Below are 70,459 nucleotides of genomic sequence, written 5' to 3' on the forward strand. Positions count from 1 at the left end.
TGCTTCGCAGACTGCAAACTACCCTCTCCATTTGAAGAGAACACGCACGGATTGGGAAGTCTCTGTTCTCTGGGAGATGTGTGTGGTGCTACTGCCCCGGTGTATGGCGTGGCTCACTGGCAACTAGCAATGTTTCTGCTCGCCACTGTGGGGCAAACTCTATTCAGCAAAGCTCACTTGGGAAGTACAAGTGCCAGAGTTCCTTTCTGGGGCACCATCAAGAGATCACATTTGTAGCATGCGGGGACTGCTTTCCTCCTAAGCTGTGCATTCGCAGCCAGCTTCAAGGTGTTCCTTTTGTGTATAGACTTTGGTGGAGATGCCGCTGGAAAAGGTCTCTGCTTCTATGCCCTTTGAGAAGGCTGCTTTGAGGAACCTCTTACCCTAGCCTCTGCCAAGTACAGACTTCTGCCTCTCTCCAATACTGACTTACGTCTGACAGCTTGTCTTTCCGTTTGAGAAACCAAGAGCCCTTTTCCTGCAGGGAAAATTGATCGTTTTCTGTTCTTCTTTTGCATACGGTGACGTGCCTTCAGGGCTGGTGTTAGGCTTTTACCCACTCGAGGGAGGGCAGCTTCCCATTCACTTTGGAGATGGCACTCCTGCAGCACTGTGGGCCATGACTGTGCTTCGCAGACTGCAAACTACCCTCTCGATTCGAAGAGAACACGCACGGATTGAGAAGTCTGTGTTCTCTGGGAGATGTGTGTGGTGCTACTGCCCCGGTGTATGGGGTGGCTCACTGGCCACTAGCAATGTTTCTGCTCGCCACTGTGTGTCAAACTTTGTGCAGCTAAGCTCACTTGGGAAGTACAAGTGCCAGAGTTCCTTTCTAAGCACCATCAAGAGATCACATTCGTAGCATGCGGGTACTGCTTTCCTCCTAAGCTGTGCATTCGCAGCCAGCTTCAACGTGTTCCTTTTGTGGATAGACTGTGGTGGCGAGGTCGCTTGAGAAGGCCTCGGCTTCTAAGCCCGTTGAGAAGGCTGCTTTGAGGAACCTCTTACCCCAGCCTCTGCCAAGTACAGCCTTCTGCCTCTCTCCAATACTGACTTACTTACGACAGCTTGTCTTTCCGTTTGAGAAACCGAGAGCCCTTTTCCTGCAGGGAAAAATGTCCGTTTTCTGTTCTTCTTTTGCACACGGTGACGTGCCATCAGGGCTGGTGTTAGGCCTTTACCCACTCGAGGGAGGGCAGCTTCCCATTCACTTTGGAGATGGCACTCCTGCAGCGCTGTGGGTCATGACTGTGCCTCGCAGACTGCAAACTACCCTCTCCATTAGAAGAGAACACGCACGGATGGGGAAGTCTCTTCTCTGGGAGATGTGTGTGGTGCTACTGCCCCGGTGTATGGCGTGGCTCACTGACCAGAAGCAATGTTTCTGCTCGCCACTGTGGGGCAAACTGTGGGCAGCTAAGCTCACTTGGGAAGTACAAGTGCCAGAGTTCCTTTCTGGGGCACCATCAAGAGATCACATTCGTAGCATGCGGGTACTGCTCTCCTCTTAACCTGTGCATTCGCAGCCAGCTTCAAGGTGTTCCTTTTGTGGATAGACTCTGGTGGAGAGGCCGCTGGAAAAGGCCTCTGCTTCTATGATCTTTGAGAAGGCTGCTTTGAGGAACCTCTTACCCCAGCCTGTGCCAAGTACAGCCTTCTGCCTCTCTCCAATACTGACTTACTTCTGACAGCTTGTCTTTCCGTTTGAGAAACCAAGAGACCTTTTCCTGCAGGGAAAAATGTTCGTTTTCTGTTCTTCTTTTGCACACGGTGACGTGCCATCAGGGCTGGTGTTAGGCCTTTACCCACTCGAGGGAGGGCAGCTTCCCATTCACTTTGGAGATGGCACTCCTGCAGCGCTGTGGGCCATGACTGTGCTTCGTAGAATGCAAACTACCCTCTCCATTTGAAGAGAACACGCACGGATTGGGAAGTCTCTGTTCTCTGGGAGATGTGTGTGGTGCTCCTGCCCCCGTGTATGGAGTGGCTCACTGACCACTAGCATGTTTCTGCTCGCCACTGTGGGGCAAACTGTGTGCAGCTAAGCTCACTTGGGAAGTACAAGTGCCAGCGTTCCTTTCTGGAGCACCATAAAGAGATCACATTCGTAGCATGCGGGTACTGCTCTCCTCTTAACCTGTGCATTCGCAGCCAGCTTCAAGGTGTTCCTTTTGTGGATAGACTCTCGTGGAGAGGACGCTGGAAAAGGCCTCTGCTTCTATGCCCTTTGAGAAGGCTGCTTTGAGGAACCTCTTACCCTAGCCTCTGCCAAGTACAGCCTTCTGCCTCTCTCCTATACTGACTTACTTCTGACAGCTTGTCTTTCCGTTTGAGAACCCGAGAGCCCTTTTCCTGCAGGGAAAAATGTTCGTTTTCTGTTCTTCTTTTGCACACGGTGACGTGCCATCAGAGCTGCTGTTAGGCTTTTACCCACTCGAGGGAGGGCAGTTTCCCATTCACTTTGGAGATGGCACTCCTGCAGCGCTGTGGGCCATGACTGTGCTTCGCAGACTGCAAACTACCCTCTCCATTCGAAGAGAACACGCACGGATTGGGAAGTCTCTGTTCTCTGGGAGATGTGTGTGGTGCTACTGCCCCGGTGTATGGGGTGTCTCACTGGCCACTAGAAATGTTTCTGCTCGCCACTGTGGGGCAAACGTTGTGCAGCTAAGCTGACTTGGGAAGTACAAGTGCCAGAGTTCCTTTCTGGGGCACCATCAAGAGATCATATTCGTAGCATGCGGGTACTGCTCTCCTCCTAAGCTGTGCATTCGCAGCCAGCTTCAAGGTGTTCCTTTTGTGTATAGACCCTGGTGGAGAGGCCGCTGGAGAAGGCCTCTGCTTCTATGCCCCTTGAGAAGGCTGCTTTGAGGAACCTCTTACCCTAGCCTCTGCCAAGTACAGCCTTCTGCCTCTCTCCAATACTGACTTACTTCTGACAGCTTGTCTTTCCGTTTGAGAACCCGAGAGCCCTTTTCCTGCAGGGAAAAATGTTCGTTTTCTGTTCTTCTTTTGCACACGGTGACGTGCCATCAGGGCTGCTGTTAGGCTTTTACCCACTCGAGGGAGGGCAGCTTCCCATTCACTTTGGAGATGGCACTCCTGCAGCGCTGTGGGCCATGACTGTGCATCGCAGACTGCAAACTACCCTCTCCATTCGAAGAGAACACGCACGGATTGGGAAGTCTCTGTTCTCTGGGAGATGTGTGTGGTGCTACTGCCCCGGTGTATGGGGTGTCTCACTGGCCACTAGCAATGTTTCTGCTCGCCACTGTGGGGCAAACGTTGTGCAGCTAAGCTCACTTGGGAAGTACAAGTGCCAGAGTTCTTTTCTGGGGCACCATCAAGAGATCACATTCGTAGCATGCGGGTACTGCTCTCCTCCTAAGCTGTGCATTCGCAGCCAGTTTCAAGGTGTTGCTTTTGTGTATAGACTCTGGTGGAGAGGCCGCTGGAGAAGGCCTCTGCTTCTATGCCCTTTGAGAAGGCTGTTTTGAGGAACCTCTTACCCTAGCCTCTGCCAAGAACAGCCTTCTGCCTCTCTCCAATACTGACTTATTTCTGACAGCTTGTCTTTCCGTATGAGAAACCGAGAGCCCTTTTCCTGCAGGGAAAAATGTTCGTTTTCTGTTCTTCTTTTGCACACGGTGACGTGCCATCAGGGCTGGTGTTAGGCCTTTACCCACTCGAGGGAGGGCAGCTTCCCATTCACTTTGGAGATGGCACTCCTGCAGCGCTGTGGGCCATGACTGTGCTTCGCAGACTGCAAACTACCCTCTCCTTTTGAAGAGAACACGCAAGGATTGGGAAGTCTCTCTTCTCTGGGAGATGTGTGTGGTGCTACTGCCCCGGTGTATGGGGTGGCTCACTGGCCACTGGCAATGTTTCTGCTCGCCACTGTGTGTCAAACTTTGTGCAGCTAAGCTCACTTGGGAAATACAAGTGGCAGAGTTCCTTATTGGGGCACCATCAAGAGATCACATTCGTAGCATGCGGGTACTTCTTTCCTCCTAAGCTGTGCATTCGCAGCCAGCTTCAAGGTGTTCCTTTTGTGGATAGACTCTGGTGGAGAAGCCGCTGGAGGAGGCCTCTGCTACTATTCCCTTTGAGAAGGCTGCTTTGAGGAACCTCTTACCATAGCCTCTGCCAAGTACAGGCTTCTGCCTCTCTCCAATACTGACTTACTTCTGACATCTTGTCTTTCCGTTTGAGAAACAAAGAGCCCTTTTCTTGCATTGAAAATTGTCCGTTTTCTGTTCTTCTTTTGCACACGGTAAAGTGCCTTCACGGCTGGTGTTAGGCCTTTACCCACTCTAGGGAGGGCAGCTTCCCATTCACTTTGGAGATGGCACTCCTGCAGCGCTGTGGGCCATGACTGTGCTTCACAGACTGCAAACTACCCTCTCCATTCGAAGAGAACCCGCACGGATTGGGAAGTCTCTGTTCTCTGGGAGATGTGTGTGGTTCTACTGCCCCGGTGTATGGCGTGGTTCACTGGCCACTAGGAATGATTGTGTTCGCCACTGTGTGGCAAACGTTGTGCAGCTAAGCTCACTTGGGAAGTACAAGTGCCAGAGTTCCTTTCTGGGGCACCATCAAGAGATCACATTCGTAGCATGCGGGTACTGCTTTCCTCCTACGCTGTGCATTCGCAGCCAGATTCAAGGTGTTCCTTTCGTGGATAGACTCTGGTGGAGAGGCCGCTGGAGAAGGCCTCTGCTTCTATGCCCTTTGAGAAGGCTGCTTTGAGGAACCTCTTACCCTAGCCTCTGCCAAGTACATCCTTCTTCCTCTCTCCAATACTGACTTACTTCTGACAGCTTGTCTTTCCGTTTGAGAAACAAGAGCCCTTTTCCTGCAGGGAAAAATGTCCGTTTTCTGTTCTTCTCTTGCACACGGTGACGTGCCATCAGGGCTGGTGTTAGGCCTTTACCCACTCGAAGGAGGGCAGCTTCCCATTCACTTTGGAGATGGCACTCCTGCAGCGCTGTGGGTCATGACTGTGCCTCGCAGACTGCAAACTACCCTCTCCATTCGAAGAGAACACGCACGGATGGGGAAGTCTCTGTTCTCTGGGAGATGTGTGTGGTGCTACTGCCCCGGTGTATGGCGTGGCTCACTGACCACTAGCAATGTGTCTGCTCGCCACTGTGGGGCAAACTGTGGGCAGCTAAGCTCACTTGGGAATTACAAGTGCCAGAGTTCCTTTCTGGGGCACCATCAAGAGATCACATTCGTAGCATGCGGGTACTGCTCTCCTCTTAACCTGTGCATTCGCAGCCAGCTTCAAGGTGTGCCTTTTGTGGATAGACTCTGGTGGAGAGGCCGCTGGAAAAGGCCTCTGCTTCTATGCTCTTTGAGAAGGCTGCTTTGAGGAACCTCTTACCCCAGCCTCTGCCATGTACAGCCTTCTGCCTCTCTCCAATACTGACTTACTTCTGACAGCTTGTCTTTCCGTTTGAGAAACCAAGAGACCTTTTCCTGCAGGGAAAAATGTTCGTTTTCTGTTCTTTTTTTGCACACGGTGACGTGCCATCAGGGCTGGTGTTAGGCCTTTACCCACTCGAGGGAGGGCAGCTTCCCATTCACTTTGGAGATGGCACTCCTGCAGCGCTGTGGGCCGTGACTGTGCTTCGCAGAATGCAAACTACCCTCTCCATTTGAAGAGAACACGCACGGATTGGGAAGTCTCTGTTCTCTGGGAGATGTGTGTGGTGCTACTGCCCCGGTGTATGGGGTGGTTCACTGGCCACTAGCAATGATTCTGCTCGCCACTGTGGGGCAAACGTTGTGCAGCTAAGCTCACTTGGGAAGTACAAGTGCCAGAGTTCCTTTCTGGGGCACCATCAAGAGATCACATTCGTAGCATTCGGGTACTGCTTTCCTCCTAAGCTGTGCATTCGCAGCCAGCTTCAAGGTGTTCCTTTTGTGGATAGACTCTGGTGGAGAGGCCGCTGGAGATGGCCTCTGCTTGTATGCCCTTTGAGAAGGCTGCTTTGAGGAACCTCTTATCCAAGCCTCTGCCAAGTACAGCCTTCTGCCTCTCTCCAATACTGACATACTTCTGACATCTTGTCTTTCCGTTTGAGAAACAAAGAGCCCTTTTCTTGCAGGGAAAATGGTCCGTTTTCTGTTCTTCTTTTGCACACGGTAAAGTGCCTTCAGGGCTGGTGTTAGGCTTTTACCCACTCGAGGGAGGGCAGCTTCCCATTCACTTTGGAGATGGCACTCCTGCAGCACTGTGGGCCATGAATGTGCTTCGCAGACTGCAAACTACCCTCTCCATTCGAATAGAACACGCACGGATTGGGAAGTCTGTGTTCTCTGGGAGATGTGTGTGGTTCTACTGCCCCGGTGTATGGGGTGGCTCACTGGCCACTAGCAATGTTTCTGCTCGCCACTGTGGGGCAAACGTTGTGCAGCTAAGCTCACTTGGGAAGTACAAGTGCCAGAGTTCCTTTCTGGGGCACCATCAAGAGATAAAATTCGTAGCATGCGGGTACTGCTCTCCTCCTAAGCTGTGCATTCGCAGCCAGCTTGAGGTGTTCCTTTTGTGTATAGACTCTGGTGGAGAGGCCGCTGGAGAAGGCCTCTGCTTCTATGCCCTTTGAGAAGGCTGCTTTGAGGAACCTCTTACCCTAGCCTCTGCCAAGTACAGCCTTCTGCCTCTCTCCAATACTTACTTACTTCTGACAGCTTTTCTTTCCATTTGAGAAACCATGAGCCCTTTTCCTGCAGGGAAAAATGTCCGTTTTCTGTTCTTCTTTTGCACACGGTGACGTGCCTTCACGGCTGGTGTTAGGCCTTTACCCACTCGAGGGAGGGCAGCTTCCCATTCACTTTGGAGATGGCACTCTTGCAGCGCTGTGGGCCATGACTGTGCTTCGCAGACTGCAAACTACCATCTCCATTCGAAGAGAACACGCACGGATTGGGAAGTCTCTGTTCTCTGGGAGATGTGTGTGGTGCTACTGCCCCGGTGTATAGGGTGGCTCACTGGCCACTAGCAATGTTTCTGTTCGCCACTGTGCGGCAAACGTCGGACAGCTAAGCTCACTTGGGAAGTACAAGTGCCAGAGTTCCTTTCTGGGGCACCATCAAGAGATCACATTCGTAGCATGCGGGTACTGCTCTCCTCCTAAGCTGTGCATTCGCAGCCAGCTTCAAGGTGTTCCTTTGGTGGATAGACTCTTGTGGAGAGGCCGCTGGAGAAGGCCTCTGCTTCTATGCCCTTTGAGAAGGCTGCTTTGAGGAACCTCTTACCCTAGCCTCTGCCAAGTACAGCCTTCTTCCTCTCTCCAATACTGACTTACTTCTGACAGCTTGTCTTTCCGTTTGAGAAACCGAGAGCCCTTTTCCTGCAGGGAAAAATGTTCGTTTACTGTTCTTCTTTGGCCCACGGTGACGTGCCATCATGGCTGGTGTTAGCCCTTTACCCACTCGAGGGAGGGCAGCTTCCCATTCACTTTGGAGATGGCACTCCTGCAGCGCTGTGGGCCATGACTGTGCTTCGCAGACTGCAAACTACCCTCTCCATTCGAAGAGAACACGCACGGATTGGGAAGTCTCTGTTCTCTGGGAGATGTGTGTGGTGCTACTGCCCCGGTGTATGGGGTGTCTCACTGGCCACTAGCAATGTTTCTGCTCGCCACTGTGGGGCAAACGTTGTGCAGCTAAGCTCACTTGGGAAGTACAAGTGCCAGAGTTCCTTTCTGGGGCACCATCGAGAGATCACATTCGTAGCATGCGGGTACTGCTTTCCTACTAAGCTGTGCATTCGCAACCAGCTTCAAGGTGTTCCTTTTGTGGATAGACTCTGGTGGTGAGGCCATTGGAGAAGGCCTCTGCTTCTATGCCCTTTGAGAAGGCTGCTTTGAGGAACCTCTTACCCTAGCCTCTGCCAAGTACATCCTTCTGCCTCTCTCCAATACTGACTTACTTCTGACAGCTTGTCTTTCCGTTTGAGAAAACAAGAGCCCTTTTCCTGCAGGGAAAAATGTCCGTTTTCTGTTCCTCTTTTGCACACGGTGACGTGCCATCAGGGCTAGTGTTAGGCCTTTACCCACTCGAGGGAGGGCAGCTTCCCATTCACTTTGGAGATGGCACTCCTGCAGCGCTGTGGGCCATGACTGTGCTTCGCAGACTGCAAACTACCCTCTCCATTCGAAGAGAACACGCACGGATTGGGAAGTCTCTGTTCTCTGGGAGATGTGTCTGGTGCTACTGCCCCGGTGTATGGGGTGGCTCACTGGCCACTAGCAATGTTTCTGCTCGCCACTGTGGGGCAAACGTTGTTCAGCTAAGCTCACTTGGGAAGTACAAGTGCCAGAGTTCCTTTCTGGGGCACCATCAAGAGATCACATTCGTAGCATGCGGGTACTGCTTTCCTCCTAAGCTGTGCATTCGCAGCCGGCTTCAAGGTGTTGCTTTTGTGTATAGACTCTGGTGGAGAGGCCGCTGGAGAAGGCCTCTGCTTCTATGCCCTTTGAGAAGGCTGCTTTGAGGAACCTCTTACCCTAGCCTCTGCCAAGTACAGCCTTCTGCCTCTCTCCAATACTGACTTACTTCTGACAGCTTGTCTTTCCGTTTGAGAAACCGAGAGCCCTTTTCCTGCAGGGAAAAATGTTCGTTTTCTGTTCTTCTTTTGCACACGGTGACGTGCCATCAGGGCTGGTGTTAGGCTTTTACCCACTCGAGGGAGGGCAGCTTCCCATTCACTTTGGAGATGGCACTCCTGCAGCGCTGTGGGCCATGACTGTGCTTCGCAGACTGCAAACTACCCTCTCCATTTGAAGAGAACACGCACGGATTGGGAAGTCTCTGTTCTCTGGGAGATGTGTGTGGTGCTACTGCCCCGGTGTATGGGGTGGCTCACTGGCCACTAGCAATGTTTCTGCTCGCAACTGTGGGGCAAACTCTGTTTAGCTAAGCTCACTTGGGAAGTACAAGTGCCAGAGTTCCTTTCTGGGGCACCATCAAGAGATCACATTCGTAGCATGCGGGTACTGCTCTCCTCCTAAGCTGTGCATTCGCAGCCAGCTTCAAGGTGTTCCTTTGGTGGATAGACTCTTGTGGAGAGGCCGCTGGAGAAGGCCTCTGCTTCTATGCCCTTTGAGAAGGCTGCTTTGAGGAACCTCTTACCCTAGCCTCTGCCAAGTACAGCCTTCTGCCTCTCTCCAATACTGACTTACTTCTGACAGCTTGTCTTTCCGTTTGAGAAACCGAGAGCCCTTTTCCTGCAGGGAAAAATGTTCGTTTACTGTTCTTCTTTGGCCCACGGTGACGTGCCATCATGGCTGGTGTTAGCCCTTTACCCACTCGAGGGAGGGCAGCTTCCCATTCACTTTGGAGATGGCACTCCTGCAGCGCTGTGGGCCATGACTGTGCTTCGCAGACTGCAAACTACCCTCTCCATTCGAAGAGAACACGCACGGATTGGGAAGTCTCTGTTCTCTGGGAGATGTGTGTGGTGCTACTGCCCCGGTGTATGGGGTGTCTCACTGGCCACTAGCAATGTTTCTGCTCGCCACTGTGGGGCAAACGTTGTGCAGCTAAGCTCACTTGGGAAGTACAAGTGCCAGAGTTCCTTTCTGGGGCACCATCGAGAGATCACATTCGTAGCATGCGGGTACTGCTTTCCTACTAAGCTGTGCATTCGCAACCAGCTTCAAGGTGTTCCTTTTGTGGATAGACTCTGGTGGTGAGGCCATTGGAGAAGGCCTCTGCTTCTATGCCCTTTGAGAAGGCTGCTTTGAGGAACCTCTTACCCTAGCCTCTGCCAAGTACAGCCTTCTGCCTCTCTCCAATACTGACTTACTTCTGACAGCTTGTCTTTCCGTTTGAGAAAACAAGAGCCCTTTTCCTGCAGGGAAAAATGTCCGTTTTCTGTTCCTCTTTTGCACACGGTGACGTGCCATCAGGGCTAGTGTTAGGCCTTTACCCACTCGAGGGAGGGCAGCTTCCCATTCACTTTGGAGATGGCACTCCTGCAGCGCTGTGGGCCATGACTGTGCTTCGCAGACTGCAAACTACCCTCTCCATTCGAAGAGAACACGCACGGATTGGGAAGTCTCTGTTCTCTGGGAGATGTGTCTGGTGCTACTGCCCCGGTGTATGGGGTGGCTCACTGGCCACTAGCAATGTTTCTGCTCGCCACTGTGGGGCAAACGTTGTTCAGCTAAGCTCACTTGGGAAGTACAAGTGCCAGAGTTCCTTTCTGGGGCACCATCAAGAGATCACATTCGTAGCATGCGGGTACTGCTTTCCTCCTAAGCTGTGCATTCGCAGCCGGCTTCAAGGTGTTGCTTTTGTGTATAGACTCTGGTGGAGAGGCCGCTGGAGAAGGCCTCTGCTTCTATGCCCTTTGAGAAGGCTGCTTTGAGGAACCTCTTACCCTAGCCTCTGCCAAGTACAGCCTTCTGCCTCTCTCCAATACTGACTTACTTCTGACAGCTTGTCTTTCCGTTTGAGAAACCGAGAGCCCTTTTCCTGCAGGGAAAAATGTTCGTTTTCTGTTCTTCTTTTGCACACGGTGACGTGCCATCAGGGCTGGTGTTAGGCTTTTACCCACTCGAGGGAGGGCAGCTTCCCATTCACTTTGGAGATGGCACTCCTGCAGCGCTGTGGGCCATGACTGTGCTTCGCAGACTGCAAACTACCCTCTCCATTCGAAGAGAACACGCACGGATTGGGAAGTCTCTGTTCTCTGGGAGATGTGTGTGGTGCTACTGCCCCGGTGTATGGGGTGTCTCACTGGCCACTAGCAATGTTTCTGCTCGCCACTGTGGGGCAAACGTTGTGCAGCTAAGCTCACTTGGGAAGTACAAGTGCCAGAGTTCCTTTCTGGGGCACCATCGAGAGATCACATTCGTAGCATGCGGGTACTGCTTTCCTACTAAGCTGTGCATTCGCAACCAGCTTCAAGGTGTTCCTTTTGTGGATAGACTCTGGTGGTGAGGCCATTGGAGAAGGCCTCTGCTTCTATGCCCTTTGAGAAGGCTGCTTTGAGGAACCTCTTACCCTAGCCTCTGCCAAGTACAGCCTTCTGCCTCTCTCCAATACTGACTTACTTCTGACAGCTTGTCTTTCCGTTTGAGAAAACAAGAGCCCTTTTCCTGCAGGGAAAAATGTCCGTTTTCTGTTCCTCTTTTGCACACGGTGACGTGCCATCAGGGCTAGTGTTAGGCCTTTACCCACTCGAGGGAGGGCAGCTTCCCATTCACTTTGGAGATGGCACTCCTGCAGCGCTGTGGGCCATGACTGTGCTTCGCAGACTGCAAACTACCCTCTCCATTCGAAGAGAACACGCACGGATTGGGAAGTCTCTGTTCTCTGGGAGATGTGTCTGGTGCTACTGCCCCGGTGTATGGGGTGGCTCACTGGCCACTAGCAATGTTTCTGCTCGCCACTGTGGGGCAAACGTTGTTCAGCTAAGCTCACTTGGGAAGTACAAGTGCCAGAGTTCCTTTCTGGGGCACCATCAAGAGATCACATTCGTAGCATGCGGGTACTGCTTTCCTCCTAAGCTGTGCATTCGCAGCCGGCTTCAAGGTGTTGCTTTTGTGTATAGACTCTGGTGGAGAGGCCGCTGGAGAAGGCCTCTGCTTCTATGCCCTTTGAGAAGGCTGCTTTGAGGAACCTCTTACCCTAGCCTCTGCCAAGTACAGCCTTCTGCCTCTCTCCAATACTGACTTACTTCTGACAGCTTGTCTTTCCGTTTGAGAAACCGAGAGCCCTTTTCCTGCAGGGAAAAATGTTCGTTTTCTGTTCTTCTTTTGCACACGGTGACGTGCCATCAGGGCTGGTGTTAGGCTTTTACCCACTCGAGGGAGGGCAGCTTCCCATTCACTTTGGAGATGGCACTCCTGCAGCGCTGTGGGCCATGACTGTGCTTCGCAGACTGCAAACTACCCTCTCCATTTGAAGAGAACACGCACGGATTGGGAAGTCTCTGTTCTCTGGGAGATGTGTGTGGTGCTACTGCCCCGGTGTATGGGGTGGCTCACTGGCCACTAGCAATGTTTCTGCTCGCAACTGTGGGGCAAACTCTGTTTAGCTAAGCTCACTTGGGAAGTACAAGTGCCAGAGTTCCTTTCTGGGGCACCATCAAGAGATCACATTCGTAGCATGCGGGTACTGCTCTCCTCCTAAGCTGTGCATTCGCAGCCAGCTTCAAGGTGTTCCTTTGGTGGATAGACTCTTGTGGAGAGGCCGCTGGAGAAGGCCTCTGCTTCTATGCCCTTTGAGAAGGCTGCTTTGAGGAACCTCTTACCCTAGCCTCTGCCAAGTACAGCCTTCTGCCTCTCTCCAATACTGACTTACTTCTGACAGCTTGTCTTTCCGTTTGAGAAACCGAGAGCCCTTTTCCTGCAGGGAAAAATGTTCGTTTACTGTTCTTCTTTGGCCCACGGTGACGTGCCATCATGGCTGGTGTTAGCCCTTTACCCACTCGAGGGAGGGCAGCTTCCCATTCACTTTGGAGATGGCACTCCTGCAGCGCTGTGGGCCATGACTGTGCTTCGCAGACTGCAAACTACCCTCTCCATTCGAAGAGAACACGCACGGATTGGGAAGTCTCTGTTCTCTGGGAGATGTGTGTGGTGCTACTGCCCCGGTGTATGGGGTGTCTCACTGGCCACTAGCAATGTTTCTGCTCGCCACTGTGGGGCAAACGTTGTGCAGCTAAGCTCACTTGGGAAGTACAAGTGCCAGAGTTCCTTTCTGGGGCACCATCGAGAGATCACATTCGTAGCATGCGGGTACTGCTTTCCTACTAAGCTGTGCATTCGCAACCAGCTTCAAGGTGTTCCTTTTGTGGATAGACTCTGGTGGTGAGGCCATTGGAGAAGGCCTCTGCTTCTATGCCCTTTGAGAAGGCTGCTTTGAGGAACCTCTTACCCTAGCCTCTGCCAAGTACATCCTTCTGCCTCTCTCCAATACTGACTTACTTCTGACAGCTTGTCTTTCCGTTTGAGAAAACAAGAGCCCTTTTCCTGCAGGGAAAAATGTCCGTTTTCTGTTCCTCTTTTGCACACGGTGACGTGCCATCAGGGCTAGTGTTAGGCCTTTACCCACTCGAGGGAGGGCAGCTTCCCATTCACTTTGGAGATGGCACTCCTGCAGCGCTGTGGGCCATGACTGTGCTTCGCAGACTGCAAACTACCCTCTCCATTCGAAGAGAACACGCACGGATTGGGAAGTCTCTGTTCTCTGGGAGATGTGTCTGGTGCTACTGCCCCGGTGTATGGGGTGGCTCACTGGCCACTAGCAATGTTTCTGCTCGCCACTGTGGGGCAAACGTTGTTCAGCTAAGCTCACTTGGGAAGTACAAGTGCCAGAGTTCCTTTCTGGGGCACCATCAAGAGATCACATTCGTAGCATGCGGGTACTGCTTTCCTCCTAAGCTGTGCATTCGCAGCCGGCTTCAAGGTGTTGCTTTTGTGTATAGACTCTGGTGGAGAGGCCGCTGGAGAAGGCCTCTGCTTCTATGCCCTTTGAGAAGGCTGCTTTGAGGAACCTCTTACCCTAGCCTCTGCCAAGTACAGCCTTCTGCCTCTCTCCAATACTGACTTACTTCTGACAGCTTGTCTTTCCGTTTGAGAAACCGAGAGCCCTTTTCCTGCAGGGAAAAATGTTCGTTTTCTGTTCTTCTTTTGCACACGGTGACGTGCCATCAGGGCTGGTGTTAGGCTTTTACCCACTCGAGGGAGGGCAGCTTCCCATTCACTTTGGAGATGGCACTCCTGCAGCGCTGTGGGCCATGACTGTGCTTCGCAGACTGCAAACTACCCTCTCCATTTGAAGAGAACACGCACGGATTGGGAAGTCTCTGTTCTCTGGGAGATGTGTGTGGTGCTACTGCCCTGGTGTATGGGGTGGCTCACTGGCCACTAGCAATGTTTCTGCTCGCAACTGTGGGGCAAACTCTGTTTAGCTAAGCTCACTTGGGAAGTACAAGTGCCAGAGTTCCTTTCTGGGGCACCATCAAGAGATCACATTCGTAGCATGCGGGTACTGCTCTCCTCCTAAGCTGTGCATTCGCAGCCAGCTTCAAGGTGTTCCTTTGGTGGATAGACTCTTGTGGAGAGGCCGCTGGAGAAGGCCTCTGCTTCTATGCCCTTTGAGAAGGCTGCTTTGAGGAACCTCTTACCCTAGCCTCTGCCAAGTACAGCCTTCTGCCTCTCTCCAATACTGACTTACTTCTGACAGCTTGTCTTTCCGTTTGAGAAACCGAGAGCCCTTTTCCTGCAGGGAAAAATGTTCGTTTACTGTTCTTCTTTGGCCCACGGTGACGTGCCATCATGGCTGGTGTTAGCCCTTTACCCACTCGAGGGAGGGCAGCTTCCCATTCACTTTGGAGATGGCACTCCTGCAGCGCTGTGGGCCATGACTGTGCTTCGCAGACTGCAAACTACCCTCTCCATTCGAAGAGAACACGCACGGATTGGGAAGTCTCTGTTCTCTGGGAGATGTGTGTGGTGCTACTGCCCCGGTGTATGGGGTGTCTCACTGGCCACTAGCAATGTTTCTGCTCGCCACTGTGGGGCAAACGTTGTGCAGCTAAGCTGACTTGGGAAGTACAAGTGCCAGAGTTCCTTTCTGGGGCACCATCGAGAGATCACATTCGTAGCATGCGGGTACTGCTTTCCTACTAAGCTGTGCATTCGCAACCAGCTTGAAGGTGTTCCTTTTGTGGATAGACTCTGGTGGTGAGGCCATTGGAGAAGGCCTCTGCTTCTATGCCCTTTGAGAAGGCTGCTTTGAGGAACCTCTTACCCTAGCCTCTGCCAAGTACATCCTTCTGCCTCTCTCCAATACTGACTTACTTCTGACAGCTTGTCTTTCCGTTTGAGAAAACAAGAGCCCTTTTCCTGCAGGGAAAAATGTCCGTTTTCTGTTCCTCTTTTGCACACGGTGACGTGCCATCAGGGCTAGTGTTAGGCCTTTACCCACTCGAGGGAGGGCAGCTTCCCATTCACTTTGGAGATGGCACTCCTGCAGCTCTGTGGGCCATGACTGTGCTTCACGGACTGCAAACTACCCTCTCCATTCGAAGAGAACACGCACGGATTGGGAAGTCTCTGTTCTCTGGGAGATGTGTGCGGTGCTACTGCCCCGGTGTATGGGGTGGCTCACTGGCCACTAGCAATGTTTCTGTTCGCCACTGTGCGGCAAACGTCGGGCAGCTAAGCTCACTTGGGAAGTACAAGTGCCAGAGTTCCTTTCTGGGGCACCATCAAGAGATCACATTCGTAGCATGCGGGTACTGCTCTCCTCCTAAGCTGTGCATTCGCAGCCAGCTTCAAGGTGTTCCTTTTGTGTATAGACTCTGGTGGAGAGGCCGCTGGAGAAGGCCTCTGCTTCTATGCCCTTTGAGAAGGCTGCTTTGTGGAACCTCTTACCCTAGCCTTTGCCAAGTACAGCCTTCTGCCTCTCTCCAATACTGACTTACTTCTGACAGCTTTTCTTTCCATTTGAGAAACCATGAGCCCTTTTCCTGCAGGGAAAAATGTTCGTTTTCTGTTCTTCTTTTGCACACGGTGACGTGCCTTCACGGCTGGTGTTAGGCCTTTACCCACTCGATGGAGGGCAGCTTCCCATTCACTTTGGAGATGGCACTCCTGCAGCGCTTTGGGTCATGACTGTGCTTCGCAGACTGCAAACTACCCTCTCCATTTGAAGAGAACACGCACGGATTGGGAAGTCTCTGTTCTCTGGGAGATGTGTGTGGTGCTACTGCCCCGGTGAATCGGGTGGCTCACTGGCCAATAGCAATGTTTCTGCTCGCCACTGTGGGGCAAACGTTGTGCAGCTAAGCTCACTTGGGAAGTACAAGTGCCAGAGTTCCTTTCTGGGGCACCATCAAGAGATCACATTCGTAGCATGCGGGTACTGCTTTCCTCCTAAGCTGTGCATTCGCAGCCAGCTTCAAGGTGTTCCTTTTGTGTATAGACTGTCGTGGAGAGGCCGCTGGAGAAGGCCTCTGCTTCTATGCCCTTTGAGAAGGCTGCTTTGAGGAAACTCTTACCCTAGCCTCTGCCAAGTACAGCCTTCTGCCTCTCTCCAATACTGAGTTACTTCTGACAGCTTGTCTTTCCGTTTGAGAAACCATGAGCCCTTTTCCTGCAGGGAAAAATGTCCGTTTTCTGTTCTTCTTTTGCACACGGTGACGTGCCTTCACGGCTGGTGTTAGGCCTTTACCCACTCGAGGGAGGGCAGCTTCCCATTCACTTTGGAGATGGCACTCCTGCAGCGCTGTGGGCCATGACTGTGCTTCGCAGACTGCAAACTACCCTCTCCATTCGAAGAGAACACGCACGGATTGGGAAGTCTCTGTTCTCTGGGAGATGTGTGTGGTGCTACTGCCCCGGTGTATGGGGTGGCTCACTGGCCACTAGCAATGTTTCTGCTCGCCACTGTGCAGCAAACTCTGTTTAGCTAAGCTCACTTGGGAAGTACAAGTGCCAGAGTTCCTTTCTGGGGCACCATCAAGAGATCACATTCGTAGCATGCGGGTACTGCTTTCCTCCTAAGCTGTGCATTCGCAGCCAGCTTCAAGGTGTTCCTTTGGTGGATAGACTCTGGTGGAGAGGCCGCTGGAGAAGGCCTCTGCTTCTATGCCCTTTGAGAAGGCTGATTTCAGGAACCTCTTACCCTAGCCTCTGCCAAGTACAGCCTTCTGCCTCTCTCCAATACTGACTTACTTCTGACAGCTTGTCTTTCCGTTTGAGAAACCGAGAGCCCTTTTCCTGCAGGAAACATGTTCGTTTTCTGTTCTTCTTTTGCACACGGTGACGTGCCATCAGGGCTGGTGTTAGGCCTTTACCCACTCGAGGGAGGGCAGCTTCCCATTCACTTTGGAGATGGCACTCCTGCAGCGCTGTGGGCCATGACTGTGCTTCGCAGAATGCAAACTTCCCTCTCCATTCGAAGAGAACACGCACGGATTGGGAAGTCTCTGTTCTCTGGGAGATGTGTGTGGTGCTACTGCCCCGGTGTATGGGGTGGCTCACTGGCCACTAGCAATGTTTCTGCTCGCCACTGTGGGGCAAACGTTGTGCAGCTAAGCTCACTTGGGAAGTTCAAGTGCCAGAGTTCCTTTCTGGGGCACCATCGAGAGATCACATTCGTTTCATGCTGGTACAGCTTTCCTCCTAAGCTGTGCATTCGCAGCCGGCTTCAAGGTGTTCCTTTTGTGGATAGACTCTGGTGGAGAGGCCGCTGGAGAAGGCCTCTGCTTCTATGCCCTTTGAGAAGGCTGCTTTGAGGAACCTCTTACCCTAGCCTCTGCCAAATACATCCTTCTGCCTCTCTCCTATACTGACTTACTTCTGACAGCTTGTCTTTCCGTTTGAGGAAACAAGAGCCCTTTTCCTGCAGTGAAAAATGTCCGTTTTCTGTTCTTCTTTTGCACACGGTGACGTGCCATCAGGGCTGGTGTTAGGCCTTTACCCACTCGAGGGAGGGCAGCTTCCCATTCACTTTGGAGATGGCACTCCTGCAGCGCTGTGGGTCATGACTGTGCTTCGCACACTGCAAACTACCCTCTCCATTCGAAGAGAACACGCACGGATTGGGAAGTCTCTGTTCTCATGGAGATTTGTGTGGTGCTACTGCCCCGGTGTATCGGGTGGCTCACTGGCCACTAGCAATATTTCTGCTCGCCACTGTGGGTCAAACTTTGTGCAGCTAAGCTCACATGGGAAGTACAAGTGCCAGAGTTTCTTTCTGGGGCACCATCAAGAGATCACATTCGTAGCATGCGGGTACTGCTCTCCTCCTAAGCTGTGCATTCGCCGCCAACTTCAAGGTGTTCCCTTTGTGTATAGACGCTCGTGGCGAGGCCGCTGGAGAAGGCCTCTGCTTCTATGCCCTTTGAGAAGGCTGCTTTGAGGAAACTCTTACCCTAGCCTCTGCCAAGTACAGCCTTCTGCCTCTCTCCAATACTGACTTACTTCTGACAGCTTGTATTTCCGTTTGAGAAGACAAGAGCCCTTTTACTGCAGGCAAAAATGTCCGTTTTCTGTTCTTCTTTTGCAGACGGTGACGTGCCATCAGGGCTGGTGTTAGGCCTTTACCCACTCGAGGGAGGGCAGCTTCCCATTCACTTTGGAGATGGCCCTCCTACAGCGCTGTGGGCCATGACTGTGCTTCGCAGACTGTAAACTACCCTCTCCATTCGAAGAGATCACGCACGGAATGGGAAGTCTCAGTTCTCTGGGAGATGTGTGTGTGCTACTGCCCCGGTGTAAGGGGTGGCTCACTGGCCACTAACAATGTTTCTGCTTGCCACTGTAGGGCAAACGTTGTGCAGGTAAGCTCACTCGGGAAGTACAAGTGCCAGAGTTCCTTTCTGGGGCACCATCAAGAGATCACATTCGTAGCATGCGTGTACTGCTTTCCTCCTAAGCTGTGCATTCGCAGCCAGCTTCAAGGTGTTCCTTATGTGGATAGACTCTGGTGGAGAGGCAGCTGGAGAAGGCCTCAGCTTCTATGCCCTTTGAGAAGGCTGCTTTGAGGAACCTCTTACCCTAGACTCTGCCAAGTACAGCCTTCTGCATCTCTCCAATACTGACTTACTTCTGACAGCTTGTGTTTCCGTTTGAGAAAACAAGAGCCCTTTTCCTGCATGGAAAAATTTCCGTTTTCTGTTCTTCTTTTGCACACGGTGACGTGACATCAGGGCTAGTGTTAGGCCTTTACCCACTCGAGGGAGGGAAGCTTCCCATTCACTTTGGAGTTGGCACTCCTGCAGCGCTGTGGGCCATGACTGTGCTTCGCAGACTGCAACCTACCCTCTCCATTCGAAGAGAACACGCACGGATTGGGAAGTCTCTGTTATCTGGGAGATGTGTCTAGTGCTACTGCCCCGGTGTATGGGGTGGTTCACTGGCCACTAGCAATGTTTCTGCTCGCCACTGTGGGGCAAACGTTGTGCAGCAAAGCTCACTTGCGAAGTACAAGTGCCAGAGTTCCTTTCTGGGGCACCATCAAGAGATCACATTCGTAGCATACGGGTACTGCTTTCCTCCTAAGCTGTGCATTCGCAGCCGGCTTCAAGGTGTTCCTTTTGTGGATAGACTCTCGTGGAGAGGACGCTGGAAAAGGCTTCTGCTTCTATGCCCTTTGAGAAGGCTGCTTTGAGGAACCTCTTACCCTAGCCTCTGCCAAGTACAGCCTTCTGCCTCTCTCCAATACTGAGTTACTTCTGACAGCTTGTCTTTCCGTTTGAGAAACCATGAGCCCTTTTCCTGCAGGGAAAAATGTCCGTTTTCTGTTCTTCTTTTGCACACGGTGACGTGCCTTCACGGCTGGTGTTAGGCCTTTACCCACTCGAGGGAGGGCAGCTTCCCATTCACTTTGGAGATGGCACTCCTGCAGCGCTGTGGGCCATGACTGTGCTTCGCAGACTGCAAACTACCCTCTCCATTCGAAGAGAACACGCACGGATTGGGAAGTCTCTGTTCTCTGGGAGATGTGTGTGGTGCTACTGCCCCGGTGTATGGGGTGGCTCACTGGCCACTAGCAATGTTTCTGCTCGCCACTGTGCAGCAAACTCTGTTTAGCTAAGCTCACTTGGGAAGTACAAGTGCCAGAGTTCCTTTCTGGGGCACCATCAAGAGATCACATTCGTAGCATGCGGGTACTGCTTTCCTCCTAAGCTGTGCATTCGCAGCCAGCTTCAAGGTGTTCCTTTGGTGGATAGACTCTGGTCGAGAGGCCGCTGGAGAAGGCCTCTGCTTCTATGCCCTTTGAGAAGGCTGCTTTGAGGAACCTCTTACCCTAGCCTCAGCCAAGTACAGCCTTCTGCCTCTCTCCAATACTGACTTACTTCTGACAGGTTGTCTTTCCGTTTGAGAAACCGAGAGCCCTTTTCCTGCAGGAAACATGTTCGTTTTCTGTTCTTCTTTTGCACACGGTGACGTGCCATCAGGGCTGGTGTTAGGCCTTTACCCACTCGAGGGACGGCAGCTTCCCATTCACTTTGGAGATGGCACTCCTGCAGCGCTGTGGGCCATGACTGTGCTTCGCAGAATGCAAAATTCCCTCTCCATTCGAAGAGAACACGCAGGGATTGGGAAGTCTCTGTTCTCTGGGAGATGTGTGTGGTGCTACTGCCCCGGTGTATGGGGTGGCTCACTGGCCACTAGCAATGTTTCTGCTCGCCACTGTGGCGCAAACCTTGTGCAGCTAAGCTCACTTGGGAAGTTCAAGTGCCAGAGTTCCTTTCTGGGGCACCATCGAGAGATCACATTCGTTTCATGCTGGTACAGCTTTCCTCCTAAGCTGTGCATTCGCAGCCGGCTTCAAGGTGTTCCTTTTGTGGATAGACTCTGGTGGAGAGGCCGCTGGAGAAGGCCTCTGCTTCTATGCCCTTTGAGAAGGCTGCTTTGAGGAACCTCTTACCCTAGCCTCTGCCAAGTACATCCTTCTGCCTCTCTCCTATACTGACTTACTTCTGACAGCTTGTCTTTCCGTTTGAGGAAACAAGAGCCCTTTTCCTGCAGTGAAAAATGTCCGTTTTCTGTTCTTCTTTTGCACACGGTGACGTGCCATCAGGGCTGGTGTTAGGCCTTTACCCACTCGAGGGAGGGCAGCTTCCCATTCACTTTGGAGATGGCACTCCTGCAGCGCTGTGGGTCATGACTGTGCTTCGCACACTGCAAACTACCCTCTCCATTCGAAGAGAACACGCACGGATTGGGAAGTCTCTGTTCTCATGGAGATGTGTGTGGTGCTACTGCCCCGGTGTATCGGGTGGCTCACTGGCCACTAGCAATATTTCTGCTCGCCACTGTGGGTCAAACTTTGTGCAGCTAAGCTCACATGGGAAGTACAAGTGCCAGAGTTTCTTTCTGGGGCACCATCAAGAGATCACATTCGTAGCATGCGGGTACTGCTCTCCTCCTAAGCTGTGCATTCGCCGCCAACTTCAAGGTGTTCCATTTGTGTATAGACGCTCGTGGCGAGGCCGCTGGAGAAGGCCTCTGCTTCTATGCCCTTTGAGAAGGCTGCTTTGAGGAAACTCTTACCCTAGTCTCTGCCAAGTACAGCCTTCTGCCTCTCTCCAATACTGACTTACTTCTGACAGCTTGTATTTCCGTTTGAGAAGACAAGAGCCCTTTTACTGCAGGCAAAAATGTCCGTTTTCTGTTCTTCTTTTGCAGACGGTGACGTGCCATCAGGGCTGGTGTTAGGCCTTTACCCACTCGAGGGAGGGCAGCTTCCCATTCACTTTGGAGATGGCCCTCCTGCAGCGCTGTGGGCCATGACTGTGCTTCGCAGACTGTAAACTACCCTCTCCATTCGAAGATATCACGCACGGAATGGGAAGTCTCAGTTCTCTGGGAGATGTGTGTGTGCTACTGCCCCGGTGTAAGGGGTGGCTCACTGGCCACTAACAATGTTTCTGCTTGCCACTGTAGGGCAAACGTTGTGCAGGTAAGCTCACTCGGGAAGTACAAGTGCCAGAGTTCCTTTCTGGGGCACCATCAAGAGATCACATTCGTAGCATGCGTGTACTGCTTTCCTCCTAAGCTGTGCATTCGCAGCCAGCTTCAAGGTGTTCCTTATGTGGATAGACTCTGGTGGAGAGGCAGCTGGAGAAGGCCTCAGCTTCTATGCCCTTTGAGAAGGCTGCTTTGAGGAACCTCTTACCCTAGACTCTGCCAAGTACAGCCTTCTGCATCTCTCCAATACTGACTTACTTCTGACAGCTTGTCTTTCCGTTTGAGAAAACAAGAGCCCTTTTCCTGCATGGAAAAATGTCCGTTTTCTGTTCTTCTTTTGCACACGGTGACGTGACATCAGGGCTAGTGTTAGGCCTTTACCCACTCGAGGGAGGGAAGCTTCCCATTCACTTTGGAGTTGGCACTCCTGCAGCGCTGTGGGCCATGACTGTGCTTCGCAGACTGCAAACTACCCTCTCCATTCGAAGAGAACACGCACGGATTGGGAAGTCTCTGTTATCTGGGAGATGTGTCTAGTGCTACTGCCCCGGTGTATGGGGTGGTTCACTGGCCACTAGCAATGTTTCTGCTCGCCACTGTGGGGCAAACGTTGTGCAGCAAAGCTCACTTGCGAAGTACAAGTGCCAGAGTTCCTTTCTGGGGCACCATCAAGAGATCACATTCGTAGCATACGGGTACTGCTTTCCTCCTAAGCTGTGCATTCGCAGCCGGCTTCAAGGTGTTCCTTTTGTGGATAGACTCTGGTGGAGAGGCCGCTGGAGAAGGCCTCTGCTTCTATGCCCTTTGAGAAGGCTGCTTTGAGGAACCTCTTACCCTAGCCTCTGCCAAGTACAGCCTTCTGCCTCTCTCCAATACTGACTTACTTCTGACAGCTTGTCTTTCCGTTTGAGAAAACAAGAGCCCTTTTCCTGCAGGGAAAAATGTCCGTTTTCTGTTCTTCTTTTGCACACGGTGACGTGCCATCAGGGCTGGTGTTAGGCCTTTACCCACTCGAGGGAGGGCTGCTTCCCATTCACTTTGGAGATGGCACTCCTGCAGCGCTGTGGGTCATGACTGTGCTTCGCACACTGCAAACTACCCTCTCCATTCGAAGAGAACACGCACGGATTGGGAAGTATCTGTTCTCTGGGAGATGTGTGTGGTGCTACTGCCCCGGTGTATCGGGTGGCTCACTGGCCACTAGCAATGTTTCTGCTCGCCACTGTGGCTCAAACTTTGTGCAGCTAAGCTCACTTGGGAAGTACAAGTGCCAGAGTTCCTTTCTGGGGCACCATCAAGAGATCACATTCGTAGCATGCGGGTACTGCTCTCCTCCTAAGCTGTGAATTCGCCGCCAGCTTCAAGGTGTTCCCTTTGTGTATAGACGCTCGTGGCGAGGCCGCTGGAGAAGGCCACTGCTTCTATGCCCTTTGAGAAGGCTGCTTTGAGGAAACTCTTACCCTAGTCTCTGCCAAGTACAGCCTTCTGCCTCTCTCCAATACTGACTTACTTCTGACAGCTTGTATTTCCGTTTGAGAAAACAAGAGCCCTTTTCCTGCAGGGAAAAATGTCCGTTTTCTGTTCTTCTTTTGCACACTGTGACGTGCCATCAGGGCTGGTGTTAGGCCTTTACCCACTCGAGGGAGGGCAGCTTCCCATTCACTTTGGAAAAGGCACTCCTGCAGCGCTGTGGGCCATGACTGTGCTTCGCAGACTGCAAACTACCCTCTCCATTCGAAGAGTACACGCACGGATTGGGAAGTCTCTGTTTTCTGGGAGATGTGTGTGGTGCTACTGCCCCGGTGTATGGGGTGTCTCACTGGCCACTAGCAATGCTTCTGCTCGCCACTGTGGGGTAAACGTTGTGCAGCTAAGCTCACTTGGGAAGTACAAGTGCCAGAGTTCCTTTCTGGGGCACCATCAAGAGATCACATTCGTAGCATGCGGGTACTGCTTTCCTCCTAAGCTGTGCATTCGCAGCCAGCTTCAAGGTGTTCCTTTTGTGGATAGACTCTGGTGGAGAGGCCACTGGAGAAGGCCTCTGCTTCTATGCCCTTTGAGAAGGATGCTTTGAGGAACCTCTTACCCTAGCCTCTGCCAAGTACATCCTTCTGCCTCTCTCCAATACTGACTTACTTCTGACAGCTTGTCTCTCCGTTTGAGAAATCAAGAGCCCTTTTCCTGCAGGGAAAAATGTCCGTTTTCTGTTCTTCTTTTGCACACGGTGACGTGCCATCAGGGCTGCTGTTAGGCCTTTACCCACTCGAGGGAGGGCAGCTTCCCATTCACTTTGGAGATGGCACTCCTGCAGCGCTGTGGGCCATGACTGTGCTTCGCAGACTGCAAACTACCCTCTCCATTCGAAGAGAACACGCACGGATTGGGAAGTCTCTGTTCTCTGGGAGATGTGTGTGGTGCTACTGCCCCGGTGTATGGGGTGGCTCACTGGCCACTAGCAATGTTTCTGCTCGCCACTGTGGGGCAAACTCTGTTCAGCTAAGCTCACTTGGGAAGTACAAGTGCCAGAGTTCCTTTCTCGGGCACCATCAAGAGATCACATTCGTAGCATGCGGGTACTGCTTTCCTCCTAAGCTGTGCATTCGCAGCCAGTTTCAAGGTGTTCCTTTTGTGTATAGACTCTGGTGGAGAGGCCGCTGGAGAAGGCCTCTGCTTCTATGCCCTTTGAGAAGGCTGCTTTGAGGAACCTCTTACCCTAGCCTCTGCCAAGTACAGCCTTCTGCCTCTCTCCAATACTGACTTACTTCTGACAGCTTGTCTTTCCGTTTGAGAAACCGAGAGCCCTTTTCCTGCAGGGAAAAATGTTCGTTTTCTGTTCTTCTTTTGCACACGGTGACGTGCCATCAGGGCTGGTGTTAGGCCTTTACCCACTCGAGGGAGGGCAGCTTCCCATTCACTTTGGAGATGGCACTCCTGCAGCGCTGTGGGCCATGACTGTGCTTCCCAGACTGCAAACTACCCTCTCCATTTGAAGAGAACACGCACGGATTGGGAAGTCTCTGTTCTCTGGGATATGTGTGTGCTGCTACTGCCCCGGTGTATGGGGTGGCTCACTGGCCACTAGCAAGGTTTCTGCTCCCCACTGTGGGCAAACATTGTGCAGCTAAGCTCACTTGGGAAGTACAAGTGCCAGAGTTCCTTTCTGGGTCACCATCAAGAGATCACATTCGTAGCATGCGGGTACTGCTTTCCTCCTAACCTGTGCATTCGCAGCCAGATTCAAGGTGTTCTTTTGTGGATAGACTCTGGTGGAGAGGCCGCTGGAGAAGGCCTCTGCTTCTATGCCCTTTGAGAAGGCTGCTTTGAGGAACCTCTTACCCTAGCCTCTGCCAAGTACAGCCTTCTGCCTCTCTCCAATACTGACTTACTTCTGACAGCTTGTCTTTCCGTTTGAGAAACCGAGAGCCCTTTTCCTGCAGGGAAAAATGTTCGTTTTCTGTTCTTCTTTTGCACACGGTGACGTGCCATCAGGGCTGGTGTTAGGCCTTTACCCACTCGAGGGAGGGCAGCTTCCCATTCACTTTGGAGATGGCACTCCTGCAGCGCTGTGGGCCATGACTGTGCTTCCCAGACTGCAAACTACCCTCTCCATTTGAAGAGAACACGCACGGATTGGGAAGTCTCTGTTCTCTGGGATATGTGTGTGCTGCTACTGCCCCGGTGTATGGGGTGGCTCACTGGCCACTAGCAATGTTTCTGTTCGCCACTGTGGGGCAAACATCGGTCAGCTAAGCTCACTTGGGAAGTACAAGTGCCAGAGTTCCTTTCTGGGGCACCATCAAGAGATCACATTCGTAGCATGCGGGTACTGCTCTCCTCCTAAGCTGTGCATTCGCAGCCAGCTTCAAGGTGTTCCTTTTGTGTATAGACTCTGGTGGAGAGGCCGCTGGAGGAGGCCTCTGCTTCTATGCCTTTTGAGAAGGCTGCTTTGAGGAACCTCTTACCCTAGCCTCTGCCAAGTACAGCCTTCTGCCTCTCTCCAATACTGTCTTACTTCTGACAGCTTGTCTTTCCATTTGAGAAACCATGAGCCCTTTTCCTGCAGGGAAAAATGTCCGTTTTCTGTTCTTGTTTTGCACACGGTGACGTGTCATCAGGGCTGGTGTTAGGCCTTTACCCACTCGAGGGAGGGCAACTTCCCATTCACTTTGGAGATGGCACACCTGCAGCCCTGTGGGTCATGACTGTGCTTCGCAGACTGCAAACTACCCTCTCCATTCGAAGAGAACACGCACGAATTGGGAAGTCTCTGTTCTCTGGGAGATGTGTGTGGTGCTACTGCCCCGGTGTATCGGGTGGCTCACTGGCCAGTAGCAATATTTCTGCTCGCCACTGTGGGGCAAACTGTGTGCAGCTAAGCTCACTTGGGAAGTACAAGTGCCAGAGTTCCTTTCTGGGGCACCATCAAGAGATCACATTCGTAGCATGCGGGTACTGCTTTCCTCCTAAGCTGTTCATTCGCAGCCGGCTTCAAGGTGTTCCTTTTGTGGACAGACTCTGGGGAAGAGGCCGCTGGAGAAGCCTCTGCTTCTATGCCCTTTGAGAAGGATGCTTTGAGGAACCTCTTACCCTAGCATCTGCCAAGTACAGGCTTCTGCCACTCTCCAATACTGACTTACGTCTGACAGCTTGTCTTTCCTTTTGAGAAACCAAGAGCCCTTTTCCTGCAGGGAAAATTGTCAGTTGTCTGTTCTTCTTTTGCACACGGTGACGTGCCTTCACGGCTGGTGTTAGGCCTTTACCCACTCGAGGGAGGGCAGCTTCCCATTCACTTTGGAGATGGCACTCCTGCAGCGCTGTGGGCCATGACTGTGCTTCGCAGACTGAAAACTACCCTCTCCATTCGAAGAGAACACGCACGGATTGGGAAGTCTGTGTTCTCTGGGAGATGTGTGTGGTGCTACTGCCCCGGTGTATGGGGTGGCTCACTGGCCAATAGCAATGTTTCTGCTCGCCACTGTGTGTCAAACTTTGTGCAGCTAAGCTCACTTGGGAAGTACAAGTGCCAGAGTTCCTTTCTGGGGCACCATCAAGAGATCGCATTCGTAGCATGCGGGTACTGCTTTCCTCCTAAGCTGTGCATTCAGAGCCAGCTTCAAGGTGATCTTTTGTTGATAGACTCTGGTGGAGAGGCCGCTGGAGAAGGCCTCTGCTTCTATGCCCTTTGAGAAGGCTGCTTTGAGGAACCTCTTACCCTAGCCTCTGCCAAGTACAGCCTTCTGCCTCTCTCCAATACTGACTTACTTCTGACAGCTTGTCTTTCCGTTTGAGAAACCATGAGCCCTTTTCCTGCAGGGAAAAATGTTCGTTTTCTGTTCTTCTTTTGCACACGGTGACGTGCCATCAGGGCTGGTGTTAGGCCTTTACCCACTCGAGGGAGGGCAGTTTCCCATTCACTTTGGAGATGGCACTCCTGCAGCGCTGTGGGCCATGACTGTGCTTCGCAGATTGCAAACTACCCTATCCATTCGAAGAGAACACGCACGGATTGGGACGTCTCTGTTCTCTGGGAGATGTGTGTGGTGCTACTGCCCCGGTGTATGTGGTGTCTCACTGGCCACTAGCAATCTTTCTGCTCGCCACTGTGGGGCAAACGTTGTGCAGCTAAGCACACTTGGGAAGGACAAGTGCCAGAGTTCCTTTCTGGGGCACCTTCAAGAGATCACATTCGTAGCATGCGGGTACTGCTTTCCTCCTAACCTGTGCATTTGCAGCCAGATTCAAGGTGTTCTTTTGTGGATAGACTCTGGTGGAGAGGCCGCTGGAGAAGGCCTCTGCTTCTATGCCCTTTGAGGAGGCTGCTTTGAGGAACTTCTTACCCTAGCCTCTGCCAAGTACAGCCTTCTGCCTCTCTCCAATACTGACTTACTTCTGAGAGCTTGTCTTTCCGTTTGAGAAACCAAGAGCCCGTAACCTGCAGGGAAAAATGTCCGTTTTCTGTTCTTCACTGGCACACGGTGACGTGCCTTCAGGGCTGGTGTTAGCCCTTTACCCACTCGAGGGAGGGCAGCTTCCGATTCTCTGTGGAGATGGCACTCCTGCAGCGCTGTGGGCCATGACTGTGCTTCGCAGACTGCAAACTACCATCTCCATTCGAAGAGAACACGCACGGATTGGGAAGTCTCTGTTCTCTGGGAGATGTGTGTGGTGCTACTGCCCCGGTGTATGGGGTGGCTCACTGGCCACTAGCAATGTTTCTGTTCGCCACTGTGCGGCAAACGTCGGGCAGCTAAGCTCACTTGGGAAGTACAAGTGCCAGAGTTCCTTTCTGGGTCACCATCAAGAGATCACATTCGTAGCATGCGGGTACTGCTCTCCTGCTAAGCTGTGCATTCGCAGCCAGCTTCAAGGTGTTCCTTTGGTGGATAGACTCTGGTGGAGAGGCCGCTGGAGAAGGCCTCTGCTTCTATGCCCTTTGAGAAGGCTGCTTTGAGGAACCTCTTACCCTAGCCTCTGCCAAGTACATCCTTCTGCCTCTCTCCAATTCTTACTTACTTCTGACAGCTTGTTTTTCCGTTTGAGAAAACAAGAGCCCTTTTCCTGCAGGGAAAAATGTCCGTTTTCTGTTCTTCTTTTGCACACGGTGACGTGCCATCATGGCTGGTGTTAGGCCTTTACCCACTCGAGGGAGGGCTGCTTCCCATTCACTTTTGAGTTGGCCCTCCTGCAGCGCTGTGGGCCATGACTGTGCTTCGCAGACTGTAAACTACCCTCTCCATTCGAAGAGAACACGCACGGATTGGGAAGTCTCTGTTCTCTGGGAGATGTGTGTGATGCTATTGCCCCGGTGTATGGGGTGGCTCACTGGCCACTAGCAATGTTTCTGCTCGCCACTGTGGGACAAACTCTGTTTAGCTAAGCTCACTTGGGAAGTACAAGTGCCAGAGTTCCTTTCTGGGGCACCATCAAGAGATCACATTCGTAGCATGCGGGTACTGCTTTCCTCCTAAGCTGTGCATTCGCAGCCAGCTTCAAGGTGTTCCATTTGTGTATAGACTCTGGTGGAGAGGCCGCTGGAGAAGGCCTATGCTTCTATGCCCTTTGAGAGGGCTGCTTTGAGGAACCTCTTACCCTAGCCTCTGCCAAGTACAGCCTTCTGCCTCTCTCCAATACTGACTTACTTCTGACAGCTTGTCTTTCCGTTTGAGAAACCATGAGCCCTTTTCCTGCAGGGAAAAATGTCCGTTTTCTGTTCTTCTTTTGCACACGGTGACGTGCCTTCACGGCTGGTGTTAGGTCTTTACCCACTCGAGGGAGGGCAGCTTCCCATTCACTTTGGAGATGGCACTCCTGCAGCGCTGTGGGCCATGACTGTGCTTCGCAGACTGCAAACTACCATCTCCATTCGAAGAGAACACGCACGGATTGGGAAGTCTCTGTTCTCTTGGAGATGTGTGTGGTGCTACTGCCCCGGTGTATCGGATGGCTCACTGGCCACTAGCAATGTTTCTGTTCGCCACTGTGCGGCAAACGTCGGGCAGCTAAGCTCACTTGGGAAGTACAAGTGCCAGAGTTCCTTTCTGGGGCACCATCAAGAGATCACATTCGTAGCATGCGGGTACTGCTCTCCTCCTAAGCTGTGCATTCGCAGCCAGCTTCAAGGTGTTCCTTTGGTGGATAGACTCTGGTGGAGAGGCCGCTGGAGAAGGCCTCTGCTTTTATGCCCTTTGAGAAGGCTGCTTTGAGGAACCTCTTACCCTAGCCTCTGCCAAGTACAGCCTTCTGCCTCCCTCCAATAGTGACTTACTTCTGACAGCTTGTCTTTCCGTTTGAGAAACCAAGAGCCCTTTTCCTGCAGGGAAAAATGTTCGTTTTCTGTTCTTCTTTTGCACACGGTGACGTGCCATCAGGGCTGGTGTTAGGCCTTTACCCACTCGAGGGAGGGTAGCTTCCCATTCACTTTGGAGATGGCACTCCTGCAGCGCTGTGGGCCATGACTGTGCTTCGCAGACTGCAAACTACCCTCTCCATTCGAAGAGAACATGCACGGAATGGGAAGTCTCTGTTCTCTGGGAGATGTGTGTGCTGCTACTTCCCCGGTGTATGGGGTGGCTCACTGGCCACTAGCAATGTTTCTGTTCGCCACTGTGGGGCAAACGTCGGGCAGCTAAGCTCACGTGGGAAGTACTAGTGCCAGAGTTCCTTTCTGGGGCACCATCAAGAGATCACATTCGTAGCATGCGGGTACTGCTCTCCTCCTAAGCTGTGCATTCGCAGCCAGCTTGAGGTGTTCCTTTTGTGTATAGACTCTGGTGGAGAGGCCGCTGGAGAAGGCCTCTGCTTCTATGCCCTTTGAGAAGGCTGCATTGAGGAACCTCTTACCCTAGCCTCTGCCAAGTACAGCCTTCTGCCTCTCTCCAATACTTACTTACTTCTGACAGCTTTTCTTTCCATTTGAGAAACCATGAGCCCTTTTCCTGCAGGGAAAAATGTCCGTTTTCTGTTCTTCTTTTGCACACGGTGACGTGCCTTCACGGCTGGTGTTAGGCCTTTACCCACTCGAGGGAGGGCAGCTTCCCATTCACTTTGGAGATGGCACTCCTGCAGCGCTGTGGGCCATGACTGTGCTTCGCAGACTGCAAACTACCCTCTCCATTTGAAGAGAACACGCACGGATTGGGAAGTCTCTGTTCTCTGGGAGATGTGTGTGGTGCTACTGCCCCGGTGTATGGGGTGGCTCACTGGCCACTAGCAATGTTTCTGCTCGCCACTGTGGGGCAAACTCTGTTTAGCTAAGCTCACTTGGGAAGTACAAGTGCCAGAGTTCCTTTCTGGGGCACCATCAAGAGATCACATTCGTAGCATGCGGGTACTGCTCTCCTCCTAAGCTGTGCATTCGCAGCCAGCTTCAAGGTGTTCCCTTTGTGGATAGACTCTGGTGGAGAGGCCGCTGGAGAAGGCCTCTGCTTCTATGCCCTTTGAGAAGGCTGCTTTGAGGAACCTCTTACCCTAGCCTCTGCCAAGTACAGCCTTCTGCCTCTCTCCAATACTGACTTACTTCTGACAGCTTGTCTTTCCGTTTGAGAAACCGAGAGCCCTTTTCCTGCAGGGAAAAATGTTCGTTTACTGTTCTTCTTTGGCCCACGGTGACGTGCCATCATGGCTGGTGTTAGCCCTTTACCCACTCGAGGGAGGGCAGCTTCCCATTTACTTTGGAGATGGCACTCCTGCAGCGCTGTGGGCCATGACTGTGCTTCGCAGACTGCAAACTACCCTCTCCATTCGAAGAGAACACGCACGGATTGGGAAGTCTCTGTTCACTGGGAGATGTGTGTGGTGCTACTGCCCCGGTGTATGGGGTGTCTCACTGGCCACTAGCAATGTTTCTGCTCGCCACTGTGGGGCAAACGTTGTGCAGCTAAGCTCACTTGGGAAGTACAAGTGCCAGAGTTCCTTTCTGGGGCACCATCGAGAGATCACATTCGTAGCATGCGGGTACTGCTTTCCTCCTAAGCTGTGCATTCGCAACCAGCTTCAAGGTGTTCCTTTTGTGGATAGACTCTGGTGGTGAGGCCACTGGATAAGGCCTCTGCTTCTATGCCCTTTGAGAAGGCTGCTTTGAGGAACCTCTTACCCTAGCCTCTGCCAAGTACATCCTTCTGCCTCTCTCCAATACTGACTTACTTCTGACAGCTTGTCTTTCCGTTTGAGAAAACAAGAGCCCTTTTCCTGCAGGGAAAAATGTCCGTTTTCTGTTCCTCTTTTGCACACGGTGACGTGCCATCAGGGCTAGTGTTAGGCCTTTACCCACTCGAGGGAGGGCAGCTTCCCATTCACTTTGGAGATGGCACTCCTGCAGCGCTGTGGGCCATGACTGTGCTTCGCAGACTGCAAACTACCCTCTCCATTCGAAGAGAACACGCACGGATTGGGAAGCCTCTGTTCTCTGGGAGATGTGTCTGGTGCTACTGCCCCGGTGTATGGGGTGGCTCACTGGCCACTAGCAATGTTTCTGCTCGCCACTGTGGGGCAAACGTTGTGCAGCTAAGCTCATTTGGGAAGTACAAGTGCCAGAGTTCCTTTCTGGAGCACCATCAAGAGATCACATTCGTAGCATGCGGGTACTGCTTTCCTCCTAAGCTGTGCATTCGCAGCCGGCTTCAAGGTGTTGCTTTTGTGTATAGACTCTGGTGGAGAGGCCGCTGGAGAAGGCCTCTGCTTCTATGCCCTTTGAGAAGGCTGCTTTGAGGAACCTCTTACCCTAGCCTCTGCCAAGTACATCCTTCTGCCTCTCTCCAATACTGACTTACTTCTGACAGCTTGTTTTTCTGTTTGAGAAAACAAGAGCCCTTTTCCTGCAGGGAAAAATGTCCGTTTTCTGTTCTTCTTTTGCACACGGTGACGTGCCATCAGGGCTGGTGTTAGGCCTTTACCCACGCGAGGGAGGGCAGCTTCCCATTCACTTTGGAGATGGCACTTCTGCAGCGCTGTGGGTCATGACTGTGCTTCGCACACTGCAAACTACCCTCTCCATTCGAAGAGAACACGCACGGATTGGGAAGTCTCTGTTCTCTGGGAGATGTGTGTGGTGCTACTGCCCCGGTGTATGGGGTGGCTCACTGGCCACTAGCAATGTTTCTGCTCGCCACTGTGGGGCAAACTTTGTGCAGCTAAGCTCACTTGGGAAGTACAAGTGCCAGAGATCCTTTCTGGGGCACCATCAAGAGATCACATTCGTAGCATGCGGGTACTGCTCTCCTCCTAAGCTGTGCATTCACAGCCAGCTTCAAGGTGTTCCTTTTGTGTATAGACTCTCGTGGAGAGGCCGCTGGAGAAGTCCTCTGCTTCTATGCCCTTTGAGAAGGCTGCTTTGAGGAAACTCTTACCCTAGCCTCTGCCAAGTACAGCCTTCTGCCTCTCTCCAATACTGACTTACTTCTGACAGCTTGTCTTTCCGTTTGAGAAACCATGAGCCCTTTTCCTGCAGGGAAAAATGTCCATTTTCTGTTCTTCTTTTGCACACGGTGACGTGCCTTCACGGCTGGTGTTAGACCTTTACCCACTCGAGGGAGGGCAGCTTCCCATTCACTTTGGAGATGGCACTCCTGCAGCGCTGTGGGCCATGACTGTGCTTCGCAGACTGCAAACTACCATCTCCATTCGAAGAGAACACGCACGAATTGGGAAGTCTCTGTTCTCTGGGAGATGTGTGTGGTGCTACTGCCCGGTGTATGGGGTGGCTCACTGGCCACTAGCAATGTTTCTGTTCGCCACTGTGGGGCAAACGTCGGGCAGCTAAGCTCACTTGCGAAGTACTAGTGCCAGAGTTCCTTTCTGGGGCACCATCAAGAGATCACATTCGTAGCATGCGGGTACTGCTCTCTTCCTAAGCTGTGCATTCGCAGCCAGCTTCAAGGTGTTCCTTTTGTTTATAGACTCTGGTGGAGAGGCCGCTGCAGAAGGCCTCTGCTTCTATGCCCTTTGAGAAGGCTGATTTGAGGAACCTCTTACCCTACCCTCTGCCAAGTACAGCCTTCTGCCTCTCTCCAATACTGACTTACTTCTGACAGCTTGTCTTTCCGTTTGAGAAACCGAGAGCCCTTTTCCTGCAGGGAAAAATGTTCGTTTTATGTTCCTCTTTTGCACACGGTGACGTGCCATCAGGGCTGCTGTTAGGCCTTTACCCACTCGAGGGAGGGCAGCTTCCCATTCACTTTGGAGATGGCACTCCTGCAGCGCTGTGGGCCATGACTGTGCTTCGCAGACTGCAAACTACCATCTCCATTCGAAGAGAACACGCACGAATTGGGAAGTCTCTGTTCTCTGGGAGATGTGTGTGGTGCTACTGCCCCGGTGTATGGGGTGGCTCACTGGCCACTAGCAATGTTTCTGCTCGCCACTGTGGGGCAAACTCTGTTTAGCTAAGCTCACTTGGGAAGTACAAGTGCCAGAGTTCCTTTCTGGGGCACCATCAAGAGTTCACATTCGTAGCATGCGGGTACTGCTTTCCTCCTAAGCTGTGCATTCGCAGCCAGCTTCAAGGTGTTCCATTTGTGTATAGACTCTGGTGGAGAGGCCGCTGTAGAAGGCCTATGCTTCTATGCCCTTTGAGAAGGCTGCTTTGAGGAACCTCTTACCCTAGCCTCTGCCAAGTACAGCCTTCTGCCTCTCTCCAATACTGACTTACTTCTGACAGCTTGTCTTTCCGTTTGAGAAACCATGAGCCCTTTTCCTGCAGGGAAAAATGTTCGTTTTCTGTTCTTCTTTTGCACACGGTGACGTGCCGTCAGGGCTGGTGTTAGGGCTTTACCCACTCGAGGGAGGGCAGCCTCCCATTCACTTTGGAAATGGCACTCCTGGAGCGCTGTGGGCCATGACTGTGCTTCGCAGACTGCAAACTACACTCTCCATTCGAAGAGAACACGCACGGATTGGGAAGTCTCTCTTCTCTGGGAGATGTGTGTTGTGCTACTGCCCCGGTGTATGGGGTGTCTCACTGGCCACTAGCAATGTTTCTGCTCGCCACTGTGGGGCAAACGTTGTGCAGCTAAGCTCACTTGGGAAGTACAAGTGCCAGAGTTCCTTTCTGGGGCACCATCAAGAGATCACATTCGTAGCATGCGGGTACTGCTTTCCTCCTAAGCTGTGCATTCGCAGCCAGCTTCAAGCTGTTCCTTTTGTGGATACTCTCTGGTGGAGAGGCCACTGGAGAAGGCCTCTGCTTCTATGCCCTTTGAGAAGGCTGCTTTGAGGAACCTCTTACCCTAGCCTCTGCCAAGTACATCCTTCTGCCTCTCTCCAATACTGACTTACTTCTGACAGCTTGTCTTTCCGTTTGAGAAAACAAGAGCCCTTTTCCTGCAGGGAAAAATGTCCTTTTTCTGTTCCTCTTTTGCACACGGTGACGTGCCATCAGGGCTAGTGTTAGGCCTTTACCCACTCGAGGGAGGGCAGCTTCCCATTCACTTTGGAGATGGCACTCCTGCAGCGCTGTGGGCCATGACTGTGCTTCACGGACTGCAAACTACCCTCTCCATTCGAAGAGAACATGCACGGATTGGGAAGTCTCTGTTCTCTGGGAGATGTGTGTGGTGCTACTGCCCCGGTGTATGGGGTGTCTCACTGGCCACTAGCAATGTTTCTGTTCGCCACTGTGCGGCAAACGTCGGGCAGCTAAGCTCACTTGGGAAGTACAAGTGCCAGAGTTCCTTTCTGGGGCACCATCAAGAGATCACATTCGTAGCATGCGGGTACTGCTCTCCTCCTAAGCTGTGCATTCGCAGCCAGCTTCAAGGTGTTCCTTTTGTGTATAGACTCTGGTGGAGAGGCCGCTGGAGAAGGCCTCGGCTTCTATGCCCTTTGAGAAGGCTGCTTTGAGGAACCTCTTACCCTAGCCTCTGCCAAGTACAGCCTTCTGCCTCTCTCCAATACTGACTTACTTCTGACAGCTTGTCTTTCCGTTTGAGAAACCATGAGCCCTTTTCCTGCAGGGAAAAATGTCCGTTTTCTGTTCTTCTTTTGCACACGGTGACGTGCCTTCACGGCTGGTGTTAGGCCTTTACCCACTCGAGGGAGGGCAGCTTCCCATTCACTTTGGAGATGGCACTCCTGCAGCGCTGTGGGCCATGACTGTGCTTCGCAGACTGCAAACTACCCTCTCCATTCGAAGAGAACACGCACGGATTGGGAAGTCTCTGTTCTCTGGGAGATGTGTGTGGTGCTACTGCCCCGGTGTATGGGGTGGCTCACTGGCCACTAGCAATGTTTCTGCTCGCCACTGTGGGGCAAACTCTGTTTAGCTAAGCTCACTTGGGAAGTACAAGTGCCAGAGTTCCTTTCTGGGGCACCATCAAGAGATCACATTCGTAGCATGCGGGTACTGCTTTCCTCCTAAGCTGTGCATTCGCAGCCAGCTTCAAGGTGTTCCTTTGGTGGATAGACTCTGGTGGAGAGGCCGCTGGAGAAGGCCTCTGCTTCTATGCCCTTTGAGAAGGCTGCTTTGAGGAACCTCTTACCCTAGACTCTGCCAAGTACAGCCTTCTGCATCTCTCCAATACTAACTTACTTCTGACAGCTTGTCCTTCCGTTTGAGAAAATAAGAGCTCTTTTCCTGCAGGGAAAAATGTCCGTTTTCTGTTCCTCTTTTGCACACGGTGACGTGCCATCAGGGCTAGTGTTAGGCCTTTACCCACTCGAGGGAGGGCAGCTTCCCATTCACTTTGGAGAAGGCACTCCTGCAGCGCTGTGGGCCATGACTGTGCTTCGCAGACTGCAAACTACCCTCTCCATTCGAAGAGAACACGCACGGATTGGGAAGTCTCTGTTCTCTGGGAGATGTGTCTGGTGCTACTGCCCCGGTGTATGGCGTCGCTCACTGGCCACGAGCAATGTTTCTGCTCGCCACTGTGGGGCAAACTTTGTGCAGCTAAGCTAACTTGGCAAGTACAAGTGTCAGAGTTCCTTTCTGGAGCACCATCAAGAGATCACATTCGTAGCATGCGGGTACTGCTTTCCTCCTAAGCTGTGCATTCGCAGCCGGCTTCAAGGTGTTGCTTTTGTGTATAGACTCTGGTGGAGAGGCCGCTGGAGAAGGCCTCTGCTTCTATGCCCTTTGAGAAGGCTGCTTTGAGGAACCTCTTACCCTAGCCTCTGCCAAGTACATCCTTCTGCCTCTCTCCAATACTGACTTACTTCTGACAGCTTGTTTTTCTGTTTGAGAAAACAAGAGCCCTTTTCCTGCAGGGAAAAATGTCCGTTTTCTGTTCTTCTTTTGCACACGGTGACGTGCCATTAGGGCTGGTGTTAGGCCTTTACCCACGCGAGGGAGGGCAGCTTCCCATTCACTTTGGAGATGGCACTTCTGCAGCGCTGTGGGTCATGACTGTGCTTCGCACACTGCAAACTACCCTCTCCATTCGAAGAGAACACGCACGGATTGGGAAGTCTCTGTTCTCTGGGAGATGTGTGTGGTGCTACTGCCCCGGTGTATGGGGTGGCTCACTGGCCACTAGCAATGTTTCTGCTCGCCACTGTGGGGCAAACTTTGTGCAGCTAAGCTCACTTGGGAAGTACAAGTGCCAGAGTTCCTTTCTGGGGCACCATGAAGAGATCACATTCGTAGCATGCGGGTACTGCTCTCCTCCTAAGCTGTGCATTCACAGCCAGCTTCAAGGTGTTCCTTTTGTGTATAGACTCTCGTGGAGAGGCCGCTGGAGAAGGCCTCTGCTTCTATGCCCTTTGAGAAGGCTGCTTTGAGGAACCTCTTACCCTAGCCTCTGCCAAGTACAGCCTTCTGCCTCTCTCCAATACTGACTTACTTCTGACAGCTTGTCTTCCCGTTTGAGAAACCATGAGCCCTTTTCCTGCAGGGAAAAATGTCCGTTTTCTGTTCTTCTTTTGCACACGGTGACGTGCCTTCACGGCTGGTGTTAGGCCTTTACCCACTCGAGGGAGGGCAGCTTCCCATTCACTTTGGAGATGGCACTCCTGCAGCGCTGTGGGCCATGACTGTGCTTCGCAGACTGCAAACTACCCTCTCCATTCGAAGAGAACACGCCCGGATTGGGAAGTCTCTGTTCTCTGGGAGATGTGTGTGGTGCTACTGCCCCGGTGTATGGGGTGGCTCACTGGCCACTAGCAATGTTTCTGTTCCCCACTGTGGGGCAAACGTCGGGCAGCTAAGCTCACTTGGGAAGTACTAGTGCCAGAGTTCCTTTCTGGGGCACCATCAAGAGATCACATTCGTAGCATGCGGGTACTGCTCTCCTCCTAAGCTGTGCATTCGCAGCCAGCTTCAAGGTGTTCCTTTTCTGTATAGACTCTGGTGGAGAGGCCGCTGCAGAAGGACTCTGCTTCTATGCCCTTTGAGAAGGCTGATTTGAGGAACCTCTTACCCTAGCCTCTGCCAAGTACAGCCTTCTGCCTCTCTCCAATACTGACTTACTTCTGACAGCTTGTCTTTCCGTTTGAGAAACCGAGAGCCCTTTTCTTGCAGGGAAAAATGTTCGTTTTATGTTCTTCGTTTGCACACGGTGACGTGCCATCAGGGCTGCTGTTAGGCCTTTACCCACTCGAGGGAGGGCAGCTTCCCATTCACTTTGGAGATGGCACTCCTGCAGCGCTGTGGGCCATGACTGTGCTTCGCAGACTGCAAACTACCCTCTCCATTCGAAGAGAACACGCACGGATTGGGAAGTCTCTGTTCTCTGAGAGATGTGTGTGGTGCTACTGCCCCGGTGTATGGGGTGGCTCACTGGCCACTAGCAATGTTTCTGCTCGCCACTGTGGGGCAAACTCTGTTTAGCTAAGCTCACTTGGGAAGTACAAGTGCCAGAGTTCCTTTCTGGGGCACCATCAAGAGATCACTTTCGTAGCATGCGGGTACTGCTTTCCTCCTAAGCTGTGCATTCGCAGCCAGCTTCAAGGTGTTCCATTTGTGTATAGACTCTGGTGGAGAGGCCGCTGGAGAAGGCCTATGCTTCTATGCCCTTTCAGAAGGCTGCTTTGAGGAACCTCTTACCCTAGCCTCTGCCAAGTACAGCCTTCTGCCTCTCTCCAATACTGACTTACTTCTGACAGCTTGTCTTTCCGTTTGAGAAATCATGAGCCCTTTTCCTGCAGGGAAAAATGTTCGTTTTCTGTTCTTCTTTTGCACACGGTGACGTGCCGTCAGGGCTGGTGTTAGGGCTTTACCCACTCGAGGGAGGGCAGCTTCCCATTCACTTTGGAGATGGCACTCCTGCAGCGCTGTGGGCCTTGACTGTGCTTCGCAGACTGCAAACTACCCTCTCCATTCGAAGAGAACACGCACGGATTGGGAAGTCTCTGTTCTCTGGGAGATGTGTGCGGTGCTACTGCCCCGGTGTATGGGGTGTCTCACTGGCCACTAGCAATGTTTCTGCTCGCCACTGTGGGGCAAACGTTGTGCAGCTAAGCTCACTTGGGAAGTACAAGTGCCAGAGTTCCTTTCTGGGGCACCATCAAGAGATCACATTCGTAGCATGCGGGTACTGCTTTCCTCCTAAGCTGTGCATTCGCAGCCAGCTTCAAGCTGTTCCTTTTGTGGATACACTCTGGTGGAGAGGCCACTGGAGAAGGCCTCTGCTTCTATGCCCTTTGAGAAGGCTGCTTTGAGGAACCTCTTACCCTAGCCTCTGCCAAGTACATCCTTCTGCCTCTCTCCAATACTGACTTACTTCTGACAGCTTGTCTTTCCGTTTGAGAAAACAAGAGCCCTTTTCCTGCAGGGAAAAATGTCCTTTTTCTGTTCCTCTTTTGCACACCGTGACGTGCCATCAGGGCTAGTGTTAGGCCTTTACCCACTCGAGGGAGGGCAGCTTCCCATTCACTTTGGAGATGGCACTCCTGCAGCGCTGTGGGCCATGACTGTGCTTCACGGACTGCAAACTACCCTCTCCATTCGAAGAGAACATGCACGGATTGGGAAGTCTCTGTTCTCTGGGAGATGTGTGTGGTGCTACTGCCCCGGTGTATGGGGTGGCTCACTGGCCACTAGCAATGTTTCTGTTCGCCACTGTGCGGCAAACGTCGCGCAGCTAAGCTCACTTGGGAAGTACAAGTGCCAGAGTTCCTTTCTGGGGCACCATGAAGTGATCACATTCGTAGCATGCGGGAACTGCTCTCCTCCTAAACTGTGCATTCGCAGCCAGCTTCAAGGTGTTCCTTTTGTGTATAGACTCTGGTGGAGAGGACGCTGGAGAAGGCCTCTGCTTCTATGCCCTTTGAGAAGGCTGCTTTGAGGAACCTCTTACCCTAGCCTCTGCCAAGTACAGCCTTCTGCCTCTCTCCAATACTGACTTACTTCTGACAGCTTGTCTTCCCGTTTGAGAAACCATGAGCCCTTTTCCTGCAGGGAAAAATGTCCGTTTTCTGTTCTTCTTTTGCACACGGTGACGTGCCTTCACGGCTGGTGTTAGGCCTTTACCCACTCGAGGGAGGGCAGCTTCCCATTCACTTTGGAGATGGCACTCCTGCAGCGCTGTGGGCCATGACTGTGCTTCGCAGACTGCAAACTACCCTCTCCATTCGAAGAGAACACGCACGGATTGGGAAGTCTCTGTTCTCTGGGAGATGTGTGTGGTGCTACTGCCCCGGTGTATGGGGTGGCTCACTGGCCACTAGCAATGTTTCTGCTCGCCACTGTGGGGTAAACTCTGTTTAGCTAAGATCACTTGGGAAGTACAAGTGCCAGAGTTCCTTTCTGGGGCACCATCAAGAGATCACTTTCGTAGCATGCGGGTACTGCTTTCCTCCTAAGCTGTGCATTCGCAGCCAGCTTCAAGGTGTTCCTTTGGTGGATACACTCTGGTGGAGAGGCCGCTGGAGAAGGCCTCTGCTTCTATGCCCTTTGAGAAGGCTGCTTTGAGGAACCTCTTACCCTAGACTCTGCCAAGTACAGCCTTCTGCCTCTCTCCAATACTGACTTACTTCTGACAGCTTGTCTTTCCGTTTGAGAAACCGAGAGCCCTTTTCCTGCAGGAAAAATGTTCGTTTTCTGTTCTTCTTTTGCACACGGTGACGTGCCATCAGGGCTGGTGTTAGGCCTTTACCCACTCGAGGGAGGGCAGATTCCCATTCACTTTGGAGATGGCCCTCCTGCAGCGCTGTGGGCCATGACTGTGCTTCGCAGACTGTAAACTACCCTCTCCATTCGAAGAGATCACGCACGGATTGGGAAGTCTCAGTTCTCTGGGAGATGTGTGTGTGCTACTGCCCCGGTGTAAGGGGTGGCTCACTGGCCACTAACAATGTTTCTGCTTGCCACTGTAGGGCAAACGTTGTGCAGGTAAGCTCACTCGGGAAGTACAAGTGCCAGAGTTCCTTTCTGGGGCACCATCAAGAGATCACATTCGTAGCATGCGGGTACTGCTTTCCTCCTAAGCTGTGCATTCGCAGCCAGCTTCAAGGTGTTCCTTATGTGGATAGACTCTGGTGGAGAGGCAGCTGGAGAAGGCCTCAGCTTCTATGCCCTTTGAGAACGCTGCTTTGAGGAACCTCTTACCCTAGCCTCTGCCAAGTACAGCCTTCTGCATCTCTCCAATACTGACTTACTTCTGACAGCTTGTCTTTCCGTTTGAGAAAACAAGAGCCCTTTTCCTGCAGGGAAAAATGTCCGTTTTCTGTTCTTCTTTTGCACACGGTGACGTGCCATCAGGGCTGGTGTGAGGCCTTTACCCACTCGAGGGAGGGCAGCTTCCCATTCACTTTGGAGATGGCACTCCTGCAGCGCTGTGGGTCATGACTGTGCTTCGCACACTGCAAACTACCCTCTCCATTCGAAGAGAACACGCACGGATTGGGAAGTCTCTGTTCTCTGGGAGATGTGTGTGGTGCTACTGCCCCGGTGTATCGGGTGGCTCACTGGCCACTAGCAATATTTCTGCTCGCCACTGTGGGTCAAACTTTGTGCAGCTAAGCTCACATGGGAAGTACAAGTGCCAGAGTTCCTTTCTGGGGCACCATCAAGAGATCACATTCGTAGCATGCGGGTACTGCTCTCCTCCTAAGCTGTGCATTCGCCGCCAACTTCAAGGTGTTCCCTTTGTGTATAGACGCTCGTGGCGAGGCCGCTGGAGAAGGCCTCTGCTTCTATGCCCTTTGAGAAGGCTGCTTTGAGGAAACTCTTACCCTAGCCTCTGCCAAGTACAGCCTTCTGCCTCTCTCCAATACTGACTTACTTCTGACAGCTTGTATTTCCGTTTGAGAAAACAAGAGCCCTTTTCCTGCAGGGAAAAATGTCCGTTTTCTGTTCTTCTTTTGCAGACGGTGACGTGCCATCAGGGCTGGTGTTAGGCCTTTACCCACTCGAGGGAGGGCAGCTTCCCATTCACTTTGGAGATGGCCCTCCTGCAGCACTGTGGGCCATGACTGTGCTTCGCAGACTGTAAACTACCCTCTCCATTCGAAGAGATCACGCACGGATTGGGAAGTCTCAGTTCTCTGGGAGATGTGTGTGTGCTACTGCCCCGGTGTAAGGGGTGGCTCACTGGCCACTAACAATGTTTCTGCTTGCCACTGTAGGGCAAACGTTGTGCAGGTAAGCTCACTCGGGAAGTACAAGTGCCAGAGTTCCTTTCTGGGGCACCATCAAGAGATCACATTCGTAGCATGCGGGTTCTGCTTTCCTCCTAAGCTGTGCATTCGCAGCCAGCTTCAAGGTGTTCCTTATGTGGATAGACTCTGGTGGAGAGGCAGCTGGAGAAGGCCTCAGCTTCTATGCCCTTTGAGAACGCTGCTTTGAGGAACCTCTTACCCTAGACTCTGCCAAGTACAGCCTTCTGCATCTCTCCAATACTGACTTACTTCTGACAGCTTGTCTTTCCTTTTGAGAAAACAAGAGCCCTTTTCCTGCAGGGAAAAATGTCCGTTTTCTGTTCTTCTTTTGCACACGGTGACGTGACATCAGGGCTAGTGTTAGGCCTTTACCCACTCGAGGGAGGGCAGCTTCCCATTCACTTTGGAGTTGGCACTCCCGCAGCGCTGTGGGCCATGACTGTGCTTCGCAGACTGCAAACTACCCTCTCCATTCGAAGAGAACACGCACGGATTGGGAAGTCTCTGTTCTCTGGGAGATGTGTGTGGTGCTACTGCCCCGGTGTATCGGGTGGCTCACTGGCCACTAGCAATGTTTCTGCTCGCCACTGTGGCTCAAACTCTGTGCAGCTAAGCTCACGTGGGAAGTACAAGTGCCAGAGTTCCTTTCTGGGGCACCATCAAGAGATCACATTCGTAGCATGCGGGTACTGCTCTCCTCCTAAGCTGTGCATTCGCCACCAGCTTCAAGGTGTTCCCTTTGTGTATAGACGCTCGTGGCGAGGCCGCTGGAGAAGGCCACTGCTTCTATGCCCTTTGAGAAGGCTGCTTTGAGGAAACTCTTACCCTAGCCTCTGCCAAGTACAGCCTTCTGCCTCTCTCCAATACTGACTTAATTCTGACAGCTTGCATTTCCGTTTGAGAAAACAAGAGCCCTTTTCCTGCAGGGAAAAATGTCCGTTTTCTGTTCTTCTTTTGCAGACGGTGACGTGCCATCAGGGCTGGTGTTAGGCCTTTACCCACTCGAGGGAGGGCAGCTTCCCATTCACTTTGGAGATGGCCCTCCTGCAGCGCTGTGGGCCATGACTGTGCTTCGCAGACTGTAATCTACCCTCTCCATTCGAAGAGAACACGCACGGTTTGGGAAGTCTCTGTTCTCTGGGAGATGTGTGTGTGCTACTGCCCCGGTGTAAGGGGTGGCTCACTGGCCACTAACAATGTTTCTGCTTGCCACTGTAGGGCAAACGTTGTGCAGGTAAGCTCACTCGGGAAGTACAAGTGCCAGAGTTCCTTTCTGGGGCACCATCAAGAGATCACATTCGTAGCGTGCGGGTACTGCTTTCCTCCAAGCTGTGCATTCGCAGCCAGATTCAAGGTGTTCCTTTTGTGGATAGACTCTGGTGGTGAGGCAGCTGGAGAACGCCTCTGCTTCTATGCCCTTTGAGAAGGCTGCTTTGAGGAACCTCTTACCCTAGACTCTGCCAAGTACGGCCTTCTGCCTCTCTCCAATACTGACTTACTTCTGACAGCTTGTCTTTCTGTTTGAGAAACCGAGAGCCCTTTTCCTGCAGGGAAAAATGTTCGTTTTCTGTTTTTCTTTTGCACACTGTGACGTGCCATCAGGGCTGGTGTTAGGCCTTTACCCACTCGAGGGAGGGCAGCTTCCCATTCACTTTGGAGAAGGCACTCCTGCAGCGCTGTGGGCCATGACTGTGCTTCGCAGACTGCAAACTACCCTCTCCATTCGAAGAGTACACGCACGGATTGGGAAGTCTCTGTTCTCTGGGAGATGTGTGTGGTGCTACTGCCCCGGTGTATGGGGTGTCTCACTGGCCACTAGCAATGCTTCTGCTCGCCACTGTGGGGCAAACGTTGTGCAGCTAAGCTCACTTGGGAAGTACAAGTGCCAGAGTTCCTTTCTGGGGCACCATCAAGAGATCACATTCGTAGCATGCGGGTACTGCTTTCTTCCTAAGCTGTGCATTCGCAGCCAGCTTCAAGGTGTTCCTTTTGTGGATAGACTCTGGTGGAGAGGCCACTGGAGAAGGCCTCTGCTTCTATGCCCTTTGAGAAGGATGCTTTGAGGAACCTCTTACCCTAGCCTCTGCCAAGTACATCCTTCTGCCTCTCTCCAATACTGACTTACTTCTGACAGCTTGTCTCTCCGTTTGAGAAATCAATAGCCCTTTTCCTGCAGGGAAAAATGTCCGTTTTCTGTTCTTCTTTTGCACACGGTGACGTGCCATCAGGGCTGCTGTTAGGCCTTTACCCACTCGAGGGAGGGCAGCTTCCCATTCACTTTGGAGATGGCACTCCTGCAGCGCTGTGGGCCATGACTGTGCTTCGCAGACTGCAAACTACCCTGTCCATTCGAAGAGAACACGCACGGATTGGGAAGTCTCTGTTCTCTGGGAGATGTGTGTGGTGCTACTGCCCCGGTGTATCGGGTGGCTCATTGGCCAGTAGCAATATTTCTGCTCGCCACTGTGGGGCAGACGTTGTGCAGCCAAGCTCACTTGGGAAGTACAAGTGCCAGAGTTCCTTTCTGGGGCACCATCAAGAGATCACATTCGTAGCATGCGGGTACTGCTCTCCTCCTAAGCTGTGCATTCGCCGCCAGCTTCAAGGTGTTCCTTTTGTGTATAGACTCTCGTGGAGAGGCCGCTGGAGAAGGCCTCTGCTTCTATGCCCTTTGAGAAGGCTGCTTTGAGGAAACTCTTACCCTAGTCTCTGCCAAGTACAGCCTTCTGCCTCTCTCCAATACTGACTTACTTCTGACAGATTGTCTCTCCGTTTGAGAAACCGAGAGCCCTTCTCCTGCAGGGAAAAATGTTCGTTTTCTGTTCTTCTTTTGCATACGGTGACTTGCAATCAGGGCTGGTGTTAGGCCTTTACCCACTCGAGGGATGGCAGCTTCCCATTCACTTTGGAGATGGCACTCCTGCAGCGCTGTGGGCCATGACTGTGCTTCGCAGACTGCAAACTAGCCTCTCCATTCGAAGAGAACACGCACGGAATGGGAAGTCTCTGTTCTCTGGGAGATGTGTGTTGTGCTACTGCCCCGGTGTATGGGGTGGCTCACTGGCCACTAGCAATGTTTCTGCTCGCCACTGTGGGGCAAACTCTGTTCAGCTAAGCTCACTTGGGAAGTACCAGTGCCAGAGTTCCTTTCTCGGGCACCATCAAGAGATCACATTCGTAGCATGCGGGTACTGCTTTCCTCCTAAGCTGTGCATTCGCAGCCAGCTTCAAGGTGTTCCTTTTGTGTATAGACTCTGGTGGAGAGGCCGCTGGAGAAGGCCTCTGCTTCTATGCCCTTTGAGAAGGCTGCTTTGAGGAACCTCTTACCCTAGCCTCTGCCAAGTACAGCCTTCTGCCTCTCTCCAATACTGACTTACTTCTGACAGCTTGTCTTTCCGTTTGAGAAACCAAGAGCCCTTTTCCTGCAGGGAAAATTGTCCCTTTTCAGTTCTTCTTTTGCACACGGTGAAGTGCCTTCACGGCTGGTGTTAGGCCTTTACCCACTCGAGGGAGGGCAGCTTCCCATTCACTTTGGAGATGGCACTCCTGCAGCGCTGTGGGCCATGACTGTGCTTCGCAGACTGCAAACTACCCTCTCCATTCGAAGAGAACACGCACGGATTGGGAAGTCTGTGTTCTCTGGGAGATGTGTGTGGCGCTACTGCCCCGGTGTAAGGGGTGGCTCACTGGCCACTAACAATGTTTCTGCTTGCCACTGTAGGGCAAACGTTGTGCAGGTAAGCTCATTCGGGAAGTACAAGTGCCAGAGTTCCTTTCTGGGGCACCATCAAGAGATCACATTCGTAGCATGCGGGTACTGCTTTCCTCCTAAGCTGTGCATTCGCAGCCAGCTTCAAGGTGTTCCGTTTGTGGATAGACTCTGGTGGAGAGGCAGCTGGAGAAGGCCTCAGCTTCTATGCCCTTTGAGAAGGCTGCTTTGAGGAACCTCTTACCCTAGACTCTGCCAAGTACAGCCTTCTGCCTCTCTCCAATACTGACTTACTTCTGACAGCTTGTCTTTCCGTTTGAGAAAACAAGAGCCCTTTTCCTGCAGGGAAAAATGTCCGTTTTCTGTTCTTCTTTTGCACACAGTGACGTGCCATCAGGGCTGGTGTTAGGCCTTTACCCACTCGAGGGAGGGCAGCTTCCCATTCACTTTGGACATGGCACTCCTGCAGCGCTGTGGGCCATGACTGTGCTTCGCAGACTGCAAACTACCCTCTCCATTTGAAGAGAACCCGCACGGATTGGGAAGTCTGTGTTCTCTGGGAGATGTGTGTGGTGCTACTGCCCCGGTGTATGGGGTGGCTCACTGGCCACTAGCAATGTTTTTGCTCGCCGCTCTGTGTCAAACTTTGTGCAGCTAAGCTCACTTGGGAAGTACAAGTGCCAGAGTTCCTTTCTGGGGCACCATCAAGAGATCGCATTTGTAGCATGCGGGTACTGCTTTCCTCCTAAGCTGTGCATTCAGAGCCAGCTTCAAGGTGTTCCTTTTGTTTATAGACTCTGGTGGAGAGGCCGCTGGAGAAGATCTCTGCTTCTATGCCCTTTGAGAAGGCTGCTTTGTGGAACCTCTTACCCTAGCCTCTGCCAAGTACAGCCTTCTGCCTCTCTCCAATACTGACTTACTTCTGACAGCTTGTCTTTCCGTTTGAGAAACCAAGAGCCCTTTTCCTGCAGGGAAAAATGTCCGTTTTCTGTTCTTCTTTTGCACACGGTGACGTGCCATCAGGGCTGGTGTTAGCCCTTTACCCACTCGAGGGAGGGCAGCTTCCCATTCACTTTGAAGATGGCACTCCTGCAGCGCTGTGGGCCATGACTGTGCTTCGCAGATTGCAAACTACCCTATCCATTCGAAGAGAACACGCACGGATTGGGAAGTCTGTGTTCTCTGGGAGATGTGTGTGGTGCTACTGCCCCGGTGTATGGGGTGTCTCACTGGCCACTAGCAATGTTTCTGCTCGCCACTGTGGGGCAAACGTTGTGCAGCTAAGCACACTTGGGAAGGACAAGTGCCAGAGTTCCTTTCTGGGGCACCATCAAGAGATCACATTCGTAGCATGCGGGTACTGCTTTCCTCCTAACCTGTGCATTCGCAGCCAGATTCAAGGTGTTCTTTTGTGGATAGACTCTGGTGGAGAGGCCGCTGGAGAAGGCCTCTGCTTCTATGCCCTTTGAGAAGGCTGCTTTGAGGAACCTCTTACCCTAGCCTCTGCCAAGTACAGCCTTCTGCCTCTCTCCAATACTGACTTACTTCTGACAGCTTGTCTTTCCGTTTGAGAAAGCAAGAGCCCGTATCCTGCAGGGAAAAATGTCCGTTTTCTGTTCTTCATTGGCACACGGTGACGTGCCTTCAGGGCTGGTGTTAGCCCTTTACCCACTCGAGGGAGGGCAGCTTCCAATTCACTTTGGAGATGGCACTCCTGCAGCGCTGTGGGCCATGACTGTGCTTCGCAGACTGTAAACTACCCTCTCCATTCGAAGAGATCACGCACGGATTGGGAAGTCTCAGTTCTCTGGGAGATGTGTGTGTGCTACTGCCCCGGTGTAAGGGGTGGCTCACTGGCCACTAACAATGTTTCTGCTTGCCACTGTAGGGCAAACGTTGTGCAGGTAAGCTCACTCGGGAAGTACAAGTGCCAGAGTTCCTTTCTGGGGCACCATCAAGAGATCACATTCGTAGCATGCGGGTACTGCTTTCCTCCTAAGCTGTGCATTTGCAGCCAGCTTCAAGGTGTTCCTTATGTGGATAGACTCTGGTGGAGAGGCAGCTGGAGAAGGCCTCAGCTTCTATGCCCTTTGAGAACGCTGCTTTGAGGAACCTCTTACCCTAGCCTCTGCCAAGTACAGCCTTCTGCATCTCTCCAATACTGACTTACTTCTGACAGCTTGTCTTTCCGTTTGAGAAAACAAGAGCCCTTTTCCTGCAGGGAAAAATGTCCGTTTTCTGTTCTTCTTTTGCACACGGTGACGTGCCATCAGGGCTGGTGTGAGGCCTTTACCCACTCGAGGGAGGGCAGCTTCCCATTCACTTTGGAGATGGCACTCCTGCAGCGCTGTGGGTCATGACTGTGCTTCGCACACTGCAAACTACCCTCTCCATTCGAAGAGAACACGCACGGATTGGGAAGTCTCTGTTCTCTGGGAGATGTGTGTGGTGCTACTGCCCCGGTGTATCGGGTGGCTCACTGGCCACTAGCAATATTTCTGCTCGCCACTGTGGGTCAAACTTTGTGCAGCTAAGCTCACATGGGAAGTACAAGTGCCAGAGTTCCTTTCTGGGGCACCATCAAGAGATCACATTCGTAGCATGCGGGTACTGCTCTCCTCCTAAGCTGTGCATTCGCCGCCAACTTCAAGGTGTTCCCTTTGTGTATAGACGCTCGTGGCGAGGCCGCTGGAGAAGGCCTCTGCTTCTATGCCCTTTGAGAAGGCTGCTTTGAGGAAACTCTTACCCTAGCCTCTGCCAAGTACAGCCTTCTGCCTCTCTCCAATACTGACTTACTTCTGACAGCTTGTATTTCCGTTTGAGAAAACAAGAGCCCTTTTCCTGCAGGGAAAAATGTCCGTTTTCTGTTCTTCTTTTGCAGACGGTGACGTGCCATCAGGGCTGGTGTTAGGCCTTTACCCACTCGAGGGAGGGCAGCTTCCCATTCACTTTGGAGATGGCCCTCCTGCAGCACTGTGGGCCATGACTGTGCTTCGCAGACTGTAAACTACCCTCTCCATTCGAAGAGATCACGCACGGATTGGGAAGTCTCAGTTCTCTGGGAGATGTGTGTGTGCTACTGCCCCGGTGTAAGGGGTGGCTCACTGGCCACTAACAATGTTTCTGCTTGCCACTGTAGGGCAAACGTTGTGCAGGTAAGCTCACTCGGGAAGTACAAGTGCCAGAGTTCCTTTCTGGGGCACCATCAAGAGATCACATTCGTAGCATGCGGGTACTGCTTTCCTCCTAAGCTGTGCATTCGCAGCCAGCTTCAAGGTGTTCCTTATGTGGATAGACTCTGGTGGAGAGGCAGCTGGAGAAGGCCTCAGCTTCTATGCCCTTTGAGAACGCTGCTTTGAGGAACCTCTTACCCTAGACTCTGCCAAGTACAGCCTTCTGCATCTCTCCAATACTGACTTACTTCTGACAGCTTGTCTTTCCTTTTGAGAAAACAAGAGCCCTTTTCCTGCAGGGAAAAATGTCCGTTTTCTGTTCTTCTTTTGCACACGGTGACGTGACATCAGGGCTAGTGTTAGGCCTTTACCCACTCGAGGGAGGGCAGCTTCCCATTCACTTTGGAGTTGGCACTCCCGCAGCGCTGTGGGCCATGACTGTGCTTCGCAGACTGCAAACTACCCTCTCCATTCGAAGAGAACACGCACGGATTGGGAAGTCTCTGTTCTCTGGGAGATGTGTGTGGTGCTACTGCCCCGGTGTATCGGGTGGCTCACTGGCCACTAGCAATGTTTCTGCTCGCCACTGTGGCTCAAACTCTGTGCAGCTAAGCTCACGTGGGAAGTACAAGTGCCAGAGTTCCTTTCTGGGGCACCATCAAGAGATCACATTCGTAGCATGCGGGTACTGCTCTCCTCCTAAGCTGTGCATTCGCCACCAGCTTCAAGGTGTTCCCTTTGTGTATAGACGCTCGTGGCGAGGCCGCTGGAGAAGGCCACTGCTTCTATGCCCTTTGAGAAGGCTGCTTTGAGGAAACTCTTACCCTAGCCTCTGCCAAGTACAGCCTTCTGCCTCTCTCCAATACTGACTTAATTCTGACAGCTTGTATTTCCGTTTGAGAAAACAAGAGCCCTTTTCCTGCAGGGAAAAATGTCCGTTTTCTGTTCTTCTTTTGCAGACGGTGACGTGCCATCAGGGCTGGTGTTAGGCCTTTACCCACTCGAGGGAGGGCAGCTTCCCATTCACTTTGGAGATGGCCCTCCTGCAGCGCTGTGGGCCATGACTGTGCTTCGCAGACTGTAATCTACCCTCTCCATTCGAAGAGAACACGCACGGTTTGGGAAGTCTCTGTTCTCTGGGAGATGTGTGTGTGCTACTGCCCCGGTGTAAGGGGTGGCTCACTGGCCACTAACAATGTTTCTGCTTGCCACTGTAGGGCAAACGTTGTGCAGGTAAGCTCACTCGGGAAGTACAAGTGCCAGAGTTCCTTTCTGGGGCACCATCAAGAGATCACATTCGTAGCGTGCGGGTACTGCTTTCCTCCAAGCTGTGCATTCGCAGCCAGATTCAAGGTGTTCCTTTTGTGGATAGACTCTGGTGGTGAGGCAGCTGGAGAACGCCTCTGCTTCTATGCCCTTTGAGAAGGCTGCTTTGAGGAACCTCTTACCCTAGACTCTGCCAAGTACGGCCTTCTGCCTCTCTCCAATACTGACTTACTTCTGACAGCTTGTCTTTCTGTTTGAGAAACCGAGAGCCCTTTTCCTGCAGGGAAAAATGTTCGTTTTCTGTTTTTCTTTTGCACACTGTGACGTGCCATCAGGGCTGGTGTTAGGCCTTTACCCACTCGAGGGAGGGCAGCTTCCCATTCACTTTGGAGAAGGCACTCCTGCAGCGCTGTGGGCCATGACTGTGCTTCGCAGACTGCAAACTACCCTCTCCATTCGAAGAGTACACGCACGGATTGGGAAGTCTCTGTTCTCTGGGAGATGTGTGTGGTGCTACTGCCCCGGTGTATGGGGTGTCTCACTGGCCACTAGCAATGCTTCTGCTCGCCACTGTGGGGCAAACGTTGTGCAGCTAAGCTCACTTGGGAAGTACAAGTGCCAGAGTTCCTTTCTGGGGCACCATCAAGAGATCACATTCGTAGCATGCGGGTACTGCTTTCTTCCTAAGCTGTGCATTCGCAGCCAGCTTCAAGGTGTTCCTTTTGTGGATAGACTCTGGTGGAGAGGCCACTGGAGAAGGCCTCTGCTTCTATGCCCTTTGAGAAGGATGCTTTGAGGAACCTCTTACCCTAGCCTCTGCCAAGTACATCCTTCTGCCTCTCTCCAATACTGACTTACTTCTGACAGCTTGTCTCTCCGTTTGAGAAATCAATAGCCCTTTTCCTGCAGGGAAAAATGTCCGTTTTCTGTTCTTCTTTTGCACACGGTGACGTGCCATCAGGGCTGCTGTTAGGCCTTTACCCACTCGAGGGAGGGCAGCTTCCCATTCACTTTGGAGATGGCACTCCTGCAGCGCTGTGGGCCATGACTGTGCTTCGCAGACTGCAAACTACCCTGTCCATTCGAAGAGAACACGCACGGATTGGGAAGTCTCTGTTCTCTGGGAGATGTGTGTGGTGCTACTGCCCCGGTGTATCGGGTGGCTCATTGGCCAGTAGCAATATTTCTGCTCGCCACTGTGGGGCAGACGTTGTGCAGCTAAGCTCACTTGGGAAGTACAAGTGCCAGAGTTCCTTTCTGGGGCACCATCAAGAGATCACATTCGTAGCATGCGGGTACTGCTCTGCTCCTAAGCTGTGCATTCGCCGCCAGCTTCAAGGTGTTCCTTTTGTGTATAGACTCTCGTGGAGAGGCCGCTGGAGAAGGCCTCTGCTTCTATGCCCTTTGAGAAGGCTGCTTTGAGGAAACTCTTACCCTAGTCTCTGCCAAGTACAGCCTTCTGCCTCTCTCCAATACTGACTTACTTCTGACAGATTGTCTCTCCGTTTGAGAAACCGAGAGCCCTTCTCCTGCAGGGAAAAATGTTCGTTTTCTGTTCTTCTTTTGCATACGGTGACTTGCAATCAGGGCTGGTGTTAGGCCTTTACCCACTCGAGGGATGGCAGCTTCCCATTCACTTTGGAGATGGCACTCCTGCAGCGCTGTGGGCCATGACTGTGCTTCGCAGACTGCAAACTAGCCTCTCCATTCGAAGAGAACACGCACGGAATGGGAAGTCTCTGTTCTCTGGGAGATGTGTGTTGTGCTACTGCCCCGGTGTATGGGGTGGCTCACTGGCCACTAGCAATGTTTCTGCTCGCCACTGTGGGGCAAACTCTGTTCAGCTAAGCTCACTTGGGAAGTACCAGTGCCAGAGTTCCTTTCTCGGGCACCATCAAGAGATCACATTCGTAGCATGCGGGTACTGCTTTCCTCCTAAGCTGTGCATTCGCAGCCAGCTTCAAGGTGTTCCTTTTGTGTATAGACTCTGGTGGAGAGGCCGCTGGAGAAGGCCTCTGCTTCTATGCCCTTTGAGAAGGCTGCTTTGAGGAACCTCTTACCCTAGCCTCTGCCAAGTACAGCCTTCTGCCTCTCTCCAATACTGACTTACTTCTGACAGCTTGTCTTTCCGTTTGAGAAACCAAGAGCCCTTTTCCTGCAGGGAAAATTGTCCCTTTTCAGTTCTTCTTTTGCACACGGTGAAGTGCCTTCACGGCTGGTGTTAGGCCTTTACCCACTCGAGGGAGGGCAGCTTCCCATTCACTTTGGAGATGGCACTCCTGCAGCGCTGTGGGCCATGACTGTGCTTCGCAGACTGCAAACTACCCTCTCCATTCGAAGAGAACACGCACGGATTGGGAAGTCTGTGTTCTCTGGGAGATGTGTGTGGCGCTACTGCCCCGGTGTAAGGGGTGGCTCACTGGCCACTAACAATGTTTCTGCTTGCCACTGTAGGGCAAACGTTGTGCAGGTAAGCTCATTCGGGAAGTACAAGTGCCAGAGTTCCTTTCTGGGGCACCATCAAGAGATCACATTCGTAGCATGCGGGTACTGCTTTCCTCCTAAGCTGTGCATTCGCAGCCAGCTTCAAGGTGTTCCGTTTGTGGATAGACTCTGGTGGAGAGGCAGCTGGAGAAGGCCTCAGCTTCTATGCCCTTTGAGAAGGCTGCTTTGAGGAACCTCTTACCCTAGACTCTGCCAAGTACAGCCTTCTGCCTCTCTCCAATACTGACTTACTTCTGACAGCTTGTCTTTCCGTTTGAGAAAACAAGAGCCCTTTTCCTGCAGGGAAAAATGTCCGTTTTCTGTTCTTCTTTTGCACACGGTGACGTGCCATCAGGGCTGGTGTTAGGCCTTTACCCACTCGAGGGAGGGCAGCTTCCCATTCACTTTGGACATGGCACTCCTGCAGCGCTGTGGGCCATGACTGTGCTTCGCAGACTGCAAACTACCCTCTCCATTTGAAGAGAACCCGCACGGATTGGGAAGTCTGTGTTCTCTGGGAGATGTGTGTGGTGCTACTGCCCCGGTGTATGGGGTGGCTCACTGGCCACTAGCAATGTTTTTGCTCGCCGCTCTGTGTCAAACTTTGTGCAGCTAAGCTCACTTGGGAAGTACAAGTGCCAGAGTTCCTTTCTGGGGCACCATCAAGAGATCGCATTTGTAGCATGCGGGTACTGCTTTCCTCCTAAGCTGTGCATTCAGAGCCAGCTTCAAGGTGTTCCTTTTGTTTATAGACTCTGGTGGAGAGGCCGCTGGAGAAGATCTCTGCTTCTATGCCCTTTGAGAAGGCTGCTTTGTGGAACCTCTTACCCTAGCCTCTGCCAAGTACAGCCTTCTGCCTCTCTCCAATACTGACTTACTTCTGACAGCTTGTCTTTCCGTTTGAGAAACCAAGAGCCCTTTTCCTGCAGGGAAAAATGTCCGTTTTCTGTTCTTCTTTTGCACACGGTGACGTGCCATCAGGGCTGGTGTTAGCCCTTTACCCACTCGAGGGAGGGCAGCTTCCCATTCACTTTGAAGATGGCACTCCTGCAGCGCTGTGGGCCATGACTGTGCTTCGCAGATTGCAAACTACCCTATCCATTCGAAGAGAACACGCACGGATTGGGAAGTCTGTGTTCTCTGGGAGATGTGTGTGGTGCTACTGCCCCGGTGTATGGGGTGTCTCACTGGCCACTAGCAATGTTTCTGCACGCCACTGTGGGGCAAACGTTGTGCAGCTAAGCACACTTGGGAAGGACAAGTGCCAGAGTTCCTTTCTGGGGCACCATCAAGAGATCACATTCGTAGCATGCGGGTACTGCTTTCCTCCTAACCTGTGCATTCGCAGCCAGATTCAAGGTGTTCTTTTGTGGATAGACTCTGGTGGAGAGGCCGCTGGAGAAGGCCTCTGCTTCTATGCCCTTTGAGAAGGCTGCTTTGAGGAACCTCTTACCCTAGCCTCTGCCAAGTACAGCCTTCTGCCTCTCTCCAATACTGACTTACTTCTGACAGCTTGTCTTTCCGTTTGAGAAAGCAAGAGCCCGTATCCTGCAGGGAAAAATGTCCGTTTTCTGTTCTTCATTGGCACACGGTGACGTGCCTTCAGGGCTGGTGTTAGCCCTTTACCCACTCGAGGGAGGGCAGCTTCCAATTCACTTTGGAGATGGCACTCCTGCAGCGCTGTGGGCCATGACTGTGCTTCGCAGACTGCAAACTACCCTCTCCATTCGAAGAGAACACGCACGGATTGGGAAGTCTCTATTCTCTGGGAGATGTGTGTGCTGCTACTGCCCCGGTGTATGGGGTGGTTCACTGGCCACTAGCAATGTTTCTGCTCCCCACTGTGGGCAAACGTTGTGCAGCTAAGCTCACTTGGGAAGTACAAGTGCCAGAGTTCCTTTCTGGGGCACCATCAAGAGATCACATTCGTAGCATGCGGGTACTGCTTTCCTCCTAACCTGTGCATTCGCAGCCAGATTCAAGGTGTTCTTTTGTGGATAGACTCTGGTTGAGAGGCCGCTGGTGAAGGCCTCTGCTTCTATGCCCTTTGAGAAGGCTGCTTTGAGGAACCTCTTACCCTAGCCTCTGCCAAGTACAGCCTTCTGCCTCTCTCCAATACTGACTTACTTGTGACAGCTTGTCTTTCCATTTGAGAAACCGAGAGCCCGTATCCTGCAGGGAAAAATGTCCGTTTTCTGTTCTTCTTTTGCACACGGTGACGTGCCATCAGGGCTGGTGTTAGCCCTTTACCCACTCGAGGGAGGGCAGCTTCCCATTCACTTTGGAGATGGCACTCCTGCAGCGCTGTGGGCCATGACTGTGCTTCGCAGACTGCAAACTACCCTCTCCATTCGAAGAGAACACGCAAGGATTGGGAAGTCTCTGTTCTTTGGGAGATGTGTGTGCTGCTACTGCCCCGGTGTATGGGGTGGCTCACTGGCCACTAGCAAATGTTTCTGTTCGCCACTGTGGGGCAAACATCGGTCAGCTAAGCTCACTTGGGAAGCACAAGTGCCAGAGTTCCTTTCTGGGGCACCATCAAGAGATCGCATTCGTAGCATGCGGGTACTGCTCTCCTCCTAAGCTGTGCATTCGCAGCCAGCTTCAAGGTGTTCCTTTTGTGTATAGACTCTCGTGGAGAGGCCGCTGGAGAAGGCCTCGGCTTCTATGCCCTTTGAGAAGGCTGCTTTGAGGAACCTCTTACCCTAGCCTCTGCCAAGTACAGCCTTCTGCCTCTCTCCAATACTGACTTACTTCTGACAGCTTGTCTTTCCGTTTGAGAAACCATGAGCCCTTTTCCTGCAGGGAAAAATGTCCGTTTTCTGTTCTTCTTTTGCACACGGTGACGTGCCATCAGGGCTGCTGTTAGGCCTTTACCCACTCGAGGGAGGGCAGCTTCCCATTCACTTTGGAGATGGCACTCCTGCAGCGCTGTGGGCCATGACTGTGCTTCGCAGACTGCAAACTACCCTCTCCATTCGAAGAGAACACGCACGGATTGGGAAGTCTCTGTTCTCTGGGAGATGTGTGTGGTGCTACTGCCCCGGTGTATCGGGTGGCTCATTGGCCAGTAGCAATATTTCTGCTCGCCACTGTGGGGCAAACGTTGTGCAGCTAAGCTCACTTGGGAAGTACAAGTGCCAGAGTTCCTTTCTGGGGCACCATCAAGAGATCACATTCGTAGCATGCGGGTACTGCTCTCCTCCTAAGCTGTGCATTCGCCGCCAGCTTCAAGGTGTTCCTTTTGTGTATAGACTCTCGTGGAGAGGCCGCTGGAGAAGGCCTCTGCTTCTATGCCCTTTGAGAAGGCTGCTTTGAGGAAACTCTTACCCTAGTCTCTGCCAAGTACAGCCTTCTGCCTCTCTCCAATACTGACTTACTTCTGACAGATTGTCTCTCCGTTTGAGAAACCGAGAGCCCTTCTCCTGCAGGGAAAAATGTTCGTTTTCTGTTCTTCTTTTGCATACGGTGACTTGCAATCAGGGCTGGTGTTAGGCCTTTACCCACTCGAGGGAGGGCAGCTTCCCATTCACTTTGGAGATGGCACTCCTGCAGCGCTGTGGGCCATGACTGTGCTTCGCAGACTGCAAACTAGCCTCTCCATTTGAAGAGAACACGCACGGAATGGGAAGTCTCTGTTCTCTGGGAGATGTGTGTGGTGCTACTGCCCCGGTGTATGGGGTGTCTCACTGGCCACTAGCAATGTTTCTGCTCGCCACTGTGGGGCAAACTCTGTTCAGCTAAGCTCACTTGGGAAGTACCAGTGCCAGAGTTCCTTTCTCGGGCACCATCAAGAGATCACATTCGTAGCATGCGGGTACTGCTTTCCTCCTAAGCTGTGCATTCGCAGCCAGCTTCAAGGTGTTCCTTTTGTGTATAGACTCTGGTGGAGAGGCCGCTGGAGAAGGCCTCTGCTTCTATGCCCTTTGAGAAGGCTGCTTTGAGGAACCTCTTACCCTAGCCTCTGCCAAGTACAGCCTTCTGCCTCTCTCCAATACTGACTTACTTCTGACAGCTTGTCTTTCCGTTTGAGAAACCAAGAGCCCTTTTCCTGCAGGGAAAATTGTCCCTTTTCAGTTCTTCTTTTGCACACGGTGAAGTGCCTTAAACGGCTGGTGTTAGGCCTTTACCCACTCGAGGGAGGGCAGCTTCCCATTCACTTTGGAGATGGCACTCCTGCAGCGCTGTGGGCCATGACTGTGCTTCGCAGACTGCAAACTACCCTCTCCATTCGAAGAGAACACGCACAGATTGGGAAGTCTGTGTTCTCTGGGAGATGTGTGTGGTGCTACTGCCCCGGTGTATGGGGTGGCTCACTGGCCACTAGCAATGTTTCTGCTCGCCACTGTGTGTCAAACTTTGTGCAGCTAAGCTCACTTGGGAAGTACAAGTGCCAGAGTTCCTTTCTGGGGCACCATCAAGAGATCACATTCGTAGCATGCGGGTACTGCTTTCCTCCTAAGCTGTGCATTCGCAGCCAGCTTCAAGGTGTTCCTTTTGTGTATAGACTGTCGTGGAGAGGCCGCTGGAGAAGGCCTCTGCTTCTATGCCCTTTGAGAAGGCTGCTTTGAGGAAACTCTTACCCTAGCCTCTGCCAAGTACAGCCTTCTGCCTCTCTCCAATACTGACTTACTTCTGACAGCTTGTCTTTCCGTTTGAGAAACCATGAGCCCTTTTCCTGCAGGGAAAAATGTCCGTTTTCTGTTCTTCTTTTGCACACGGTGACGTGCCATCAGGGCTGGTGTTAGGCCTTTACCCACTCGAGGGAGGGCAGCTTCCCATTCACTTTGGAGATGGCACTCCTGCAGCGCTGTGGGTCATGACTGTGCTTCGCAGACTGCAAACTACCCTCTCCATTCGAAGAGAACACGCACGGATTGGGAAGTCTCTGTTCTCTGGGAGATGTGTGTGGTGCTACTGCCCCGGTGTATCGGGTGGCTCACTGGCCACTAGCAATATTTCTGCTCGCCACTGTGGGTCAAACTTTGTGCAGCTAAGCTCACATGGGAAGTACAAGTGCCAGAGTTCCTTTCTGGGGCACCATCAACAGATCACATTCGTAGCATGCGGGCACTGCTCTCCTCCTAAGCTGTGCATTCGCCGCCAACTTCAAGGTGTTCCCCTTGTGTATAGACGCTCGTGGCGAGGCCGCTGGAGAAGGCCTCTGCTTCTATGCCCTTTGAGAAGGCTGCTTTGAGGAAACTCTTACCCTAGCCTCTGCCAAGTACAGCCTTCTGCCTCTCTCCAATACTGACTTACTTCTGACAGCTTGTATTTCCGTTTGAGAAAACAAGAGCCCTTTTCCTGCAGGGAAAAATGTCCGTTTTCTGTTCTTCTTTTGCAGACGGTGACGTGCCATCAGGGCTGGTGTTAGGCCTTTACCCACTCGAGGGAGGGCAGCTTCCCATTCACTTTGGAGATGGCACTCCTGCAGCGCTGTGGGCCATGACTGTGCTTCGCAGACAGTAAACTACCCTCTCCATTCGAAGAGATCACGCACGGATTGGGAAGTCTCAGTTCTCTGGGAGATGTGTGTGTGCTACTGCCCCGGTGTACGGGGTGGCTCACTGGCCACTAACAATGTTTCTGCTTGCCACTGTAGGGCAAACGTTGTGCAGGTAAGCTCATTCGGGAAGTACAAGTGCCAGAGCTCCTTTCTGGGGCACCATCAAGAGATCACATTCGTAGCATGCGGGTACTGCTTTCCTCCTAAGCTGTGCATTCGCAGCCAGCTTCAAGGAGTTCCGTTTGTGGATAGACTCTGGTGGAGAGGCAGCTGGAGAAGGCCTCAGCTTCTATGCCCTTTGAGAAGGCTGCTTTGAGGAACCTCTTACCCTAGACTCTGCCAAGTACAGCCTTCTGCCTCTCTCCAATACTGACTTACTTCTGACAGCTTGTCTTTCCGTTTGAGAAAACAAGAGCCCGTTTCCTGCAGGGAAAAATGTCCGTTTTCTGTTCTTCTTTTGCACACGGTGACGTGCCATCAGGGCTGGTGTTAGGCCTTTACCCACTCGAGGGAGGGCAGCTTCCCATTCACTTTGGACATGGCACTCCTGCAGCGCTGTGGGCCATGACTGTGCTTCGCAGACTGCAAACTACCCTCTCCATTTGAAGAGAACCCGCACGGATTGGGAAGTCTGTGTTCTCTGGGAGATGTGTGTGGTGCTACTGCCCCGGTGTATGGGGTGGCTCACTGGCCACTAGCAATGTTTTTGCTCGCCACTGTGTGTCAAACTTTGTGCAGCTAAGCTCACTTGGGAAGTACGAGTGCCAGAGTTCCTTTCTGGGGCACCATCATGAGATCGCATTTGTAGCATGCGGGTACTGCTTTCCTCCTAAGCTGTGCATTCAGAGCCAGCTTCAAGGTGTTCCTTTTGTTTATAGACTCTGGTGGAGAGGCCGCTGGAGAAGGTCTCTGCTTCTATGCCCTTTGAGAAGGCTGCTTTGTGGAACCTCTTACCCTAGCCTCTGCCAAGTACAGCCTTCTGCCTCTCTCCAATACTGACTTACTTCTGACAGCTTGTCTTTCCGTTTGAGAAAACAAGAGCCCTTTTCCTGCAGGGAAAAATGTCCGTTTTCTGTTCTTCTTTTGCACACGGTGACGTGCCATCAGGGCTGGTGTTAGCCCTTTACCCACTCGAGGGAGGGCAGCTTCCCATTCACTTTGAAGATGGCACTCCTGCAGCGCTGTGGGCCATGACTGTGCTTCGCAGATTGCAAACTACCCTATCCATTCGAAGAGAACACGCACGGATTGGGAAATCTGTGTTCTCTGGGAGATGTGTGTTGTGCTACTGCCCCGGTGTATGGGGTGTCTCACTGGCCACTAGCAATGTTTCTGCTCGCCACTGTGGGGCAAACGTTGTGCAGCTAAGCACACTTGGGAAGGACAAGTGCCAGAGTTCCTTTCTGGGGCACCATCAAGAGATCACATTCGTAGCATGCGGGTACTGCTTTCCTCCTAACCTGTGCATTCGCAGCCAGATTCAAGGTGTTCTTTTGTGGATAGACTCTGGTGGAGAGGCCGCTGGAGAAGGCCTCTGCTTCTATGCCCTTTGAGAAGGCTGCTTTGAGGAACCTCTTACCCTAGCCTCTGCCAAGTACAGCCTTCTGCCTCTCTCCAATACTGACTTACTTCTGACAGCTTGTCTTTCCGTTTGAGAAAGCAAGAGCCCGTATCCTGCAGGGAAAAATGTCCGTTTTCTGTTCTTCATTGGCACACGGTGACGTGCCTTCAGGGCTGGTGTTAGCCCTTTACCCACTCGAGGGAGGGCAGCTTCCAATTCACTTTGGAGATGGCACTCCTGCAGCGCTGTGGGCCATGACTGTGCTTCGCAGACTGCAAACTACCCTCTCCATTCGAAGAGAACACGCACGGATTGGGAAGTCTCTATTCTCTGGGAGATGTGTGTGCTGCTACTGCCCCGGTGTATGGGGTGGTTCACTGGCCACTAGCAATGTTTCTGCTCCCCACTGTGGGTAAACGTTGTGCAGCTAAGCTCACTTGGGAAGTACAAGTGCCAGAGTGCCTTTCTGGGGCACCATCAAGAGATCACATTCGTAGCATGCGGGTACTGCTTTCCTCCTAACCTGTGCATTCGCAGCCAGATTCAAGGTGTTCTTTTGTGGATAGACTCTGGTTGAGAGGCCGCTGGAGAAGGCCTCTGCTTCTATGCCCTTTGAGAAGGCTGCTTTGAGGAACCTCTTACCCTAGCCTCTGCCAAGTACAGCCTTCTGCCTCTCTCCAATACTGACTTACTTGTGACAGCTTGTCTTTCCGTTTGAGAAACCGAGAGCCCTTTTCCTGCAGGGAAAAATGTTCGTTTTCTGTTCTTCTTTTGCACACGGTGACGTGCCATCAGGGCTGGTGTTAGCCCTTTACCCACTCGAGGGAGGGCAGCTTCCCATTCACTTTGGAGATGGCACTCCTGCAGCGCTGTGGGCCATGACTGTGCTTCGCAGACTGCAAACTACCCTCTCCATTCGAAGAGAACACGCACGGATTGGGAAGTCTCTGTTCTCTGGGAGATGTGTGTGCTGCTACTGCCCCGGTGTATGGGGTGGCTCACTAGCCACTAGCAATGTTTCTGCTCCCCACTGTGGGCAAACGTTGTGCAGCTAAGCTCACTTGGGAAGTACAAGTGCCAGAGTTCCTTTCTGGGGCACCATCAAGAGATCACATTCGTAGCATGCGGGTACTGCTTTCCTCCTAACCTGTGCATTCGAAGCCGGCTTCAAGGTGTTCCTTTTGTGGACAGACTCTGGGGGAGAGGCTGTTGGAGAAGCCTCTGCTTCTATGCCCTTTGAGAAGGATGCTTTGAGGAACCTCTTACCCTAGCATCTGCCAAGGACAGGCTTCTGCCACTCTCCAATACTGACTTACGTCTGACAGCTTGTCTTTCCGTTTGAGAAACCAAGAGCCCTTTTCCTGCAGGGAAAATTGTCAGTTGTCTGTTCTTCTTTTGCACACGGTGACGTGCCTTCACGGCTGGTGTTAGGCCTTTACCCACTCGAGGGAGGGCAGCTTCCCATTCACTTTGGAGATGGCACTCCTGCAGCGCTGTGGGCCATGACTGTGCTTCGCAGACTGCATCTACCCTCTCCATTCGAAGAGAACACGCACGGATTGGGAAGTCTGTGTTCTCTGGGAGATGTGTGTGGTGCTACTGCCCCGGTGTATGGGGTGGCTCACTGGCCACTAGCAATGTTTCTGCTCGCCACTGTGTGTCAAACTTTGTGCAGCTAAGCTCACTTGGGAAGTACAAGTGCCAGAGTTCCTTTCTGGGGCACCATCGAGAGATCGCATTTGTAGCATGCGGGTACTGCTTTCCTCCTAAGCTGTGCATTCGCAGCCAGATTCAAGGTGTTCCTTTTGTGTATAGACTCTGGTGGAGAGGCCGCTGGAGAAGGCCTCTGCTTCTTTGCCTTTTGAGAAGGCTGCTTTGAGGAACCTCTTACCCTAGCCTCTGCCATGTGCAGCCTTCTGCCTCTCTCCAATACTGACTTACTTCTGACAGCTTGTCTTTCCGTTTGAGAAATTAAGAGCCCTTTTCCTGCAGGGAAAAATGTCCGTTTTCTGTTCTTCTTTTGCACACGGTGACGTGCCATCAGGGCTGGTGTTAGACCTTTACCCACTCGAGGGAGGGCAGCTTCCCATTCACTTTGAAGATGGCACTCCTGCAGCGCTGTGGGCCATGACTGTGCTTCGCAGATTGCAAACTACCCTATCCATTCGAAGAGAACACGCACGGATTGGGAAGTCTGTGTTCTCTGGGAGATGTGTGTGGTGCTACTGCCCCGGTGTATGGGGTGTCTCACTGGCCACTAGCAATGTTTCTGCTCGCCACTGTGGGGCAAACATTGTGCAGCTAAGCACAGTTGAGAAGGACAAGTGCCAGAGTTCCTTTCTGGGGCACCATCAAGAGATCACATTCGTAGCATGCGGGTACTGCTTTCCTCCTAACCTGTGCATTCGCAGCCAGATTCAAGGTGTTCTTTTGTGGATAGACTCTGGTGGAGAGGCCGCTGGAGAAGGCCTCTGCTTCTATGCCCTTTGAGAAGGCTGCTTTGAGGAACCTCTTACCCTAGCCTCTGCCAAGTACAGCCTTCTGCCTCTCTCCAATACTGACTTACTTCTGACAGCTTGTCTTTCCGTTTGGGAAACCTAGAGCCCGTATCCTGCAGGGAAAAATGTCCGTTTTCTGTTCTTCATTGGCACACGGTGACGTGCCTTCAGGGCTGGTGTTAGCCCTTTACCCACTCGAGGGAGGGCAGCTTCCGGTTCTCTGTGGAGATGGCACTCCTGCAGCGCTGTGGGCCATGACTGTGCTTCGCAGACTGCAAACTACCCTCTCCATTCGAAGAGAACACGCACGGATTGGGAAGTCTCTATTCTCTGGGAGATGTGTCTAGTGCTACTGCCCCGGTGTATGGGGTGGCTCACTGGCCACTAGCAATGTTTCTGCTCCCCACTGTGGACAAACGTTGTGCAGCTAAGCTCACTCGGGAAGTACAAGTGCCAGAGTTCCTTTCTGGGGCACCATCAAGAGATCACATTCGTAGCATGCGGGTACTGCTCTCCTCCTAAGCTGTGCATTCGCCGCCAGCTTCAAGTTGTTCCTTTTGTGTATAGACTCTCGTGGAGAGGCCGCTGGAGAAGGCCTCTGCTTCTATGCCCTTTGAGAAGGCTGCTTTGAGGAAACTCTTACCCTAGTCTCTGCCAAGTACAGCCTTCTGCCTCTCTCCAATACTGACTTACTTCTGACAGCTTGTCTCTCCGTTTGAGAAACCGAGAGCCCTTCTCCTGCAGGGAAAAATGTTCGTTTTCTGTTCTTCTTTTGCATACGGTGACTTGCAATCAGGGCTGGTGTTAGGCCTTTACCCACTCGAGGGAGGGCAGCTTCCCATTCACTTTGGAGATGGCACTCCTGCAGCGCTGTGGGCCATGACTGTGCTTCGCAGACTGCAAACTACCCTCTCCATTCGAAGAGAACACGCACGGATTGGGAAGTCTCTATTCTCTGGGAGATGTGTGTGGTGCTACTGCCCCGGTGTATGGGGTGGTTCACTGGCCACTAGCAAGGTTTCTGCTCCCCACTGTGGGCAAACGTTGTGCAGCTAAGCTCACTTGGGAAGTACAAGTGCCAGAGTTCCTTTCTGGGGCACCATCAAGAGATCACATTCGTAGCATGCGGGTACTGCTTTCCTCCTAACCTGTGCATTCGCAGCCAGATTCAAGGTGTTCTTTTGTGGATAGACTCTGGTGGAGAGGCCGCTGGAGAAGGCCTCTGCTTCTATGCCCTTTGAGAAGGCTGCTTTGAGGAACCTCTTACCCTAGCCTCTGCCAAGTACAGCCTTCTGCCTCTCTCCAATACTGACTTACTTCTGACAGCTTGTCTTTCCGTTTGAGAAAACGAGAGCCCTTTTCCTGCAGGGAAAAATGTTCGTTTTCTGTTCTTCTTTTGCACACGGTGACGTGCCATCAGGGCTGGTGTTAGGCCTTTACCCACTCGAGGGAGGGCAGCTTCCCATTCACTTTGGAGATGGCACTCCTGCAGCGCTGTGGGCCATGACTGTGCTTCCCAGACTGCAAACTACCCTCTCCATTTGAAGAGAACACGCACGGATTGGGAAGTCTCTGTTCTCTGGGATATGTGTGTGCTGCTATTGCCCCGGTGTATGGGGTGGCTCACTGGCCACTAGCAATGTTTCTGTTCGCCACTGTGGGGCAAACATCGGTCAGCTAAGCTCACTTGGGAAGTACAAGTGCCAGAGTTCCTTTCTGGGGCACCATCAAGAGATCACATTCGTAGCATGCGGGTACTGCTCTCCTCCTAAGCTGTGCATTCGCAGCCAGCTTCAAGGTGTTCCTTTTGTGTATAGACTCTGGTGGAGAGGCCGCTGGAGAAGGCCTCTGCTTCTATGCCCTTTGAGAAGGCTGCTTTGAGGAACCTCTTACCCTAGTCTCTGCCAAGTACAGCCTTCTGCCTCTCTCCAATACTGACTTACTTCTGACAGCTTGTCTTTCCATTTGAGAAACCATGAGCCCTTTTCCTGCAGGGAAAAATGTCCGTTTTCTGTTCTTCTTTTGCACACGGTGACGTGTCATCAGGGCTGGTGTTAGGCCTTTACCCACTCGAGGGAGGGCAGCTTCCCATTCACTTTGGAGATGGCACTCCTGCAGCGCTGTGGGCCATGACTGTGCTTCGCAGACTGCAAACTACCCTCTCCATTCGAAGAGAACACGCACGGATTGGGAAGTCTGTGTTCTCTGGGAGATGTGTGTGGTGCTACTGCCGCGGTGTATGGGGTGGCTCACTGGCCACTAGCAATGTTTCTGCTCGCCACTGTGTGTCAAACTTTGTGCAGCTAAGCTCACTTGGGAAGTACAAGTGCCAGAGTTCCTTTCTGGGGCACCATCAAGAGATCACATTCGTAGCATGCGGGTACTGCTTTCCTCCTAAGCTGTGCATTCGCAGCCAGCTTCAAGGTGTTCCTTTTGTGTATAGACTCTCGTGGAGAGGCCGCTGGAGAAGGCCTCTGCTTCTATGCCCTTTGAGAAGGCTGCTTTGAGGAAACTCTTACCCTAGCCTCTGCCAAGTACAGCCTTCTGCCTCTCTCCAATACTGACTTACTTCTGACAGCTTGTCTTTCCGTTTGAGAAACCATGAGCCCTTTTCCTGCAGGGAAAAATGTCCGTTTTCTGTTCTTCTTTTGCACACGGTGACGTGCCATCAGGGCTGGTGTTAGGCCTTTACCCACTCGAGGGAGGGCAGCTTCCCATTCACTTTGGAGATGGCACTCCTGCAGCGCTGTGGGTCATGACTGTGCTTCGCACACTGCAAACTACCCTCTCCATTCGAAGAGAACACGCACGGATTGGGAAGTCTCTGTTCTCTGGGAGATGTGTGTGGTGCTACTGCCCCGGTGTATCGGGTGGCTCACTGGCCACTAGCAATATTTCTGCTCGCCACTGTGGGTCAAACTTTGTGCAGCTAAGCTCACATGGGAAGTACAAGTGCCAGAGTTCCTTTCTGGGGCACCATCAAGAGATCACATTCGTAGCATGCGGGCACTGCTCTCCTCCTAAGCTGTGCATTCGCCGCCAAATTCAAGGTGTTCCCTTTGTGTATAGACGCTCGTGGCGAGGCCGCTGGAGAAGGCCTCTGCTTCTATGCCCTTTGAGAAGGCTGCTTTGAGGAAACTCTTACCCTAGCCTCTGCCAAGTACAGCCTTCTGCCTCTCTCCAATACTGACTTACTTCTGACAGCTTGTATTTCCGTTTGAGAAAACAAGAGCCCTTTTCCTGCAGGGAAAAATGTCCGTTTTCTGTTCTTCTTTTGCACACGGTGACGTGCCATCAGGGCTGGTGTTAGGCCTTTACCCACTCGAGGGAGGGCAGCTTCCCATTCACTTTGGAGATGGCCCTCCTGCAGCGCTGTGGGCCATGACTGTGCTTCGCAGACAGTAAACTACCCTCTCCATTCGAAGAGATCACGCACGGATTGGAAAGTCTCAGTTCTTTGGGAGATGTGTGTGTGCTACTGCCCCGGTGTAAGGGATGGCTCACTGGCCACTAACAATGTTTCTGCTTGCCACTGTAGGGCAAACGTTGTGCAGGTAAGCTCATTCGGGCAGTACAAGTGCCAGAGTTCCTTTCTGGGGCACCATCAAGAGATCACATTCGTAGCATGCGGGTACTGCTTTCCTCCTAAGCTGTGCATTCGCAGCCAGCTTCAAGGTGTTCGGTTTGTGGATAGACTCTGGTGGAGAGGCAGCTGGAGAAGGCCTCAGCTTCTATGCCCTTTGAGAAGGCTGCTTTGAGGAACCTCTTACCCTAGACTCTGCCAAGTACAGCCTTCTGCCTCTCTCCAATACTGACTTACTTCTGACAGCTTGTCTTTCCGTTTGAGAAAACAAGAGCCCTTTTCCTGCAGGGAAAAATGTCCGTTTTCTGTTCTTCTTTTGCACACGGTGACGTGTCATCAGGGCTGGTGTTAGGCCTTTACCCACTCGAGGGAGGGCAGCTTCCCATTCACTTTGGACATGGCACTCCTGCAGCGCTGTGGGCCATGACTGTGCTTCGCAGACTGCAAACTACCCTCTCCATTTGAAGAGAACCCGCACGGATTGGGAAGTCTGTGTTCTCTGGGAGATGTGTGTGGTGCTACTGCCCCGGTGTATGGGGTGGCTCACTGGCCACTAGCAATGTTTTTGCTCGCCACTGTGTGTCAAACTTTGTGCAGCTAAGCTCACTTGGGAAGTACAAGTGCCAGAGTTCCTTTCTGGAGCACCATCAAGAGATCGCATTTGTAGCATGCGGGTACTGCTTTCCTCCTAAGCTGTGCATTCAGAGCCAGCTTCAAGGTGTTCCTTTTGTTTATAGACTCTGGTGGAGAGGCCGCTGGAGAAGGTCTCTGCTTCTATGCCCTTTGAGAAGGCTGCTTTGTGGAACCTCTTACCCTAGCCTCTGCCAAGTACAGCCTTCTGCCTCTCTCCAATACTGACTTACTTCTGACAGCTTGTCTTTCCGTTTGAGAAACCAAGAGCCCTTTTCCTGCAGGGAAAAATGTCCGTTTTCTGTTCTTCTTTTGCACACGGTGACGTGCCATCAGGGCTGGTGTTAGCCCTTTACCCACTCGAGGGAGGGCAGCTTCCCATTCACTTTGAAGATGGCACTCCTGCAGCGCTGTGGGACATGACTGTGCTTCGCAGATTGCAAACTACCCTATCCATTCGAAGAGAACACGCACGGATTGGGAAGTCTGTGTTCTCTGGGAGATGTGTGTGGTGCTACTGCCCCGGTGTATGGGGTGTCTCACTGGCCACTAGCAATGTTTCTGCTCGCCACTGTGGGGCAAACGTTGTGCAGCTAAGCACACTTGGGAAGGACAAGTGCCAGAGTTCCTTTCTGGGGCACCATCAAGAGATCACATTCGTAGCATGCGGGTACTGCTTTCCTCCTAACCTGTGCATTCGCAGCCAGATTCAAGGTGTTCTTTTGTGGATAGACTCTGGTGGAGAGGCCGCTGGAGAAGGCCTCTGCTTCTATGCCCTTTGAGAAGGCTGCTTTGAGGAACCTCTTACCCTAGCCTCTGCCAAGTACAGCCTTCTGCCTCTCTCCAATACTGACTTACTTCTGACAGCTTGTCTTTCCGTTTGAGAAAGCAAGAGCCCGTATCCTGCAGGGAAAAATGTCCGTTTTCTGTTCTTCATTGGCACACGGTGACGTGCCTTCAGGGCTGGTGTTAGCCCTTTACCCACTCGAGGGAGGGCAGCTTCCAATTCACTTTGGAGATGGCACTCCTGCAGCGCTGTGGGCCATGACTGTGCTTCGCAGACTGCAAACTACCCTCTCCATTCGAAGAGAACACGCACGGATTGGGAAGTCTCTATTCTCTGGGAGATGTGTGTGCTGCTACTGCCCCGGTGTATGGGGTGGTTCACTGGCCACTAGCAATGTTTCTGCTCCCCACTGTGTGTCAAACTTTGTGCAGCTAAGCTCACTCGGGAAGTACAAGTGCCAGAGTTCCTTTCTGGGGCACCATCAAGAGATCACATTCGTAGCATGCGGGTACTGCTTTCCTCCTTACCTGTGCATTCGCAGCCAGCTTCAAGGTGTTCCTTTTGTGGATAGACTCTGGTGTAGAGGCCGCTGGAGAAGCCTCTGCTTCTATGCCCTTTGAGAAGGATGCTTTGAGGAACCTCTTACCCTAGCCTCTGCCAAGTACAGGCTTCTGCCACTCTCTAATACTGACTTACGTCTGACAGCTAGTCTTTCCGTTTGAGAAACCAAGAGCCCTTTTCCTGCAGGGAAAATTTTCCGTTTTCAGTTCTTCTTTTGCACACAGTGACGTGCCTTCACGGCTGGTGTTAGGCCTTTACCCACTCGAGGGAGGGCAGCTTCCCATTCACTTTGGAGATGGCACTCCTGCAGCGCTGTGGGCCATGACTGTGCTTCGCAGACTGCAAACTACGCTCTCCATTCAAAGAGAACACGCACGGATTGGGAAGTCTCTATTCTCTGGGAGATGTGTGTGGTGCTACTGCCCCGGTGTATGGGGTGGTTCACTGGCCACTAGCAATGTTTCTGCTCCCCACTGTGGGCAAACGTTGTGCAGCTAAGCTCACTTGGGAAGTACAAGTGCCAGAGTTCCTTTCTGGGGCACCATCAAGAGATCACATTCGTAGCATGCGGGTACTGCTTTCCTCCTAACCTGTGCATTCGCAGCCAGATTCAAGGTGTTCTTTTGTGGATAGACTCTGGTTGAGAGGCCGCTGGAAAGGCCTCTGCTTCTATGCCCTTTGAGAAGGCTGCTTTGAGGAACCTCTTACCCTAGCCTCTGCCAAGTACAGCCTTCTGCCTCTCTCCAATACTGACTTACTTCTGACAGCTTGTCTTTCCGTTTGAGAAACCGAGAGCCCTTTTCCTGCAGGGAAAAATGTTCATCTTCTGTTCTTCTTTTGCACACGGTGACGTGCCATCAGGGCTGGTGTTAGGCCTTTACCCACTCGAGGGAGGGCAGCTTCCCATTCACTTTGGAGATGGCACTCCTGCAGCGCTGTGGGCCATGACTGTGCTTGGCAGACTGCAAACTACCCTCTCCATTCGAAGAGAACACGCACGGATTGGGAAGTCTCTGTTCTCTGGGAGATGTGTGTGCTGCTACTGCCCCGGTGTATGGGGTGGCTCACTGGCCACTAGCAATGTTTCTATTCGCCACTGTGGGGCAAACATCGGTCAGCTAAGCTCACTTGGGAAGTACAAGTGCCAGAGTTCCTTTCTGGGGCACCATCAAGAGATCACATTCGTAGCATGCGGGTACTGCTCTCCTCCTAAGCTGTGCATTCGCAGCCAGCTTCAAGGTGTTCCTTTTGTGTATAGACTCTGGTGGAGAGGCCGCTGGAGAAGGCCTCTGCTTCTATGCCCTTTGAGAAGGCTGCTTTGAGGAACCTCTTACCCTAGCCTCTGCCAAGTACAGCCTTCTGCATCTCTCCAATACTGACTTACTTCTGACAGCTTTTCTTTCCATTTGAGAAACCATGAGCCCTTTTCCTGCAGGGAAAAATGTCGGTTTTCTGTTCTTCTTTTGCACACGGTGACGTGCCATCAGGGCTGGTGTTAGGCCTTTACCCTCTCGAGGGAGGGCAGCTTCCCATTCACTTTGGAGATGGCACACCTGCAGCCCTGTGGGTCATGACTGTGCTTCGCAGACTGCAAACTACCCTCTCCATTCGAAGAGAACACGCACGGATTGGGAAGTCTCTGTTCTCTGGGAGATGTGTGTGGTGCTACTGCCCCGGTGTATGGGGTGGCTCACGGGCCACTAGCAATGTTTCTGCTCGCCACTGTGGGGCAAACTTTGTGCAGCTAAGCTCACTTGGGAAGTACAAGTGCCAGAGTTCCTTTCTGGGGCACCATCAAGAGATCACATTCGTAGCATGCGGGTACTGCTCTCCTCCTAAGCTGTGCATTCGCCGCCAGCTTCAAGGTGTTCCTTTTGTGTATAGACTCTCGTTGAGAGGCCGCAGGAGAAGGCCTCTGCTTCTATGCCCTTTGAGAAGGCTGCTTTGAGGAAACTCTTACCCTAGCCTCTGCCAAGTACAGCCTTCTGCCTCTCTCCAATACTGACTTACTTCTGACAGCTTGTCTTTCCGTTTGAGAAACCATGAGCCCTTTACCTGCAGGGAAAAATGTCCGTTTTCTGTTCTTCTTTTGCACACGGTGACGTGCCTTCACGGCTGGTGTTAGGCCTTTACCCACTCGAGGGAGGGCAGCTTCCCATTCACTTTGGAGATGGCACTCCTGCAGCGCTGTGGGCCATGACTGTGCTTCGCAGACTGCAAAGTACCCTCTCCATTCGAAGAGAACACGCACGGATTGGGAAGTCTCTGTTCTCTGGGAGATGTGTGTGGTGCTACTGCCCCGGTGTATCGGGTGGCTCACTGGCCACTAACAATGTTTCTGCTTGCCACTGTAGGGCAAACGTTGTGCAGGTAAGCTCACTCGGGAAGTACAAGTGCCAGAGTTCCTTTCTGGGGCACCATCAAGAGATCCCATTCGTAGCATGCGGGTACTGCTTTCCTCCTAAGCTGTGCATTCGCAGCCGGCTTCAAGGTGTTCCTTTTGTGGACAGACTCTGGGGGAGAGGCCGCTGGAAAAGCCTCTGCTTCTATGCCCTTTGAGAAGGATGCTTTGAGGAACCTCTTACCCTAGCATCTGCCAAGTACAGGCTTCTGCCACTCTCCAATACTGACTTACGTCTGACAGCTTGTCTTTCCTTTTGAGAAACCAAGAGCCCTTTTCCTGCAGGGAAAATTGTCAGTTGTCTGTTCTTCTTTTGCACACGGTGACGTGCCTTCACGGCTGGTGTTAGGCCTTTACCCACTCGAGGGAGGGCAGCTTCCCATTCACTTTGGAGATGGCCCTCCTGCAGCGCTGTGGGCCATGACTGTGCTTCGCAGACTGCAAACTACCCTCTCCATTTGAAGAGAACCCGCACGGATTGGGAAGTCTGTGTTCTCTGGGAGATGTGTGTGGTGATACTGCCCCGGTGTATGGGGTGGCTCACTGGCCACTAGCAATGTTTTTGCTCGCCACTGTGTGTCAAACTTTGTGCAGCTAAGCTCACTTGGGAAGTACAAGTGCCAGAGTTCCTTTCTGGGGTACCATCAAGAGATCGCATTTGTAGCATGCGGGTACTGCTTTCCTCCTAAGCTGTGCATTCAGAGCCAGCTTCAAGGTGTTCCTTTTGTTTATAGACTCTGGTGGAGAGGCCGCTGGAGAAGGTCTCTGCTTCTATGCCCTTTGAGAAGGCTGCTTTGAGGAACCTCTTACCCTAGCCTCT

Source organism: Kogia breviceps, chromosome 5 (genome assembly GCF_026419965.1).
Source record: "Kogia breviceps isolate mKogBre1 chromosome 5, mKogBre1 haplotype 1, whole genome shotgun sequence".
In the NCBI taxonomy this organism is placed as follows: Eukaryota; Metazoa; Chordata; class Mammalia; order Artiodactyla; family Physeteridae; genus Kogia; species Kogia breviceps.